At 40.9% G+C, this 59516-nt stretch overlaps 2 protein-coding genes across 5 annotated transcripts; both read left to right on the forward strand.

The window, feature by feature from the left end:
• Positions 1-4714: 4714 nt before the first annotated feature.
• Positions 4715-15404, forward strand: prpf3 (PRP3 pre-mRNA processing factor 3 homolog (yeast)). 2 transcript variants are annotated; one of them, XM_082553106.1, is made up of 17 exons: positions 4715-4879; positions 5305-5458; positions 6050-6180; positions 6598-6765; positions 6882-6968; positions 7074-7360; positions 7480-7598; positions 7700-7887; positions 7985-8151; positions 8250-8332; positions 10571-10714; positions 10806-10905; positions 11000-11113; positions 11233-11351; positions 14344-14421; positions 14515-14570; positions 14669-15404. In XM_082553106.1, exons 2-17 carry the CDS (start codon positions 5314-5316, stop codon positions 14816-14818), a joined length of 2136 nt encoding a protein of 711 aa, XP_082409232.1. In that variant the 5' UTR covers positions 4715-4879; positions 5305-5313; the 3' UTR covers positions 14819-15404. The 2 variants fall into 2 exon arrangements, with proteins under 2 accessions (XP_082409232.1, XP_082409233.1); XM_082553107.1 differs by having other exon boundaries at positions 7098-7360.
• A 162-nt stretch (positions 15405-15566) lies between these two features.
• Positions 15567-46679, forward strand: tars2 (threonyl-tRNA synthetase 2, mitochondrial). Of its 3 annotated transcripts, none has more exons than XM_082553104.1 (18): positions 32070-32239; positions 38288-38469; positions 38550-38664; positions 38998-39119; positions 39481-39589; positions 39995-40059; positions 40144-40222; positions 40778-40924; positions 41007-41105; positions 41803-41972; positions 42045-42207; positions 42675-42812; positions 43253-43330; positions 45174-45274; positions 45776-45877; positions 45980-46052; positions 46198-46312; positions 46416-46679. In XM_082553104.1, the coding sequence occupies exons 1-18, from the start codon at positions 32186-32188 to the stop codon at positions 46556-46558; spliced, it is 2055 nt and encodes a 684-aa protein (XP_082409230.1). In that variant the 5' UTR covers positions 32070-32185; the 3' UTR covers positions 46559-46679. The 3 variants fall into 3 exon arrangements, 2 of the variants coding, with proteins under 2 accessions (XP_082409230.1, XP_082409229.1); XM_082553103.1 differs by lacking the exon at positions 32070-32239 and adding an exon at positions 36552-36986; XR_014279865.1 differs by lacking the exons at positions 38550-38664; positions 38998-39119; positions 39481-39589; ... (11 more) ...; positions 46198-46312; positions 46416-46679 and adding exons at positions 15567-15801; positions 24134-24263; positions 24393-24580; ... (4 more) ...; positions 28106-28363; positions 29870-30034 and having other exon boundaries at positions 30127-32239; positions 38288-38399.
• Positions 46680-59516: the final 12837 nt, after the last annotated feature.

The following is a 59516-nucleotide window of genomic DNA, read 5'->3' on the forward strand; positions in this document are numbered from 1 at the left end:
TTTGCGTGCCTGCTTCAAATTACAAGTCTTCCTTAAGTCATCTTCATTTTGGTGTACCTCAGGGTTCTGTTTTGGGGCCCGTATTAATTCTGGTTTACATGCTCCCTCGTCAGCACATTTTGAGCACTTTTAAAGACCTATCATATCACTGCTACACAGGTAATATTCAGTTTTATATCTTTTTTAAGCCTCATGACGTTCGAAACTGCACGTCTTACACTGTGTAAAAAGCTGGATGGATAAAATGTTTTCTTAACTTAATGAGGAAAAAAATGAAATTCTTGTTTGTGCTCCAGAAAAGCATATAACTCTAGGAAACTCTTAGTGCATTAGACTCTTAGTTGATTAGACTATTCCAAGCCTTCCATCAGGAACCTCTGGGCAAATTTAGATTCTGGTTTTACTTTACTTTGGTCATGTTCAGTCATTGGTTCGTTTATGTTTTTATCACTAACGAAATCTGCTGAATTTGAAGGTTTGCTCACTTACAAAGAAATTAACAGTCTCTAATTTTTATCGTAGTTTTATTTAAATGGACAGAGACAGAATATCAATCAAAAATCCAGTAAAAAAAAAAAAACACATTACATAAAAGTTATAAATTGATTTGCACGTCACTGAGTGAAGTGAGTATTTGATCCCCAAGCAAAAAATGTGTTACTGTTGGCAAGCACAGTGGGAAGATATTTTTTGTAATAGGTCACCAGGTTTGCACACATCTCAGGAGGGATTTTGGCCCATTCCTCTTTACAGAAACTCCAAATCATTTAGGTTTCTTGGCTGCCACTTGGCAACTTGGACCTTCAGCTCCCTCCTCATATTTTCTCTAGGACTGAGGTCTGGAGGCTGGTTAGGCTACAAAATTACACCATAATCACACCAACATTTGTCACCTTCTCAACAAGCTTCTTGCTGATGGTCTTGTGTAGATCTACAATCTTGTCCTTGATGTCATTTGACAGCTTTTTTGGTACTGGTAGCCAAAGTTGGATAGAAAAAAACCGATTCTGTGTGCAGGTGTGCTTTCTAAACATAGCGAGTTAAGTTCAGGAGTATCTGTAATTGACTGAATGTAATTTGTGTGCCACATGGACACGCAGGCAATTTGTGGGAGGCAGAATTCTGAGTGGCACTTATTTCAGTCAATGGCATGCAAATCAATGCATAACTTTTATGTGATGTGTTTTTCTGGATTTGTGGTTGATATTCTGTCTCCCTCTATTAAGATGAAAATGACCATAAAAATTAGCAACCATGCATTTTTTTGTAACTCAAAGCAAAATGTACAAATTCAGCAGGAGAATCAAATTTTCCCTACGGTACATTTAGTTGACTCTTTGACAACTGAATTCTTCTCTGTTTAACCACGCTTTCTATTGAAATTCTATTATTAATTATATTTTTATTGTCTTTTTTTATTTTTGTGTCTTCTACCATACTTTTATATTGCTAGCACTTTATACATAAACATCACTTACTTTGTATTTTGTCACTCCGTGAGGGACAACTTCATTTTTATTGAATGACTTTCTTTTTTGTCTTTAGGTTTGTTTAAAAAGAATGTGAAACACTTGTCTGGTTCCCCCTTAGCGAGGTCAGGCCTCTCCTAGTGTCACTGCAAACTTTGCTCATTGCAACTGCTGTAGTTTGAAGTTTGTTTGGCCTGGCATGCCTGGTGGAAAGCATTGCCTCTGTCTGTCAGGTCCAGCTGCCTGTGTCAGTCAAAGAGTCCATGAACCTAACTCCAGCATCCAGGTGGCTCTATACGATAGTTGCCTGATAGATATTGTTAGAAAAGGGCCAAAACATCCCTCGGGATTAACTTCTTTTTGGAGTGGGCCTAAAGTGGCCACTGGAGGAACTACTGCAGTTTTTGGCACTTCCATGCTGGCATCAGTTTTCAACTCCAGAGGCAGCTACATTTGTACAACACATACAGTGGAACGATAGTCACTGCTACTTGCAAATGTCACTAAATAACTGACAGCCAACAAGGTCAGCAGCAGTTATTCTTGGGCAATATATCAGTGAATACCTTAGTCTAAGGAGCTTGGAAAGAACTTCTTTAAGTTGCTTGAAGACATTTCACCTGTCATCCGAGAAGCTTCTTCAGTTCTAAGGTCAAATGGCGGAGAGTCCCAGATTTAAACCCAGTGGGAGTTTCCCCCCAAAGAGGGACAAAAGGACCCCCTGATGATCCTCTACCTAATCACATGAGCCAAGGTGTGAAAATGGGTGTGGGTCACAATCAGCCAGAGTTTCGGGTGAGCTCATTGTGAAACCTGGCCCCACCCTATCATGTGATTTCCTGAGGTCAAATGGCCCAGGGTGTGAGTGGGCGTTAAGGCGTCTGGGAAGGGAACTCAAAACTGATATTATAGATGGCAGACAGCTGGTGTCGTAAGCCATCGCCTCTGTTCAAAGATGGTCGCTCACAGTGGACATAAATGGCTTCTTTCACTCCTCTTTCAAACCACCTGTCTTCTCTGTCCAAAATGTGAACATTGGCATCCTCGAAAGAATGACCTTTGTCCTTTAGATGCAGATGAACTGCTGAGTCTTGTCCCGTGGAGGTGGCTCTTCTATGTTGTGCCATGCGCTTGTGAAGTGGCTGTTTGGTCTCTCCAATGTGTCCCACACCTGTTTTCACACCTTGGCTCATGTGTTAAACTATCTTGCTTAAATGATGGTAAAATACATTTAATTTTCAATTGAAGTAGTTGCTGAATATTTTTCTGCAATTCAGCTAATATATAAATCATTAGACTGTTTCAGATCAAAACATTGCATTGCAACTTGCGTTCAGCAATTTAAACAAAGAATAATTTACGACACTCAATAACCAAAACAAGTGATCAGTAAGACCTTGTTTTTGGGAAAACTAAATATATGACATTCTGATTTTCCTCAAGGTCACGGAGAAAAATGGTATCAAAGTGAAAACAACAAAAGGCGTTTGTTGTGGTGGAAAAAGCATGTAATCAAAATGCCTCAGATTTCCATGTATTATTCTGTGGTCCTAATTAGAGGCTTCCTTTACACTACTTCCATATTCACACAACTTGGGTTGTAGTGTGCTTGTAAACATGGACCTAAATATTAAGTACATGGGTGATGAATCGGCAGATGATGACGATGGAGGTGTGCTGTTTGGTAGGAGTAAATGAATACACCCGTAATGACTAGCTGACATTTTGGTGATAGAGAAAGAGCATGCGTTGTAACTAAAGCATGCTGCATATGCACCTCTTCCTGATGGTTGCACGTAGCATTAGCACTGTGAGCGAAAGCGTGGATGTGGCTTGCTGTAGAGAGAGCGAGTCATTTGGCAGCCTGGTATAGCCTCGGGCTCTCTGCAACTGATTCATGCTCACACTACTATAAGTGCACGCAGTTGACCCACATCATGCAAAGGGAGGGAAAAAAGTCAGGAGGCAGGCGTTCAGGGGAAGGAAATGGAGATCATCTGATAATCTCATGTTTTTACCAGGGGACTGGGTTCACGACTGAGCTGCGGTTAATAATTAGGCAATATTTATGACTAGTTTGAGTTCTGTGAAAATCATTGAAACACTGCGCTTTTAATATGAAGACAAAGCCCTATCATGAACCTTGTAAAGGAGAAGAATGTGAATACTCTCTGCCAAAGCTCTTCTTCAGCTATTCAATTTGGATTTTTATTTGCAATTCAGATCACTCTCTTAGTTCCCAGAATGTAAAACATTAGTTTTAATCCAGCCTTAACTAGTTTTGGTATTTGAAGTTGCCAGGGGAAAGATTTAACCTCTTAACAACCACCAAGTCACTGCTGATCCACTTAGTGGTAGGCTTATGCTGAATTTTACCAGCAAGATAAAGAAGCATAGTCTCAGAAACTAGAAGACATAACTTTCTAAAGCTGGCATCTCACACACATTTAGACTTTACAACTGCTTTGCTATAAGACTTCAATTTGAATGTGTAAACTAGAAGCGTAGAACTGAACCTAACCATAACCCCATTATTCCAGTACCTAATTATTCCTATTACACCTAATGTTCAGCTAGAATTTCTATAAATATATTGCTCTGCAATTACATGATGCCAAAAACTTGAAAGTCATTTAGCTTAGTTTGATTTAAATGGACAAAAGACTGCGTGTATCACCAGACAAATCTGCTAAAATAAATAAATAAATAAATAAATAAATTGTAAGAACTTTTTCTATATATGTTTTACTTCTTCTACCATCATTTTGTGCTGTTGGAGAATTTTCCCTTAAATTTAAATCCAGGATCCAAAGACTGCCGTGCCTCTTATAATATGACCCAAGCTAAATAGGCAGATTCATTAATGTGTTTTCGCTGGTGAAAATGAAAACTGATTGGGGCTTGTGTAAGGTTAGTTGAAGTAAAATGGGCTTGAAAGTGAACACGTCAGGACTGTGATAAAATGCAGTGTGCATAGTCACACCCACAGGACAGTTTTAATTCTAGAAAAACCCTGAGCTATGGGCATAATGCTATAACGACACAATGTTAACGTAGTCAAGGACGAACTTTAACGGATAAATAAATTTCCTTAATCCTCAGATTTTCAAAACTATTTGGGAGAAATACGTTTTACCTTGTGGAGAACATGGCTATTTCCATACATGTGCAGCTAGGTGGAAACACCGCACACTTGAAACGAAACGACTCTGCGAAAAAGTCCACGAAGAAGAAGCTGTATCCATTTCCTGTTCCGGGGCTTGAAACAAACGTCGTGCGGACGCGCGTCTAAACAGAAAGTTTTGCAGAAAACTTGGCACGTTGAGTGTTTTACGCGTCTAAGTCTTCATCGGTTTTCTTTTTACCTCCACGGCTTAAACGGGCTGACTACGACAGAAGAGTAATCTAAGGTTTGTAAGCCTCATGAAGTAGTTATTCCCCGGTGATGGTAGCTCGCGTACAGCGGTGTGCTAACGTTAGTTAGCATCTAACCAGGGAGGTTTGGCGGATGTGATTGATTTAGCAATGTATGTTGCTACGGGCTGGCGCTTTAATTTAATCAGTCTGACTTAACACTCATCAACTAACAAAGTGCAGCAAGGTCGGAGTGACTGACTGTTGATGTGGGAGTTTTTATTAGTTGGAAGCTGGTGAACGTCTGTGTCAGAGCAGCTGTAGCTATGTGGATAAAGGACGGCGGGTTTTGGAGCTCATGTTTGGGACTATCACATTTGTGTGATATATGACTAATTAAGGCCAGAAATCACGAAGATATTTAAGTGATAACCATGCTCAGTAGCGATAATCCATGACATAAGTATTTGATGTTCTGCAGGATTGGAGGATGTCTCTTCCAAAGCGGGAGGTGGAGGAGTTGAGGCCATGGGTAGAACGCACTGTGAAGAAGGTGCTGGGTTTCTCGGAGCCCACTGTGGTGACTGCAGCATTGCACTGTGTGGGAAAGGGACTAGACAAAAGGAAGACCATAGGTAAGTACGGTGAAATATCTCTTATGTACTTAGAGATCTGGTGACGATTCAGTTCAGCCAAAAGTGCCTCTGACATCAGAGGCATATCCCAGGGTGATTTGTTTTACCGGGTTACAAAATGCACCCATCACTGAAGAGAAACGAGTCCAACAGCTGTCTGAAAACCTATCTGGCCTTCTTAGGAGTATTTGGCATGACTACCAAGCTGTGGGTTCTTAACATAGTGCAGACAGCCAGCCCAAAAAATGATGGTGTGAAGATCTGCGATGTAGCTATCAGCAGGGCTTGTTTGCAAAGGTAATAGATTTGCTGTCCAGTTAAAATACTCATGTCATTTGTTCATTCAAATGAAAGATTGTGAGTACAAAGAAAGCTGCCTATTGCTTTTATTTGTTTGGTTGTTTATTTATTTATTTATTTCATCTGTCTGGGAAATAATTGCTCGGTCTGTTAGACTGACTTCTGCAGGTGCTGTAGTTTAAATGTCAGTATTGGGTTTTCATAGTGTGTATTTTTATGTGGGTATTTAAGCCATTCTGTGGTAACATTATTTTCTTTTCAGAGTGTTAATTATTTATTTATCATTCTCAGACCAGCTGCGTCCTTTTCTCGATGACTCTGCTGGAGGTTTTGTAGAGCGACTTTTTGAAGCCCTCGAGGAGAGCCGCAGCACACGTGGGAACAAAGGATCTGGAGAAAAAAACCGCAAGAGAGAACTTAAGGTAGCCTAACATCATAGCAAATGTTTATGCTTTATATTATCATTATATAACTGAATAACTAGATCTGAAGGTGTGGAGTTTTCTGACAAGAAAACTGACTATATTAACACGCTCACATGCAAAAGTGACCTGTGTTAAAGAAAAATAAATACATTACATTCAATGCATGCAGTGATTAGACTGATTGTGTTAAGCCTCAGTTTGATTAACTTAAACCTCAATGTAAACATCCCCTTACACTTGATTTACTCCTACATTAAGCTTAATTGAGGTTTCACTCAGATGGCACTTAACTTTAGTTCTACATGGACTGCACTGACACAATACTGATTATTCTTACGTAAACTTTAATTGCTGCATAAGATATTTATTTTTTTAATTTTTATTGGTGTTTGTGTGTTTGCCGGCTGTACTCAGGATGTGTTTGGTGAAGAGGCTGACACAGGCGCAGCGCGAGAAACTCCCGAGCCAACAGATGGCACAACGGCAAAGAGGAAACGAGTCCCCCGTTTTGAGGAGGTGGAGCAACCTGAGGTGATACCAGGACCTCCATCAGAGAGCCCCGGCATGCTCACCAAAATACAGGTACATAATACTTGGTGCAATAGACAATATATATATATATATATGTGTGTATATGTAAGTATAGTCGGTTTATTTTCTTCGTCAGTCACCTCTGAATCCTTTTGCTGTCCTAACAGATCAAACAGATGATGGAAGCAGCCACAAAACAGATCGAAGAAAGGAAGAAACAACTAAGCTTTACTGCTCCAGCTCCTGCTACAACAGTAATGAGATTTCTTTCCCATAAAAATACATACTGAATAAAGAACTGTAGTCTTTTCAGGTTTTAAATTCTATTTAAAACCTTTCTAACTTCTTTCTGACTCTAGCGGTTGCCTGTTCCCACTTCACAGTCACAGCTGGATGGCCCTCCACTCTCTCGACTTCTTGGCACTGCTGGTGCTGCAGCAGCTGGTGGTGGGTCATCCATCGCTCCCTACCAGGCTGCCAGCTTCATGAATGATGCAATTGAGAAGGCCCGTAAAGCTGCTGAGCTACAGGCTCGCATTCAGTCCCAGTTAGCTATGAAACCTGGCATCCTCGGGGTTTTGGGGAACACTGGGCCACAAAACTTTGTGGCACTAGCTAATCTACATGCCATGGGGATTGCTCCACCGTAAGTGATGTCAGACTATAAATATACAATTTTAAAATGTGCACAAGACATGAAAAAAGTAGGTGATGTCTTTGTGCTCAATTGACATTGAACTGCTTTCTCTTTATGTGTAACTACAGCAAAGTAGAACCCAAGGAGGTGAACAAACCGACACCTCTTATCCTGGATGAGAAGGGAAGAACTGTAGATGCCAGTGGCAAAGAGGTTGAACTCACACACCGCATGCCTACGCTCAAAGGTACATACATGGATACACTGATCCAGTATTTGTACACAAACATACACAATGTGTTTTCTTTGTTTTGATATTCCACAAAACATGTTTCTTTCCCTGTGTAGCTAACATTCGAGCAGTAAAGAGAGAGCAGTTCCGCCAGCAGCTGAAGGAGAAGCCCGGAGATGACTTGGAGTCCACATCCTACTTCGACCAGCGTGTGCCTGTTCCTCCAGCTCAGCGTGCACGCAGGACTTTCAAATTCCATGACCAGGGACGCTTTGAGAAGATTGCTCAGAGAATTAGAACTAAGGTTGGTACAACCCTGTCCCAGTTGTTTGAAAGAGAATATTTAGAATTTAAGAAAAAGAAAGTCATCATATGTCTCTTGTCTCTCTTGTATGGATCAGGCCCAGTTGGAAAGGTTGCAGAATGAGATTGCCCAGGCAGCAAAGAAGACAGGAATCCAGGCTTCAACCAAGCTAGCACTGATTGCTCCTAAAAAGGAGATTGGAGAGGGACAGGTTCCCAATATTGAGTGGTGGGACTCTTTCATCCTGCCTTCCAACATAGACATGTAAGAAATCAAAATTTGATCTTAAACATTGAGTTTGCTATCAGGAATGTGTGGAATACATGGCAATAATAATGTTTTTTTTTTTTTTTAATTTTAAGAAATTCAGACACAAAATTTGAAGCGTTAGAGCTGTTTGGTGTGACCAGCCTGGTGGAACATCCTGCCCAAATGAGCCCACCAGGTAAGTCTATAGGAGGTAAAATGTGTAAGTTAAAAGAGATTTTGTCCTACAAAATCATTATTAACTGTTAAAAATGTCCTTATGCCGTAATGTGCAGAAGTCTTGAGCCACCACTCAGTTTAATTAATTAATATTAATATATTTAGCTATTAAAATGGTAAATGGGTACAGTGAGTTATTGAAACTTGTGCAACCATACATACAAATACAGTATATTAGGGCTAAACAGAGGCTTTACAATTCTAATAGGCTTGAAGGTCAATATGTGGTATGAGCAACATGCAACTAGTCTTCAGGAAAAGTTCTCCAGGGTTCTTGAAGGATATTCAAAGATCTTCTTTGGATGTTGGCTGTTTTTGTTCTGCTCTCTTGTCAAGATGATCCCACACTGCTCCGATAATGTTGAGGATGGGGCTTTGGGGAGTCCAGTCCATGACTGATGGTGTTCCACTGTGTCTTTTTCTGTCCAGCTTTTGCTGCATCGGCAGCGTGTTTGTCAGCATTGTCATGCTGAAAAATAAAGCTGTTGTCAGTAACATGCTTTCCAGATGGCACATTCATAGTCTATCAAAATCTCAGCAATTTTCTGTGTTCGTAATTCCATCAGTTTTGAAAAGCTTTCCAGCACCACAGACTGAAATACAGCTTGAAACCATAACAGAGCCTCCACCGTGTTTTACAGATGGATGTAGACACCACCAATGTTCCCTCTAAGCTGCACGCGTGCGCATTTGCGCACTGCTGGCACGGTCTCTGCGCACAGAAAATCTGCATTGCGCACAAAAAAATAATCTAACCTGAATTGAAATTAAAATTAATACTTTAACAATTCTGTTTTGCAGTGTTAGTCAGTAAGTGACTGGCTGCTCCCGGATTAGAACGATGCCACCTTCTCCCATAGTCCAGCCAACGATGCGATTCACATTCGTATATACGCAGCTAATCAACGTCGTTGACAGGCTATGACAGCGTCCTTATGTGCCGACACCGGTGTTTTAGCTAGCAAAGCGGCTGATGTGGAGTGAAGCCACGTTAAAGACAACGTGTACAACCATTGGAGATGTGAGCAGGGCAGACGGAACAATTGACGGTTTGGTTTTCTTCCTGAATACTATCGTTGTTTATATTTACTGCGGGAAGAAACTCTACAAACTGCGTTTTATGAGGAAAATGCTCGAAAGCACTCTCCGCCTGTGAGCAAAGACAAAACCAAAAAAACCCCACCCTTTCCTATTGGTCGAAAAATGTACCACGTCGACCAATCAAAAAATGATATGGCAACATGGCATTTAGTTGTTTAGGAAGGGGGAAGTTTTAGGAATGACGGCGGTGTTTTGAGATGTGAGAGATTTGCAACATTTAGCGCAAATCTTGTGTAGTTAGTGTGTAGTGTAGTCAATAGTTTTGTTGTGTGTGTCAGAACAGTGAGGCGACTGCTGAATGTTACAGGAGTGATAAATCTCCTGTTGTCAGGCCTGCAGGTATCAGGCTGTTGTTCTCCTTTATCTCATAGTGGATAGAAATTATTTTTGGAGTGGCACAAATAATTTGTGTGGCATCAAATTTGATGCAGAAAATGCCTTGGCTGCATTTTTAGGTAAACAGCTGCAAAAAACTTTGTTTGCATAACTCAGTTACTTTTTTGAAGAAGTAACTATATAATTAAATTGCCCAACATTGGTCATTATATACTGTATTTTGCAGACAGAGAGTTACATGACTCCATGTAACTTGGATGGATTTGATGCTGGTGTGACCACAAGGCACACGTCTACTGTTGCTCACAGTGGTCCAAGGGACCGTTCAAGGAGTTTGTGTTCGCTCAGACATATGAAAAATTAGAGGGAACATTGGACACCACCTCTCCCCTGATCTTCTCTGTGCATATAGATGTTGATATGACCTAGTCATTTCAAATTTGGATTCATCACGCCATAAGATCTGTTGCTGATTTTCAGTTCAGTTCGTGTGTAATTTGGCATACTTCAGCCTATCCCTGTTTTCATTCCTTATGAATCGCTTCTTGACAGTTTGTTCATCTGCTGTAGGTTTTTAGGTTATTTTTATTTCATTGTATTTTTTTAAGAACATACTTGAAAAAAAAAAAAAGAATACATAATAAATTAAATAATAATTAAAAAATAACAATTCTTAACATAATCACACACCCTTTCAAATATCTTAGTGGTGTTTATGTATCACTAGCTGTTATATATTCCTTTCTTTTTTCCCCTTTAGTTGACACAGATAAGCCAGTAACTCTAGGTGTATACTTGACGAAGAAAGAACAAAAGAAACTTAGACGGCAGACACGGAGGGAAGGACAGAAAGAATTGCAAGAGAAGGTTCGTCTAGGACTGATGCCTCCACCAGAGCCCAAAGGTACACATGTGCAAATCACCACAATAAATAAAAGTTATTATAATGAAAGATTAAACAGAATTCAACTGATGTTTGCTTTGATTATTTTCAGTGCGGATCTCCAACCTGATGAGAGTCTTGGGGACGGAGGCGGTTCAGGACCCCACAAAAGTAGAAGCACATGTTAGAGCGCAGATGGCCAAGAGGCAAAAGTCAGTAACACAGATAATTTCCATATTTATCCTTTTGTTTATGTTTGTAGAGGCTTTCCCTAGGTTTTGTCTAACATTGCCCTCTGCATTTCAGGGCCCACGAGGAGGCCAATGCAGCTCGCAAGCTCACAGCAGAGCAAAGAAAAGAGAAGAAGGTCAAGAAGTTAAAAGAAGACCTCACTAATGGTGTTCACATCGCAGTGTACAGGTGTGTGTTTAAAGGGAGCAGCGAGCTCATAAGTAAAATACAGTAGTTAATAGTAAAATGTATAATGCTAAGTATGTTTGTTAGGAAGTGTGACTGATTTAAGCATCTTCCCTACTCAGGATTCGAAACCTGCAAAATCCTTCTAAGAAGTTTAAAGTGGAAGCCAATGCCAACCAGCTATACCTGACAGGCACAGTTGTTCTGCACAAAGATGTCAACATTGTTGTGGTGGAAGGAGGTAAGTGATGACACCGACAGATGCCAAGACATGTTTTATTGCTTATTACCCTTAATGTAATAAACAATTTTCAAGTTTCCCTATTCCTCACAGAGTGTTTAGCAAGCGTTTGCAGACAAGTTGGCTTCTTCCATGCAAACTACAGGCAACTGCAGCAGCCTGTTAGTAACCAAAGCAGTCACAAGAATGTTTTTGCTGCTGCACAGTATACCTTTTTGTAACCAGAGCCCCCTTGTGACTCCCAGCAACTGCTGGTGAGTCTCCAATTGTTCTAAGCCTGTGTCACTTAGCCCTTAATGAACAGATTCTTGTATCTATAGATACATGTCTGATTCTGCATTGGTTAGCTCTCATGAACGATCTCTAGGGCTAGGTGATATGGCTTAAAATCCATATTGCGGTATAATTTGAAGCATGTGCGGTAGCGATATATATCGCGATATATATTCTTTTCTTCTGTATAACATATTTTACACACTATAAGGCACACTTAAAATCCTTTAATTATCTCAAAAATTGACAGTGCGCCTTATGTATGAATTCTGGTTGTGCTTACGGACCTCGAACCGATTTTATGTGTTACACGGTGCGCAGAAATCTGTCAAAAATGTTTTAGTACGACTTTGGTAAGCTATGAAGGCGCACTGCTTGATGGATTGCCGGAGTATTACGGCTACCGTAGTCAGAGCCTTGCAGAGTAATCTGGGTCCAAAACTCCCTCTCTTCAGGTCCCAAAGTCAAAAGAACACTGCGGCATCACTGAGAATTAAAAACTGTCTAAATTATTTCATCTTTAATAAAATGATCAGTGTTGCTGCTTTATCAGGTGTAACAATTAAGTTCAACATCCAGGCATCCATGAAAACAGAATTTATTAAACTGAACGGAGTTAGAAGTTAGCAGGAAGTTAGCTTGCTAGTTTCCACCTAAACATGATATGCCATGTTCTGACTGAGAGATTAATAAAAAAAATTAAAACGTACAGCTCTTCTATCACTTCCAACATAAATGAAGACAGAAAAGTAAACAGCAGTCACTTTTGTAGGGTTACTGAAATCGGACTAGCTGGTATATAATGATGTCCTACGTGATCGCTAGCAAAACAGCTACATTAGCATAACATTAGCACAGTGAAGCTGAAGGATGAACGCTAACTTTTCCCCACTTGATAAAAGTTAACGTGAGGGATTCTGGTGGTTAGGGACAAATGCAATTGCATGGCAGGATGCTATAAACGGACCAAACTTCAGTCAGGAGAACAACTGAGATAATCCATCCACAATACGAGGTTAGTCATTAATATACTGCAACAACATGGGAATAGAGCAGCGGCGAGAGAATTCAGCATTAATGAATCAACGGTATGGAAGTGGAGGAAGCGCAGTAATTTGCAAATGATGTTGTTTGTAGCCACTGCAATGCTTTCGACCAAAACAGGTGCAGCTCGATGACACCCTTAACATGCGCTATAGCGGTAGAGGGGTGAAGTCAAAATCTCTACCGTTGGCCAAATTTATATCGTCTCTACCATATACCGTTTATACTGCCCATCTCCATAAAAATTGTACAGCTATATGTATTTCTTTTTATGAAAAGGTTTTTGACTAGAATTCTATTTGTTAAGCTATGCAAATTTCCAGACATTTACTATCTACTTTTGCATGTGCAAATATAGATGTTAGAATATAGAATGAGAACCAGAAATGCAAATAAAAATTGTCTATTCTGCACCTGAAGTTTCTGCAAAGCTCTTTTTAAAAGTAATCTGTAGATGATTTGTTATAAAGCTGCTCGTGAGCCCTTAATTTCTGAAGCAGTACCAGGAAAGAAATTTTGTAGAACCCAATTAATTGCCTTCTACATGATTTCAGTAGTTTAGAACCAAAGGGAACAACTCCAAGAATTAAATGATTACATTCATACACTGGGCTCTCACTAACATTTCACACCCTAGCAGTTAGGCAAATTAGCAGTGGGGAAAAGCTTGTGATTAACACTAGCATCCCCAGGCTTCTACCTTTGGGATAAACACAGTCAGAGTTTAAGGTCTGTTCTATCCACTACTCGGTGTATTACATTTGGGGCTGCTAAAGGATTTCATAATGAAGGTTTGGGATAGACAGCTGCACGCTTTGTGCTTCTCCTCCTCCTCATCTTTTTGGTTGCTCCCTTTTGGGGTCTCCACACCAGATCATCTGCCTCTATCCCTGTCCTAGGGGTCCTCCTCTGTCATACCAACCCTTGCATGTCCTCCTTCATTACATCCATAAATTGTCTCTGTGGGTCCTTCTTTTCCTTCTGTTTGGCCGTGTCATCTTCAACATACTACAGTTAGATTGTTATGGTCATAAAAAGTTGTCTGAATTGTTTTATGATGTAAGCTACAAGTCAAAAACACGTCAGTCAAGCAATAAAGTTTTTCTTTATGTATTGCTTCTTACCCTCTTCTACATGCATTTTGCTAGTCCATGTCCACAACCTCTTAAGTTTGCATTCATATCCATAGTTTACCTCTTAATTTTTGACATTCGTATCTCTTTTAAAATTATTATTATTCACTATTAGCATTTTAATGATGTATCCAAGTCAAAGTAATGTAAGGGCCTATCTCTGCTAACACAGGGTGGGAGGTGGTGTACAAAGGACAGTTTGCCAGTGCATCATCACAACAAAAATAAAAACAATGAATAAATTAGGAAGCGCTTTCATAAAATATATATAAAGTGATGTACAAATTTACCAGAAGAGCTATTTACTTTGACACTGTCATGGAATTAGTGGCTCCATAGTGTTGGGGTTTATGCGTTTGCCCCACAAATGAAAGATCTGCAGCTTAATCCCAGGAGGAGAGACAAATCTCTTTGGGATTTACAAGTAGTTGGCTTAAAATAGTGCTTTAATGTATTAGACCCTTCATTTCAAAACAATGAATAGAATAAGAAGAGGACTGGATTGGAATTGGGCCTAAGTCTACATTTCTCCTTCCTTTTAGGGCCCAAATCGCAGAAAAAGTTCAAGAGGCTGATGATGCACAGAATCAAATGGGAGGAACACAACAGCAAGAGAGATGGTGAGATTGTTTTGAATTTTGATTCTTTATGCAAATGCAAGCATATACAGTATTTTAGTGAGATGAAAATCTCTCCCTTTTATTCCTAATTAGATCCAGATGGTGATGATGATACGAAGAGGAACAACAAGTGTTGGTTGATTTGGGAGGTGAGTGAATATTTTGCCTTCTGTTGCGTACTCACTTTTAATTACAATTTGTTTTTTGTGATGTTGCTCAAGTGTAATGATTCCTTTTGGTTCTTTAGGGAACAGCTAAAGAGCGTAGCTATGGAGAGATTAAGTTCAAGCAGTGCCCCACAGAGAGCATGGCCAGAGAACACTTCAAGAAGCACGGCACTGAACACTACTGGGACCTAGCGCTGAGCCAGAGTGTGTTGGAGACCACAGACGACTGAAACTTGTCAGCGGAGTATCTAGTTTCAGTCAGGGCTCTCTTCCTACAAACCTCCAGATCAACAGCCTCACAGCTAGCCAGCCTTCACTGCTGACTGCTGCAGGGGAAAGAGGCGATATCAAGAGACTTGAACATTGAAAACAAGGAACAGTGACCCTGTGTGGATATTTTTGTGAGAATGTGTGACCGATCAGGATGTGTGTAGGAACAGTATGTATGTAGGTCTGCATCAGTGTTCATCTTTTTGGCTAGTAGACTCTTCTGTTAGATATTTCCTGTATTATTAAATACAGTCTGGCAGATTGCATTATGTTATGGAAATCATTACATGAGACATGTGATGAGATGACGAGAAACTGTCAGGTTATGTAAAGATTGAAGTTTGGTGAAAATAAAACTGCTTTGACTAAAGCACTTCAATAAAGAGATGCCCCACACATTTAGAGAAAACTATCTTTCACAGTTTAAAATGCCTCAATGTGTTTAGTTTTTTTTGTTTAGGTAAAAGGAGGAGTTTGACTCAGTTGTTGCTATAGTTCTCTGTACAGTGACCATCTCAAATAAACCAACTTTAAGCGCCGCCTCCACCATATTTTCTGTAACTGAATTATTTTATTAATATATAAACTATATATTAGGTTTTGGTAGTGCACTGTTTTCTTTTGCGCTTGTGCTTGTAGCTCTAGTTTTGCTCTCCTAATAAAGTAAAACAGGGGGGCGTGTTTTACCCCCAGCAGTCCTCATTAGTTTAGCTCCTCCATCCCCAGCAGCACCACAGAGTTGGAAAGATGGCGGCCGGTTCAGGGGCTGCAAGTGGTCACGGCTCACGCAGCTCCACCGCTGCTCTGGAAGCGTCTTTGGACCGGCGTTTTCAGGGAGTTTCAAACACTATGGAGTCAATACAAGGACTTTCAGCTTGGTGCATTGAAAACAAGAGACATCACAGCCTTATCGTCCGCTACTGGATGAAGTGGCTCAAGAAATGTGAGTAGCTTGTCACTGAAGCTAATCCGCTAGCTAGCGCATTTTAGCCATTTTTCAAATGCATTTCTGTCTGGACCAGCTACCAGTTTGCAAAACTCGGCTGCAGTTTATTGCGTTAGGGACAAAGTTGTTTAGTGCACAAAAGAGCAATAATTTACCCCCTGAACGAAGTTCAAGTTTTTTGATATGCAGCATATTTATAAGCTAACGCTGCCGTTGCTTGAAATTAGCTGCTAATGTTAGCAAAGCTACTGCTAGCGATGTTTACAGTCGGGCCTCCCGGGGTTCACGGCACTGCGCTTTTAAGCCGAAGAGCAAACATGATAAAAATATTATTTTTAGACTGATTTAATCAGCTGCATGTTAGCTTTAGTTGGTGCATGGTGGTTTGAGTTGTTCCTGACGGCTGGTCGTATCGAGCATAGTTTATTTAGAGGACGCGTGAAGCGATAAAGGAGCGATCCACTTAAATTAAACTCGTATGTCCCTTTCATTGTTATTATATTATTAATTTTTACCGACAAGCTCATTTAACATTTATACTAAAAATGCAAAATTAACTAGACTAGCTGTAGTTCCAAACTTTCCAAACAAACGGTGATAACGTCGTTTAAACTATCTACACTTCATTTATCTCCTGTCAGATTAGTATTAACGATAATGCCATATAGTGGGTATGTGCAGTGTAGATATCGTGTAATACACTTTAATTACAGCACCTCACCCTTTACTATTGGCTTCTGTTTAAAATGTGTTAGATAGTTATTATTTTGTTCTGACGTGTTATAATCCCCGTTGACATTCCCATAACGTGTTTAGACTGGTTTCTAATTAAATATATCTTAAGTAGCAGAGTACACGTGCGCAACAGTTCTTACATTAGAAGTAGAAGTTACGTTGTTTGATATTAAATCCTGTCTAGTTAGGTTAAACTTTTATCTAGTAAGGATGTAATTTTGTGCCTTTCAACCTCAATGCTAGATATCTGAAATGCACTTTTAAATAATAAAATTTTATATCTGTACCAGTAATTCCGATTTAAGATGTTGAGTGTAAAGAGGTCTCATAAGAGGCATGAGTCTTATCATTGTAGCTTTCTTAAATCAACATATACTAATATTTTGCTACATCAGAAATATTTTGTTAATATGTCAGATATATTGGAAACACAATTGCTCATAGATCTTGCTTTTTATGTCTTATGCTTTTTATTAACTTTGTATGTTCCCCTTGTGGATGCGTTGGTTCTCTGTCGGTACTAAAACTTCCTCCCACAGTCCAAAGACATACATGCTGGGTTAACTTGTGGTTTTAAACTGGATGTGTGTGTGGATGGTTTTGTCTCTGTGTGTTTGTCCTGTTATGGACTGGCAACCTGTCAAGGACTCACATTATTAAGGTCTAGTGACATCTGGTGTAGGCTTCAGCACTCCCCAAAACCCTAAATTGGATGTAGTTCTAGATCCCAAAACATGTCATGGCCAAATAATAAAAAATAAATAGCTGCTAGTTAGTTGTGTTGGTTAAATGCTAAAAGAGCCCTCCATAATAGAACAAGTTATCAAGAGGGAGTTATGAAGAGTTGTAGCCTTGAAAGCATTTCCTTAGTCACTACAGTCATCTCTGCTTTTGCACTCTAACACTATGTTGACATTTCAAGGCGGCACTCTTATCTCTACTCCCTCCATGTACTTGTATCTTATGAGTTTTTATGAATCCTCCTGCATAATAAATCTAATAAGACCAGCCGGGATCGCAGTGTGGAGCAATTCAGTGGAAGGGCAGTTAATCAGCACACTTGTCTGCCAATGCCAAACCGTGCGTTTTTAAAGAAACGAATTCAGATCAACACTAAATGTAATGGCTTCTTCCTTTTCCTATTCTCCACCTTGGCCTGGTAGTTTGTTTGCGTAATCTTGCTAACAAAAAGACAGCTCACCCAAAAGCCGAGGAGGATTATGCATTTTGGTCAGTTGCTAGGTGAGCTTTTTGTGACAGATTCTCATGGATGATGATGAGATGTGTTTGAAAACTTTGATTCTTTGCTTAAAAAAAAAAACCCCCAAACAAACAAACCGAATCATGTTTTGAAAATGTAGTAATGCTGTTTTTAAAAGTTTCCCTCAAGTCCATATAAATTTGCACCTGTTTGTATTATTTAGAGCTAGTCAAAGTCTCTGCAATATACTTTAGTTTTTTCACTCCCGTTTCTTTAATTTGTGCCCCTTAAGTGTCTACAGTACATTTGATAAGTCTCTCCCTCCTTATCCGTTGCTATTAGAAATACATTTGCTGCCTTTATCTTTATTTGTATAGGTTTTGATGGGTTATGGGCTGATTGTTATTTTTAAGCCTGCAGTAAATAAATTTCATCAGCTTTGTAGAGTTGTGTGGGAAGAACAAGGCAGGCCAACTGCCCTACATATTCTGTGCTTCTTTATTTATGTTGGTGCATGCATGATTAAATGAAATAGATGCTTGAAGTGCTGGTAAAGTCATATTGAAATAGTGCTTCTGTGTTGTTGTTTCTGTTGTAGATTGTTCAGATTCACAAACCAAATTTGGTTCCTGGTTGATGACTTTCCTGATCCTTTCAGGAATGTTCACTGCACCTTTCAGGAATGTTTTAATGAGCTACTGTCATTGTAGTAGCAGCATTATAGCCAGTGACACAGCATAAGTAACATGTAAACCCGTATGTACCCTGGGTAGTGTTTTTCCTGGAAACTGTAAGTAACATAACTACTTAACGTTTAGTGTAGTTATTTTTATTTTTATTTTTTTAAGTAAACTTATCTTTGTAACTCTTCAGTTGCTGCATAATAAAACTGAAGAATATTTTCTACCTAGGATGTTATCTCTGTTTAGGTTTTTAGCCAACTGCTTAACGGCCTAAGTAATATTCATCCTGTCATATGGAGTGCAACTAGCGAGTGTTCCAGCACTGCTCGGTGGAGACATTTGTTTATATTTGGTTGAAGCATCACAGCTGCTAGCAGGTCCTCTTTCATTCTGTTGTTGTACTTTATGTTTTTTTGTTTTTTTCAAGTAGAAATGTGTGTGTGTGTGTGTGTGTGTGTGTGTGTGTGTGTGTGTGTGTGTGTGTTCCACGTTTAGTGGAAACAGTTTTCTTGCATATATTGCAAAGTACTGTAGATTGTTGGAGGTTGTTGAAGCTAATTTTTCACATACTAAATCTTAATAATCCTAACAATTGCTTTCACTCTCAGACATGCCTGGGCTTAATGCTGTTGTTGGGCACACTCTGTAATAGAAAACAAATGATGTTTCTGTAGTAATATATCATTTCAGAATTTGTACCAGTGTTATCATGAATGATATATGATAGCACAGCCCTAGTAGTCATAAACTCCAGCAAGAAAGTTAGCATGAACTAAAATTTAGAAAGCTGAAATGAACCATCAGTATTTAAGCATGTTTTCTAATCTTGAGCATGTGATCTATTGGTATGAAAATAAATAAAGAAAAAAAAGTGCTGAAAACACACAAAATCAGCAGACACACTATTGCTGCAGGCTCTTCTTTTGCAGGCTCAGGCCCTGTGTTTTAGAAAGCTAATCTGTCCAATGGGACGTTCTGTTTCAGTGGCTAAGTCCAGTTACTATGTGGGCATTTTTCTTTTCCTTTTCTTTTTTTATAATTCCCACCCTGCATGGCTGCCCACAGAACAATGATGAGATTAGCTTATGCTGACAATACAAATGAACTGCTGTGTACCATTTGAGCTTTTGTGTGCTGATGGAGACCAGAGCAAACTGATCAGAAGGGACTTTGTTGTAGGGCTGCAACTAAAGATTATTTTGGTAGTTGAATAATCTTCCAGTTTTTCTTTGATTAGTCAATGATTATTTCAGTAATTCTCATCTCCTCGTCCTGTTGGGCAGACCTTCTCTTCTAGGCTCCAGTGCCTCACCTGCTCAAGTCTGCCCACCTGTGACTGTCATCCTGTTGTCTCATCCCACAGAAAATTAAAATAATTACCCAGGAAACATATGAATTTGAAAATAATAAATAAAAATATTAGATAATACAAATTAAAGTGCTAGTAGTATTCAAACAAAAAAATAATAATGTGCAAAAAGGAAACCCAAATGACTTTTGTCCATAAGTACAAATCAAGCTTCAAATTAAATTAAAAATATTATTTTTCCGGTCCAAAATGACAAGTTTCCAAATTTTACAGATGATTCGGTTCATAAATACACGTTTGTAGAGGACATGCTCTGGAGTGAGGCTTGCTCTTATCTTTGAGATAATGTTCCCGGCTGCTGATAACCATGCTAAAGATGCTCTCTGTCATGGAGAGGTCAACCCGTCTTAACTGTTCTCTCTCACTACTCATTTGAGTGAGGCAGCACAATACATGTAATGAGTAACATTTTTCAGTGGTCTGAGTGGACGATGATAAAAATGCTTGAGGGACCTTTTTTTAGATGCAAAAGTGTCTGTCATGGATAATTCAGACCAACTACTGCACCACATAGACAACAGGCAGTGGAGTTTTGTTTTTTGTTGGGGGGTTTTTTCAGGCTGATTCAGTTTTTATGCCAAGTTTTAAGAAAGGAAATCTGTCAAACTGTGGTACCTGTTTTATTTTATATTTTAGTTGGGGGGTTTTTAAACTCAGTTTTGTCTCACTTTTCTGTTCAGTTCTGCTTATTTTAAACTCTTAAGCTTTGTTGTCATATTGAAGTTTTGTAGACTTTGAGTATTTTTGTTGTTGTTGTAATTTTCCAACTTTTGGGCTTAATACTGTATCTTTTACCTAATTGTAATTTAATGCATTATAGTATAGTCAGTTTTTCAGTTTATTAGAATAGACACACATCTTGATCTATAATACACAAAGTATTTTAATGTAGTTCTGGGAGCGGGCTCTATACTTTAAGGTACAGCACTGTGGTCAACTCTGTGTTAAATGTGCTATTTAAATAAATTTGACATAACAAAAAAGGTAATGTGTAATTCAAAAGGAACATGACTGAGTAAATTCTCAATTCAGTTAAAGTTAAAAACAAGTGGGGGAAAATCACTTCTAAAGTAGAAACAAAGAAGATGAAAAAATTGAACACAGTGAAACAGTATTACATTAATTAAACATTCATTGTTCCTTTATCTTGTCTAATCATGCATAATATAGATTCTAAAATAAATCTTTCTCAGTTTTCTGCCCAACAATACTTGTTATTAAAGGATAACAACTAACATCATGATGTTGAATAGCAGTATGTATACTTCGTCCTACTTAGTGACATTTTTATTATTTCACACGCAAGTCTCTCATAAATAAAGTTTTAATGTATGATTTAGAGCGGAGTTTGATAGGGCTGCTCAATTAATCGAATTTTAATCTCGATTACGATCTGGGCTTTCAACGATCATTAAAAAAGACTGAGCCGATTATTAGCCCCTCCCTCGTGCTTTACTCTCTCGCTGCTCTGTGTGGCAAATCGAGCGCACCTCTCTGCATTTCGAACACGTGTCACAAGAGCAGCGGTCCCCAACCTTTTTTGTGCCACGGACCGGTTTATGCCCGACAATATTTTCATGGACCGGCCTTTAAGGTGTCGCGGATAAATACAACAACAAAAAACTAGTACCGGTACCGAAAAAAAGAAAATTTATTCATAACACACGTGAAAAGACCCAGGAAAACCGAGTAAACGATAAAAACGATAACAAAATAATGCTGAAAACCGATAAAAACCCTGAAAACTATACATTTCACACCTGAGCCTCAACTCTCACGGCCCAGTACCAAACGACTCACGGACCGGTATCGGTCCGAGGTCTGGGGGTTGGGGACCACTGATTAAGAGGACCCGAGGGAAGCTCGGAAAGCTAAGCAGAAGTTATTTGGAGAGGAGAGTGACTGCCGTTGGTTGAAAAGAAAGGTAAAAAAAACTTCAGTGGTGTGGAAATATTATGGGTTCGCGGAGTCAGACGTGGATCAAGTAGACATAGTGTGTAAACTTTGCTACAGTGTCGTAGCTGCACCACAGAGCAACACTGCAAAGTTCACTAAACATAGATGTTTACATTTTTCATTTGTTTTTTATATTGCAAACATTTGCACTGTTATCAGTATTTGCACACTATTTTATATTATTTTTTGACACTCTTTAAAGTCATTATTCAATACATTGTTATTGTTAAATAAATATCGTCAAATAATCGAGATCTCAATTTCAGTGAAAATAATCGTGATTATCATTTTTGCCATAATCGAGCAGCCCTAGAGTTTGAAGAAAGATCTCCTGTCACACAAATTAAAATTTGATTTGTTTGCTGTTTGGGTGTTTTCACAAATTTTCATACAAAGATGTTGTCCCTTAAGTTCTGTTCCTACAATTTACACGTTCCTAAAATGCACGGCATTGGTTGTGAAAGGATAATTAATTAATTGGTGGTTAAACTCACCTTCCTTGCTGTCACAGCACTACTGGGAATGCACATGCAGAGATTTAACGAAGCCACAACCTCAGTTTCCACAGGTTGAGAATTAGGCCGCTCAAGCTCCTCGTGCTTAGTCACAGACTGACACTGTGTCTTTACTGTTGTGCCACAGGTTTCACTGATATTTAAAATTGATATTATGATGGAACTGATTTAATAGTTTCAAATTAAATTTAAATGCATAATATTGTGTTTTGTATGTTAATTATTGCTATTAAGAAACTACTTAAAAAAGGTTTTTAAAGGTTTGTTTTACCAGCCTAAAATTTGCTGACTTTTGGGGGTTTAATTAAAAGGTCAGCAACTCAAAAAGTTATCTTGGCACAGCTTGCTGTATATAATGGAAGGTAACAAGGTGAGAGCTGAGGCAGAGGAAATACTTTCACCTCCTTTTCTTCTTGTTTATTGTTATTATTTTTTACTGGTAGATTATTGTGTTTATAAAAGGCTGCTTCTGTTTTAGACTGAGGTGATAATCCAGTCTAATTCAAATGTAAAAAACACATTAAGAGATTTAGATATTTTTAGATACGACATTTATTTCCCAAAATCCAGAATTTAACCAGTAGTATTGTTTACTCCCTAAAGCAGCAAAACTCATTGTGTCCTGCCACTATTGTATTCCTTCTTGAAATGGAAACGTATGCATAAGTTGACTAATCCAGACCATCACAAGAAGAAACGATCTTCAGCTTTTTGCTGTAGCTATAGTATCTCTACAGTGATGGTAACTGAAAGTTTTCCAGTTTTCCAGGCCTCTTACAGTAATGCGGTAAAATAAGTCAAAGATGTTGTGGTTTAGCCAGAGAAACAGTAGAGATGTTTGGTGTAGACTGCAGATGGCTTTCACGGGTCATCTGTCCAAAAGTTCAAGTTGACTAAATTGGTGAGCCTTTCAGCAGGAGGATGATAGTTAGCAGAGTCAGAAAATTCACCAAGGAGCGATTTAAAAAGTGACTTGAAAAATAATTGAATCATATTTGATTTCTTTTTAAATGTTTTATTGAGATTTGAAATTGGATATACATGCAAGAATTTTTTTCTGGAAGACTTTGACTTAAGCTTGTTAAAATTTTCAAAGACTGGTGAATAAACATGTACAGAAGTCATTTCGGCAAAAGAGGGCAATGCTAGCTCCTGAGGCTAAGACTATACCTTGTTGTTTATTGAATAAATTACTGAATGTGTATGTGTATGTGTTAGTCCCCATAGGGAAATAGTTCCTCTGCATTTAACCCATTCACCCAGTGAAGCAGTGGGCAGCCACCAATGCAGCGCCCGGGGAGCAGTGTGTAGGGACGGTACCTCAGGGTAGCCGTTCAGTGGAGTTGAACCCCCAACCTTCCAATCATAGGGCCACCACTCTACCTACTGAGCTATCCCTGCCCCCTTGTTTTTCCCTTGTTGGCGTTCAAGTATACTGCTTTCATCTGTAAGCACAGTATCTAATGTTGGCTTGCATTCACATCCAGCAGCAGCTTTCACTGGATGTGCATGTTTCCACAAAAGCAGAAATTTTGTGTTAACTGAGTCACCAGAGTGGTTGAACTCTGGCTAGTCAGTGGTGTAACTTGATGAATCGTGACAGCATGTCCTTGACAAAAATCAAAAACACCATTTTTGAAACCCTGCAACGAGGAAACTCGTACATCACCTCAATGTCCTCCTTTGTTATGCCGTTTGTGTTGCATACAAATGACATCACAACCCCACGCACCTCAGGTTGTACTCAATTGCAATGGGAAAACAACCAAAATTGAATCGGGTCAAACCAAGTAGAAACTAGTGTAAATAGGCTAATAGTGATCTAAACTCCAGATTGAGTCCTTTATTTCTCTGCTTTTCTTTTTTTCAGCTGATAACAATCACCGCTTGAATCTTTTCTACCTTGCCAACGATGTGATACAAAACTGCAAAAGAAAGAATGCCATCGTTTTTCGTTCAGCCTTCTCAGAGGTCCTTCCTAATGCTGCTCAGCTCATCAAGTAAGTACATAGTGTTTGTTCTACGGTACTGTCCAGCCATCACTGCATTTTGTTTCTCTTCTAACCCGTCATGCCTATCACTGAAAAGGTATTAAGGTCTGTGTGTTGTTTATCATTTTACTCTGTTAGAGATGGGAAGGTTCGCAGGTCAGTGGAAAGGATCTTTTCCATTTGGGAAGAAAGAAGTGTGTATCCCGAGGAGGTCATTGCCCAGTTCAAAGCCAACTTGAATAAAAAGGAAAAGGAGCGAGAGAAGCAGAAGGAAAAAGAAAAGGAAAAAGAAAAGGAAAAGGAAAAAGAGGCTACACCTGCAAATGGTCAGTTTGTCACTTCAGAGTTTTGTCAGTGTGTTGTTTTTTTTTTTGTTTTTTTTTTTGTTTTTTTAAACCAAACTATATATTCTTTACTAACATGCCAGGAAACTCTTATTGCATGACTGTGTTACGTATGGTAGATGCAGAAATGACTACTTAGGAAGAACAGCAATGTCCAGAAAAAGAAAGACCAGAACTTTCTTTACTTGAAATGATGACAAGGTGAAAATGTTATTCAAAAATATTAAAATATATTAAATATATTTATAAGGTCGTCTTGGTAGCAGGAAACAGGAAATTAACAATCTCAATGTAATGCTGTAAATATTATGCTGTAAATACTGGATGTTTAATTAGTTGGTTTTAAAGTCAGTTATTCACTTCATGGTTATTTTAAACGACGAAGGAAAGTGAAGCAAAATTGCTGATTTCAAGTTATTAGAGTATAAAGACACATTGTGAAGACATGGGAGAATATGATTAATTACAGTTGGTATTGGGTTTGGCTTAAGCTGCTGCCCCTGCAACCCAGCCTCTGAGGATGGATGGATGGATGGATGAAATAGTTTTTTTTGTTTTTGTTTTTTACCCCTCATCCATAAGAAGCTGATAGGATATTGTCGGCACCCTACTGGGCAGGTGGGCAGGCAACATGAACTCCCAAGTTTGTGAATGCGATAACTTGAGAAATAGTCACCTAGGATTTCCGAAACTTTTTCAAACTAAAAACTAAAGTCTCAGTGACCTTGACCTACCTCAATAAATTCAATTCCTGTTTGGTAGTACACTCCTCTGGTCAACCTGCTGGTAATTGGGAGTATTGTAGGTTGCTAGTTATAAAATTTGTACATTGATGAGCAATATAAATTTTAAAAATGCTTCAATAAATTTTAAAATATAACTTGGTGGCGCTGCTGAATAAAGTATGTGTGTGGGAAAACGCTGTTCAAAGAAAACTGAAAGTCAGCAGTTTAACGAAAAGTCCGTTTGAGGTGCTAAAATACTGAGGTAGTGTGGGCACTGCTGAAAACGTATTAGTGTGGGCATAGGTTACTAAATCATCCTTAAGTTAACGCTGTCTGTTTGGAATATTTCCAGATACCTTACAGTGTTTTTAAAGTAATTTATTTTTACTCTCTAGCTCCTGCTAATTCCAAAGCTGCCCTGAAGTCCAAGATTGTGGCGGAGTTCACGGTAGGCCTTCTTTGTGTTTTCCTGGATTTTTCTTTTTTCTTTTCTTTTCTTTTCTTTTCTAAAAAGCCTGAAAATCAACCACGATATAACAACATCTTGTGATGTTAAATCATCTGCACTCTCTCTCTTCTAGCCCCACTCCCTCATTGAACAATTGTTAAAATATAGGCAAGCTGTTGCCGAAGAAGAGTTTCAAGAAAAGCAGCTGTCAGCTCTCCGGGTGGATGTCTGCAGCACGGAGGCCCTCAAGAGACTTAAAGGTCAGATGTCACTGGGCTTATTTGTACATCAGTGCACACCTGTTGTCTTCTGTACTTTCTCTTAAGTCTCAAATATACTGGATTTTTATGTCCTTGGCATAGCCTGTCAAAACAAGTATACATATCACTAGCAGGGGTCTTCCTGGCTTCTTACAGGCCTTTGGTGTGGGCATGGAGGGTAAAGTTAAAAACAAACAATAAAAACATGGACTTGTGATGGTTTTAGACAACACACCTGTACTTTAATTGTACCTAAAGTCCTTTTAAAATAGTTCTCTACAAGGCAACACATCCCTCACTGTCACAACACTTTATACTCATATCAACAACTCAAATTGTCGCACTTATTAAAGTGAGCCAATTCATTTTCATCTGATATTTGCTGTGTTGCTTTTACTTTTGTATTTTATTGTAAATTAGTCTGCTTCAGCTATGTTACAGAATCTAAAAATTTAGTCTCATCTTTCAACATTTGTCCTTTATGACATGCAGCACACTGAAGGAAACTGTTTGCTTAAGACATGCTCATAATAAGAGAAATCTATCTTCTCTTAAGCGAGGGTGCTCCCTGATGTAGTGTGCGGGCAGCAGAACACGTGATTAGCACTAGCTTGTGGTGGACGTATGGGACTATTAGTTGTGCTGCTTGCATATTGACACAATCTGAAACCACAGTGCAGGTTAAAAACCCAAGTAATGACCAGTCTGACTGGGACAGACATTTGTGTTCTCACATTCTGAAATGCATCAGCTCAGCTTTATCACCAGGGAGTTTTTTTTGTTTGTTTGTTTTAAACATCTCAGTGCAAAACTCACTAATGAACTGTGCTTAGTTCCCTGATATCTGAGCTTATAAATGAAATAATTTAAACAAATTACATGTGGAGGAGATTTGAATTCTCCACATGTATTTGAAATGTTTTTTAGTACTGGTAAGTTTTTCTCTAGCCTCAGCTGAAAGCTCTTGTACAGCCAGTACACACATTAAACACACACCGTAAACAATGGCTGTTAAGTCTTTGCATCTTATTTCTGAAAAGGCCCATGTACCATTTCTGAGAATGGCATCGGTGAAAAGGGTTCATGGATAGGTCAATGGATTATTCTTGTTAAGCGGGATGCAGTTCTCTGGAAAAAAAAGTGTGTTATTTATTTATTTTTCCCCTGATGCATTCGGCATCAGCACTGACCTTCTGACTGTTCTGTTAGCTTTTTTTCTGATTTAACTTGTTAAAAATTGAGTAAACCTTGTGTTTAATGGCTTGCTTGTCAACTGTCTCTTGTGTTAGATAAGGCAGGGGGGAACAAATTTGCCAAGGACTTTGAGGATGGCAGCCTGAAGCTGCAGGAGTTTGTCAGCTTCCTGGAGAAAGAGTTGAAAGCAGGACCTCCTCTGCTGGAGGCTCTGGGAAACGCAGATATTTTCTACGAGATGCAGTACAAGGAAGTTAAGATTGTGGCCAATGTAGGTGTTGTCTTTTGTAAGATGTAAAGATATCAAAACAATTAGAGTTAGTTGGTCTTAAAGTGGAAATATTCAAGCATTTGTATTTAAAACATTAAAACTAATTTATTTCATTGATTGGTGATCCAGCTATTCCACTGTTTGAGCTTAATTTTGTTTCTCTCTTCGACGTTCTCCTCAGGCTTACAACGCATTTGCCAATCGTGTGGCCAGTCTTAAAAGGAAATTGGATTCCCTCAAGTCCACTCTACCTGGACCTGAGGACTCTCCCATCCCCTCACCATCTGAAGATGCCCCCTCCCCCACTGGCTCTGACTCACCCTTTATGGCAATGGTGGCTAGCAGAGCCCAGCTCGATCCAGATCTGGATGGAAAGGCCATGGATGAAGGAGAAATGCAGAGTGACAACAGAGACATGGAGGACATGGATATGTCTGACGAAGAGACTGATGCTGCAACTGCAGGGGGTGAGTGTCCTAGATCTGTGGTTGTGCTATGATATAATTTTTTGTCTCCAAATTAATTCATTAGAAAGTTAAGTTGCAAAGCTGCAAACTTGTGATTCAATTTTGAGAATCTATGAGCTCTTTGAATTTCCTTCATTCTCAGATGATAAGAAGGAAAAGCCAGCCGCTGCCATGTCTAAGGCTGCAAAGTCAGATGCGCCTTCAAAGCTTCCAAATCCGCCTGCGAAGGCCTCTAAGAACAATGCTTCTGCTACTACCACCACAACCACCCCAGTGACTCCCACATCTGCTACTCCTACAAGTACCCCAGCCACCCCTCTGGGTGTCAATCTGGCCAAGGTGGACCTGGGAAAGATTACCTCCATTCTCAGCTCGCTAACCTCCGCCATGAAGAATACAGGTATGTTTGTGGAAGAGGGACAAGACTTTCTGTGTTATGCTTGGTGGTTATTAGACAAAATTTAAAAAAACAAGACAAACTGTTCTGTTTTGTGAAAAAAAAAATCCAGGACTAGACGGGCTTTAAAAGTGTTACTTGATATTAATTTAGGCCATCTTCCTTCTAAGATCAGCTTCTTATGTTCCTCCAGACTACTTTCCACATCAACAGCAAACATCATTTGTGGGCCATCATCTGTGGTGATGAGACTATGATATTGAAACTTGTAAGATCAGGACAGTTACAGGTTTGTGCACTGTGAACTTCAGAGAGTCAATGTGAAGTTCTGCTCTAACATTTTAGGGCATGTCAAGGAAAACATTAGCGCAAGCGCCGTGAACTGAACTGTGGTGTGTTCACCGTCGGCCATACATACCAGAAGGAGCCGTTTAAGGGGACAGACCTGGACTTCAAGTTCTGACCTAAAAGATGATCAGCTATGGATGAGAATATGATTTTTGAAAGGGAGATTTTAAATCCAGGAATATTTTTAGGTTCTTTTTTTGTTTGTTTGTTTGTTTGTTTTTTAAAGCCTCTCTGCTATAAAAGCTTCATTCTCACTCCGCTGAGTGGGCAGGTGGTTTAGAAACCCAAGTTTGTGAATACAATAACGCGAGAATGAGTTCATACTGTAGGTGCATCTACTGAAAAGCTCAGATGAGTTTTAATGTCAGTGACCTTGACATCAAGGTTAAGGGTCAGTGGTCAGGTTATCTGAAAATCACCTAATTTTCCAGTTCATAGCATAGGTGCATTTACTAGGAAGCTGAAGGGTAGAACTGGCAGCTGCCACTATATATTTTTGTTATTTTTTCCCCCATGTGCTTAATTCTAGAACTTTCTGATTGTACTTTTTGTTTTATAATAATCTGTATTCATTACAGCATTTTCAATTGAATGTCCTAGAATTAACTACATTGATCACTTATCTTTTCAGACTTGAATCTAGATGTTATTCAACTCTGACTGTGCTCACAAAATATGAAATGCTAATTGAAATTATCAACAAATGTGCTTATGTTTCTCACTCATTTTAGCCCTCCCTCAAGAGCCTGCAATGGGTTAGTGAAGCAATGTTAACAGTATTTCCAGGAATGACCTCTGCATTACATGAACAACTCTCTTGGAAACTGTAAAAGTGGTTGTGGTTAATTATCTGTGGAGCCATTTCCAAATAAGCCGCCATTACATTTTTCTGTGTAAAGAAGACGCACATCACCCAGCGTAGCTCAATGATTTGTTTTTTTAAATTATGTCTGGACAACAGGGGATCTCTGTGGAACAGACTAATGAGCAAAGTCAGTTGTTGACCATGCAGCTCATACTTGCTGGTTAACTTTAATGTTGTTTTCAATTTATTGTTGGAACACAGAACATTTTTTCCAGTTTAAGACGTTTTGTTTGATTCAGTACATTTAAAATAATTTTGTTAAATTTCTGGGGCTGCTTTGATCTTTCTCTCTGCAGCAAGCCCATCACCTCGTCCATCTCCTGGGACACCCACAACCCCATCTGGCCAATCAGCAGCCTCCAAAGGAACCCCTCCAAGCCCTGCCTTGGCCAGTATCCTGTCACGTGTTGATATCACACCTGAAGGGATACTTAATGCTCTGTCTAAAACCAACACAACAGGTAAGATCCATATATTTGGCTTATTGAATTTCTTTAAGAATAACTAACGAAGTGACCTTGTTTCAATATTTGTCACACTTTGTTTTTGTCAGGTTTGTCCTCTTTCCTGCATAGTGTGACTAACACCACCTCTGGTGCTGCTGCTGGTACACGAACCTCCCCAGAATCAGCACCTTCTAAAGCTCTGCACACCAGCACCCCGACCACCCCAACTACCCCAAAAACGAAAGCTGGTCTGGGGAACAGCCACAAGCGAGAAACACCTGGAAGAATCAGAGACTGGGGGAGAGAGAGACAACTGTCCCCTCCTCCTCCACCACCTCCCCCCCCTCGCCCCTCAGCTCCTTCTGTCTCTCCCCCCAGCTTAGAATCCAAAATCAACAGTTTCCTGCAGGGTAATCCAGGTTTTAGTCTCGCTCTTGGTGATGTTAGTCCTGATGGGGTGGATGGGACCCCAGTGAGAGACGAGGCAGCCGGCACCCCAACCCAGGATGAGATTATGGACACACCTGCAAGTGTGCCAGAATCTGTGGGCTCATCTGGAGGTCATAACCTCTCACCCACAGCCTACCGCAATGAACCCTGGGATGCAGCTATCACCCCGTCGGGAAGCGGCAATGATGGAGACTTCCTGCCCACCTCCCGATATGGCGCTGGAAGAAAGAGCGGCACAAAATTAAAAGACAATGAAGTGATGCATGTGAGGAAGCTGGTCTCCTCTTCTCCTAGTAATGACATGAAGGGTAAGAAGGATGATCAGCAAAGTCAGCTAAGGATGATGGGAAACAACAGAGCAATGGGAGAGAGGAGGCCCTGTGCCGGCTCTCGTAAGGCAAGCATTGGTTCAGATGAAGGAGGTCAGTGTGGAAAAAAAGAAGACAAGTTAAAAGGTCAAATGTCTCCAAGTGGAGATGGGAAGGAGGGGCAATACCATCGTATTGAGACACTCGTGTCACCCTGCACCGAAGGGGCACCCATTCAAACTCTAGGCTACTCTAATAGACCGCTCACTGGAGAGCGCATAAAGACAGTAGAGAGCATACGCGTGATTGGTCGAGGCTCTCGACGGGGAGGAGGACCTGGAAGTCGACCAGGAGGAGCCATGTGGTATGAAGAGGAAGGATACCTGGAAGCTCAGCCTCCCTCACCACAACTTGTCCCCCCTCCTCTTAACATTGGCCCAGGGGGCACAGAGGACATGACCCCCTCTATGCCTCCTCCTCCCCCACATCTCCTACTCCCCCCACATCTTCACCCCCCTCCGCCCCTTCCTCATCTTCCTCAAACTCAGTATCAGTTGCCTTACCACACAGAGAACATCCAGACTCCTCCTCCATCACACCTCCACCAAGTTCCTCCTCCTACATCTCCCTTCTTCAGCACACCTCCAGCAATCCCTAGACCCCCTCCACCCCCAATACCACAGCGCCATTCCCCTCCACCTACTCACCCTGCTGTACCCACTGCAGTCATGGTAGGAGGGGTGATGGTCCCTGCTGACCGGCCTCTGCCACTTCCTCACTCAGTCAGACCTGAAGCTGCAGAGAGAGGTGGAGTAGGGCCAAGAGGAGGCAAAGTGGCCCCCCCACCCCTCATGTCATCGTTGCTAGGCGAGCCCCCTAAGCTTCCCCGCCCCGGCACAGTAAAAGAGCCCTTTGTTCTCTGCCATGCACCCCCCCTCCACCGTCCAGGTACCCCTGGTGTTCCTCCACCTTTATTGGGTAGAGTGAAGGAGCCTCTGAATCTACCTCTTCCATCCCCGTCTCCCTCTCCCACATCATCTGCAACCTCACCCTCCACACCTAATTCCCCTGCAGTTGACACTGCTCCTTCGCGCTCACTTACCCAGTCCGCTGCCCTTCCTCTCCAGAAACCTTCTGCTAGTCCTCCAGGGCAGCCCCGCAACCAAAACCCTAACCCTGTTCCCCTCCTCACCTTGCCTACTCCTCGGCCTCCAATCCTCTCCGTTCCCATCTCACAGAGATCCCTGCTGCGAGGCCGAAACCCTCAGCAGCATAATCAAGATCTACCCATAGGGGGGTTTCGTGGGGGAAAGCGCCCCGGGCCTCCATTCACAGGTGGTCCCTTGCATGCACAGAAGAGGCCTTTCCTACCCCCACGCTACTGAAGTGGTCATCTGCGACAAGCTGAATGAGAAGTGCAAGCCACACATCTAGCAGTGCAGTGTGTGTGTTAGCCCTGCTGGTATGAGCCCAGATATCTTTACTCTGTTAATTAGCTTGAATTAAAACTACCTTAGGTTGTGTGTAAATAGCTGATTTAAATTGTCTTGCTTCAGCCAGGTAGCCAGTCATCTAACACTGCACAGTAAAGCTAAGAGGTTATCAGTTTCATAGTGCAGATTGTTATGTAACAACCAATAATCTTTTTTCTTTTTCCCCCACAACAATTTTCCGTGCACAAGTTTCATTCGTTCTGTTGCAGGAATTGCATACCTGTAAGAAGAAAAAAGCAAAATAGTTCAAGAAAAATGAAACTACATTTCAGCCCTTTCAGACATGCTGGTGGCTTCGTTCGTCTGTTACAGTGACGGCATTCTGTCATTCAGACATGGGTCGCTTTGTTTTTAATGTTAATGTTCCTCATGGCTTAGGGACATAACCACGAGCTACATGGGAATTGCCATACTGGATTATTATGTGCATCCATTGAAGTCTTATCCACAGACTTGTGAAGATTACTTATCTTAGCCATTGTTCCCTAAAATAGAGGTCTTTATATTTATGTCCATGTCTGTGCTGTAGCAAGTGATGGCTATTCCTGCCCCTCCCTCATAGGCTGGAAACGTAAGTTAATCCAGTTAAAATACGATGTCTATGTTATATAGCGCAATTGTGAATATTACCACTGTACTGGATCCCACTTAGTAAAATTATAGAAAAGTGACTAGAATGCTTATTCAGACATGAAGCGAACAAGTTACAAGAGATAATTGAAAATGAGAGCGTGTCTGAAAGGGGCTTCAGAGTTTTCCTGTGTGATATTTTTTTTTAATTATTATTATTATTATTTTAATCTGAGAAGAGAGATGCTGGATAAAAGAAAGATGGGTCTCATGATATTGAGGAAAAACAGGGCTGTAGTTTGGCTTTTTGGGAAATGCGTTTGTTGGCTTTTTTGTTTTGTAATGAAGCTCAATATCACTCATCTCCAGCATGCTGTAGATGACGCTTAACATAAAAACTGTAAACAGTTGGAAAGCTAGATCAGGAAAAAAAACATCTAATTTCTTTCACCCATACAAAACGGACCTTTTACAGGGGATAATGAGCATGCAGTGACTTCTGAGATAAATTTCACAGCAACAGCACAACTCTAAGAAGTCACAATTTTTTTTCAAGAAGTCCAAGCTGTTTTGCCCGTACTTCCAGTCTTTGTACTCTGCTAAGCTCATCTGTGTCTGCATCATATTTAACAGATGAATAAGAATTACTGCATTTCCCAAAAATGTCAAAGTAAAACAAAAATGTCGGATTGAATTCATGACAGTAATCTCTTCTTCCATGAGAGAGAGAGAGAGAGATTTGAAGTGATTTGTTTTTCAGGTGAGATTAAGACTTATTTCCAAACTACCCGCTGTAAATAATATTCTTCTGCTCAACCTTTTTCCACCCTTCTGTCACTCTCACTGTATATTTCTAAGCTTGTAAATATAAAGACTGAGTTGACATAGCCCCCCCCCTCTCTTTTTTTTTTTTTTTTAATTTTTTTTTAAAGCTATTATCTCTGTACATGAGGACAGTGATCGTTGTTCACACACCCCGTCTTTACTGTGATCGAGGCCTTGGATAAGCTTTAGCCCAGAAGATTTTCTCTCCAGTACCTATCATGTGTTTATGTCCTCCTTTTGCGAAACCACCGCACAGAAGAGGAGGCTGAAGATAATTATGCATTTTTATTTCCTATATATAAATGTCTACCTGTGCGCGCTTCACATTAGACTGAGTCATGAAGATACTCGGTAGTGGATGATGGGATGGGAGGGAGTATTAGACTTTGAACCACACCCTTGCTAGGCTTCAATATGTACTCTTGAATAAAATCCAGAGTTTCAATTCAACTGGGAGGGGGAGGTATTTTTATTTGGTCACTATCCATCACTTGAATTGCGCTGTTTGACTTTACCTTTCAGATTGTTCTCATGCATTTGCACAGCTACCATTACATTAACATTTAAAGCCTTTGTTTTTCAGCTGTGCTTTCTTGCTAGGTAGACTTGATGCTTTTCCATTTGTAGGAACCCACAGATGGTGTTTAAGCTAATTAGGATTGCATGTAAAATGGTTCATTTGAATACTTCCAATTGTTTTGGCCCTTTTCTCTATATTGCTAATTTCATGCTTTTGCTTTCAAGCGTCTGTGCTTACCTTGTGCTCACATGGGCTTCACCCTAAAACACTTGTGCACCTCTCACCACTTTTAAGAGGTAAAATAACAACGAAGAAAAAGATTAGCACGATGGCCTTAATGCTCCCTCTTGTCCAGAAATTGTTTCCATAATACTGACCTCTCTCATACATTGGTAGTAGTTTACCTCTACAAGTCAGAGGTGCAGTGGTCTCACATCTCTAGTGTTTGATTCAAGTGTGTGTTGAAGCTGTGGTGAAATTACAGTTTTATCAATATGCTGAAAACCTTCCTGCATAAAGTCTCTGAATACATTGTTTAAAAAATATACCCAAATGTAACCACAAAGCATATTTGTCACTACAGCGTTGGCACACTGGTGTTTTCCTGAATGTTTATACGTCTGTTACCACCCTCTGTAAATTGTTATCTTCACAGTCACATGTAGGAGCAGCTAATAATCAGTTTGCAGTGTTCACATTGCACACAGAATAATTGTAAAACATCTTCAAGTTCACCTTCTCGTCCCTTCCTCGTGACCTTAAGATAACTTGGTTTGACCAATTGAAAATGACTGACAAAACTACCAGCCTGTTTGTTTGTGTGTGTGTATATATATATATATATATAAGTTGAACTGCTTTCACTGCTGTTCTCATCAATGATGCTATATCACCGCCCTTTGAGTGTCCAATCTTTTCTGGTGTGATGAACATGCACACATTCTGCAGCTTTTATTTTTGTCACAGTGAATATATGCATACTTAAGGGGGGAACTATATCTTATGATATTATTTTTAAGGATCAAAACTATTAGAGGGGTAACATTTTCAGTGCATTAATGAATTGACTTAAACCAGCCTTCACATATTGGCAAATCTTTTTTTTTTTCTTTTGCTTTACAGACTGTAATCAGTCTGCTCCATTTGCCATTTTCTGTATTTGTTGTTGTTTTGGTTCATTCTGTTTTAAAAAAAAAAAAAAAAAAAAAGCTTGCACACTACACCACACACTGTTGCTGGAAAGCTACACTTTACAATCAAGTTCATTTAAAAACCCTGTACCTATTTCTGGACCATATTTGCAGAGCTCACTTGAGACATTGTGACTGAGTGATGACTCACCTCTAGTGTGTAATTAATATGCCCACAGTAAGACCAAACAGTGGCTGCACAGTGTTCAGCAAATAATTATTTTTTACATTCATTTAATTTAACATGATGCAGGATAATTTATTCTTGTTGTGGATATTTTCTGCTACACATTAGGGCCCCTGTTCCTGTTAATCTGCTGCTAAAACTTTTAAAATGTCATACAGCTGAAATGTAAGGTCTTCAGTGCTTATTAAGACATCTGAACCTTTAGGGAAAATACTAGATCGACTTTTTGCCCTTATAGAGGCCAACAGACATGTGGCGTGTGAAGCATTTTAATTGCAAAAGGCTTTTACCTAATTTTAACATGGACATGATGTTAAACCAAACACAGTTTTAAAACCTTACCTATAATATGGTTTAATCTGCTAATTAAGGTGATGTCACCAAGTAATTGCTGGGGTAATTTAAAGCTGAATGGACTGTATTTACACTGTAAAGTCCAGTAGATTTCTCTCATAGAGCTGTAGCTCCCCCAAGCGGCAGAGCAGAAGTACTTCGGCTGCTGTAGTCTTTAAGTCGTCCTTGATGAAGCCGCTTCATCTCTCCGTTGGGTTGTTTTACCCACAATTTCTAAATCCAAAATATAATGACGCTCCTTTTCAGAATCAGCTGGTTTGTTTATTAATATTCTCAGCTTTTTAAGTCTGTTCACAAAATTAAACGGCCAGTGAATAGTTTTATAATTAAAATTATTTAGAGCTTTTGACAGCGAGTCTGTAGAGGGCAGGGTTTAAAATATGTCCCTTATTTTAATAAGAGCTGCAGTGAATGTGGTTTTCGGTGAAAGTCAAACTGTATTCATCTTTCCTCCCTCCGTGTTTTAAAATAAACTTGTACTTTGGGCACTAAACTGATGCACACTTGCAGCAGGCTCGGGAAGCTAAGAGCACCGATTCTGCTGCTCAGCTTGTGGGCCCGTCGTGATGCAGCAGGTCGGTGCTTCTCTGAAATTACTTTGTTTTGCACGCAAGCTCTCAAACACCGTTTTGCAGTGTTCTCCACAAACGAGAACTGTCGACGCATGCGCTGTTTCGTGTAAATTTCAGCATATGTGACTCCAGTCTGAAGCGCCTGACCGGACAGTGCGTAATTTTATTTTTGAAGGCTAGAGATGTTTTCCCCCATCGCGCTCTTTCTATTTCCCCTGCGTTTAATTGCGCGCCCTGGCGTAGATGTCAGGAGCGCGCACGCTGAGACGGAGCTCCGTCATAACTTTTCAGTCTTTACGTCAACGCTGCTGCCAGTAACCCGTGCTTTCCGGTGTTATGGCCGCTTGCAGTGAAGGGGACAGTTATATGTGGTAATGGTGAATGAAGCGGTTGTTTTAGGCAGGGGTGTTTGGTATGGCGGTGACGCAGCTGCTTCGGCTTGTTACCTGTCGTTCGACAGCTCGTGCGACCCTTTGCGCGCAGAGGAAGTACAGCAAGGTGCGGTAAAGCAGTGCACTGAGTGAGGCTAACGTTAGCAAGCAGCAGTGTTTTCAGTGAGTGTTGTGAGCTGCTGTTGATGCTCCTGTCTGTTAAATGTGCTAATGGGCACATTTGTCGTGTGGTAGCTAAGATTAATGTGCTTTTAATTCGGTTTTATCGTAATTTTGTTTCATGTTTTGGCTTCTTTTTTTTTTGATAGCCATACCCGGTTTGTTAATGTATGGGAAATGGTGATGAATGCAAAGTTATAACTTTGTTTTTAATTCAACTTAAATATTTATTTCATATTGAATTATCAGCTATTGTCGAGATTGGATTTTTCTCTTTAGTTTTCGCTGATATAAATATGTTAACATTATTGTTGTTGTTATTGTTATTATTATTATTATTAATCATGTTTTTCTGACACAAGATTTTGACAACCAGTATTACAATACGAACAAGACTCATTTACAATAAACTTAAAAAAAAAGGGTCCTGATGCTTTTTGTGTTGACAAATCAGCTCAGTACTAAAACAAAGAACTTTGTGGACTTCCTGAGGACTTTATGGAAATTTTGTAAGAAAAGTTAGTTTTTGTTTTTTCTAAAAGTCTATAGAGTTTTTTTTTGTTTACGGTCAGTTAACTACGTTTTTGTTTTTTTTGTTTTGTTTTTTTGTTATAACCAACTAAAACAAGTACTGATATAATAATACATGGGTAAAAACTTTTGGATTTTCTTTAAGGCTATTCCTAAAATGTTCATTCTGTTTAATTTTACCTTGGGGCCATGGTGATTAAAGGTATTATGGCTTATTAATTAATTAATTGAACAAGTTTAAAATCCATTCCAGTTCATTAATTATGTCATGCCAACACCTCCATAGTCTTATAAAGTAGTCCTTTATACCCTTCATAGATGAAGAATTGTCTTAAGGTGTTATTACAGCTGGTTTGGAAAAGCCTTCACTGCGTTAAACTGACAGGTGTTTCAAATATTTAGTCCATCCCATGCATATTAGTGATGAGTCTGTGCAGTGTAAGCTAAATAGTAAGGTAAACATATTGAGGGGCTATGCTTGTGTATGTCTTTGCATTATGTTACTCATTCTGTTGGGGCAGTAAGATAAGTTCAGAATATATTATTGTGTTGCTAAAATCCTAAATGCTTGTCTGTCTCTCTTAGCTTTACTGCATATGCACTTAATTTCTGGAGGTCTTATTTGACGGGTTTTCTGTCATCTTCAGATTTTAGTTCTTTTGTCCTTTTGCTTCTTGTAAATAATTTCAAACCAAATCTTTATTTTTTGCTTTACAGGTGAATGCATCTCCTGCCTTATCTGAACGACTGCAGATCTTTGAGGCTCTCAGGGAAAAACGTGGAAATGGGAAGCGTTTTGAATCGACAGAAATGCCCCTCCGTATCCGGCTGGTTGACGGCCGGATAGTTAAGGGAACAGCTGGTGTCACCACACCGCTCTATGTTGCTCGGAGTGTGAGGTAAGTACCCAGTTTATACTGTTTGGTTTAATATGTTTAACTGTCGTGATATAACTGTGCTTTTGCACGTGTTGTTTCAGATTGAAAGGAGCCCTGGTGAGTAAGGTGAATGGGGAACTCTGGGAGCTTGGACGACCCCTAGAGGCAGACTGTGAACTACAACTTCTGGGGTTTGATACAACTGAGGGAAAGCAGGTAATTACACAGTTCCCCGCTGTTAACTTCCTTTAAGTATGTGCAGTTTCCCCTATTTGACCTGTAAGTGTGATGTTGATGAAAAATTTGTTTTGAAGGTTTTTTTTAAAAACATTTTCTCACCTCATTCAGCATCATCATAAGTTAGAAAATAAATAAAGATGTTAACATGCCATGTAACATGGCAAACAAAAATTGAAACGACACTTTAACTGGGACCAGCAGTAGTGGGATGAGAGCATCTTTGTGTTTCCTTGCTGTTTTAATCTACCATCCCAAAAGTACAGTGTAGATGTCTTTGGCGCTCACTCATTACGACCCTTGATTTCACAGGCAGCCTGGAGAACAGGGGCGTGCGTCCTCGGTGGAGTCTTGGAGGGCATGTTTGGTGCTGAGGTGTGCAGAGAAGGAACATCAGAGTTCGGGCTTTTCTGTGATTACCTGTTGGACAACAGGTGATTACTATCTATCAGATATGAGCTCTGTCAAAACTTCATCTTTGTGTGCTCACAAACGCAAAAGAGGTGGTGGTAGTTACATGATGGTTGTTATTTCAGTTTTTCAGCTTCTTTTTGTTTTAAAGGGAAAAAAATCCTGACCTTTCAAATAAAGTGTATATTTTTTATTCATGAGTTTAATTAGTTACTAAATTGTATTTATATGCATGCTGTGTATAGCTGTTCATTATTATGTGCTGCTTTAATGACACCGTTTCCACCTTATGTAACTCGTGCCGGCTGTTTGACCTGTATGGCATGCTCCTGATTCTGACTAAACTGCAGCTGAAGTTTTGCCTGAATGTGACTTCATCTACAGTTTTTTGTCTCTGAGTGATGTGGAGGCGAGGTGTAAGGAGGCGGCAGCACTCAAACGTCCTCTCTCTAGACTGGAGCTGAGTATAGAAGAGGTCCAAGAGCTATTCCAGGTCTGCAACATGCTCTGTTTGTTATAATATAATATTGATGACAGACATTTTCAGTGCTGACACATCTTTCTTTAATTCTTTATGTAGAGGAGGTAAGTCTTAATTATCAAATCACTGTTCAAGCTCCTTCCTCACACTTTTAATGCACCAGCTTATATTACGCCAGGAAGCAGGAAAGTTTTGTTATTTTATATTTATTTCCACTTTAAAAAAAACACTGGTGGTGTAGCAGCATTGTGCCATGCTGGCTTGAAGCATATCTGAGTAACCTTTGATAGGATGTGAATAGCAGTTATGTTACTCGCTTTTTAAGTGTGACTCCTGTTTTTAGTCCAGCTGTGATATTTGTCTGTCCTCGTGTCCATGTTGAACTTAAAATCGGTTTTCTGTGTTTTCTTCTTACAGAGCAGTAAGCTGAGGCTGCAGTTTGCTGAAGAGCAGATGAATGGCGCCACTGTCACAGTATACAGGCACGTAGGAAAACTTCTTACCTGCCAGTGATTTAAAACACTCACCAGTAAATTAACTGGTTTCAACCATTCTGTGTGGCTCAGGTGTGGAGACACTATAGCGGTCTGCAACGGCCCCCTCCTCCCACACACAGGCCTCCTCACAGTCTTCAAGATGCTGCAGGTATGTGTTTGTGTATCCAGTCAGTGTATTCAGTCCTTTGCTCGTCTTTCTGTTTTCTCTTTTTGTGTTTTTGTGTTTCACTGCCAGTTTATCTATTTTATTGTTTTGCTTTTCTTAAGCAAATCAAGAATTTGTTCTATTCCTATGAAAACTGTATTTCATATGGCAGTGCTATCACGATTTTTCACACTCAAACACTATATGACTGCAATGAAAGAGGCAGTGCCATCTCATCAGTTAAAATCTGTTTTATTTGGACCTTCGTGGCTCTCTCTCAGATGGGACACATGCTGTGTGAGTGGAATTTTCCTCATCCATATTGATCCAGGGAGAGAGGAAAGTTTCCATACCAAGCTGTCACTGGGCAGACTGGGATTCCACAACAGAAAGGGCCTGGAAATATCAGCAGCAGGATGTTGTGTTTGTCAGAGGCCAGATTTCTGTTCTGGGCTCTTAGAAACACACGGCCATCCGTCCCTCTCATAACTTTCTCTTTTGCCACGTCCATGTTCACCTATTATTTTCTCCCCACTTTTCATCTCTGTACCATTCCAGCTGTCCTCTGTGACCCTGGCCAACCAGACAGAGTCCTCCGGTTTGACACGACTGTTAGGTGTGGCCTTTCCAGGTGAGAAAGAGAAGGAGGAGTGGGAGAGGGAGCAGGAGGAAGCGAGGAGGCGGGACCACAGACGCATCGGGACGGTAAGACGGAAACCGTACATGGGTACAGAAGATGATGCCATCTTAAAAAGTGAAATAAGAACCTTTTCATGTTCTTCCACAGGACCAGGAGCTGTTCTTCTTCAATGAAGTCAGTCCAGGAAGTTGTTTCTTTCTGCCTAAAGGAGCCCACATCTACAGCACACTCACAGACTTCATTAAGGTGAATTATTTGTTTGAGCTTATATTTGAATCCCCTAGAACTGCACCATCACAGCCTTGTTACACCTGTAGAAAGCATTACAGATAAGAAACTGTATGAATATAGCGCAGGGACAAAGGGTCGTGGATAAACATGTCATCAAACCTCATATTTGGCCTGGGCCTCTCACTGCTTAGTTGTGGCTTTAAAGAATGAACACAGCATTACACAGGAAACATTTTTTCTCTAGTTAGTTTGCCTGTTTGTGGTACATCAAAAGTTGTTTAATCAAAAATCAAGAAATAACTGTATAATGGTTCAAATGAACTATCTGCTTGCAGAAAAAACCTGTTAAGTGAGCTCCGGCCCTTTTCAACACCGCTTATGCAACTAAAACCAAAAAATGCCCCACAAGCTTTAATTTGATTATTCAAAATCCAACTGTGACCTTAGTTGGTTTTATATAATGATAAAATGCCGCTTATGCAGGAAGTTGTTCATTGAGTGTGTGTATTTATTGAATGTTGTCCATTTAAACGTAATAACACGCATCAACACGTGCTCTGCTGATTGTAATGCTGAGGTCATACGTGTTCATGTCAGCGGTCAGGATGTCAGCCTTTTTAGCCTAAAGTCTCTATGCTGTTTGACCCTGTGACCATTTGACCCTGTCCTCCACTCATTGTCACACAAGTCCTTCCTTCCTGACCTCTCATAGTGTGAATACCGAAGGCGAGGCTTCACTGAGGTCGTGACCCCAACGCTATACAGCACTGCGTTATGGGAGCGCTCTGGCCACTGGGAGCACTACAGCAAGAACATGTTCACTGTGAAATCAGAGGACTCTCAGACCTACGCTCTCAAACCCATGAACTGTCCTGCACACTGGTGAACACACACACCTTACCTACCTGTGCTCGGGTGCCTTTGCAGAGACTGACTCTCCTTTGTTGTGTTCAGCCTGATGTTTGAGCAGCGCGTTCGCTCGTGGAGAGAGCTCCCTCTGCGATGGGCCGACTTCGGGGCGCTGCATCGTAATGAGCTCTCCGGCGCTCTGGGAGGTCTCACTCGCGTTCGCAGGTTCTGCCAGGATGACGCGCACATATTTTGCACACCTGAACAGGTACGCAAACAGGCAGATGATCTCTCGTTTCTAAACCAAGGCATGTTTAAGTGGGACAGACGCTGTAAACGAGACCCACGTGGAACCGCATTTCAGTGATTAGATGGGCTGTGTAAATGACTCCTGAGACATTCCAGGAAGCTTTAGCCTGGATGAATGAAGGTCTTTGTCCTTTTCAGACTTTGCACCTCCGTATGTAAGCCTTTGTGGCTCTGCAGTAAATCTGATCCCCTACATGGAGTCCTGCAGCCTTCCCATGATACTGTTCCTTCAGCCTTTCTGTTTGCACCTTGTTAATTCAGAGACGGTGGTCACATGATGATCACCACTATGTCAGCCTGAGAAATTCGATCTTGGTTTAATTTTTACACTCTCAGTTGTTGTTGGTCTCTCAGCTGTGTACACTTTTCTGTTATTATTATGTCCTCATGTTGACCTCTTCCTGACTTTTCTTTCTTTTTTCCCAGCTGGAAGAAGAGATTGTGACTTGTTTGGACTTTGTGAGGAGCGTCTATCAAGTGTTTGGGTTTTCCTTTCACTGCCTGCTGTCTACGCGACCCACGCCGTGCCTGGGGGAGCCTGATCAGTGGGACACTGCTGAGCAGGTAAACAAACACGTTGACACACTCTCCATCATATTGTGTGCTAAAAGCAGTCCTACACAGACACAGCTGTTCAACGTGTGTGTGTGTATATATGTGTACTCTTGAGTGGCAGCCAGGGGGGAGGCATTTCCACTTAACCTATCAGTTATGTAAGTGGTACTTTCCAGTCGAGAGCTGCTTTGCGTCAGGCTGTTGGGTAGATGTATATCTCCAAATCCCCCGAGCACTTTTTAAATGGGCACAGCAGCAATCTAAGCTGATTCAATTGAGTGTAATTTAACATAACAGTTCTGAGCCTGCACAGTTCAAACACAGACATGGCGATCATAATGTGCTTTAATGTACTTATATTCTGTCATGCAACTACTTGCTTATTGTGGACTTTGGTGTGTGTGTGTGTGTGTGTGTGTGTGTGTGTGTGTGTGTGTGTGAGAGAGAAGCAGTTAGAGAGGAGTCTGCAGCAGTTTGGTGAACGCTGGGAATTAAACCCAGGAGACGGAGCGTTCTACGGACCAAAGGTCAGTGAGAAGGAAGACGTGCACTTAATGGACTCAGGAGTAAATGTTGTTTATCACTGTTTGTTTACACCAAAGCATCGTGACATCAGTTTAGTCACTTCCTCCTTAATGTAAAAAACTTTAAGGGAATGTGTGTTTTGTTTTGTTTTGGTTCTTTTTGTTTGTTTGGGTTTTTTTTATGTTGAAGCACTATTAAAGATTTACCAGGAGAGCTGATTAGCTTAGCATATTGACTCAGAAATGGTGGAAGCAGCTACTTTTGGGACAGCTACCAGCACCTCAAAAGCAAGCCAAGAAATGGTTTTAGGGTGGTCTCCATGTGGGAAAATTCTTTATCAGGTATAGCAACTTCCGAGTCTTAACTGCCTGACTTGTATCCTCAAACTGGAAAAAAACATGACTCTAATTCAGTCCAACTAAAAACTAAGTCTAACAGCTGGGTTGTTGCTAATCAAATGCACTTGACTGACTGATCATCAGAAAGTGTTGCCACTTCTTTTAAAGCAGAAGTTCTGACAGTTGGCTGGTCTGGCCACAATAGGAGTGAACGTCCCAGGAAATTCACCCCAGGGTCAGTCCATGCAATGTTCAGAAAAACCCAAGGTCTACATCTCAGACTCTACGGTCCTCAGTTAGCATGTTAAAAGTTGTGACAGTACAGTTATAAAAAGACTGAACAAGTATGACTTGTTTAGAAAGCCTCTTCTATCTAAAAAGAACAAAAAACAATGCTTAGATTTGCAAAGTTCTGAATAAACCAGAGACCTCTGTAACAATGTCCTTTAGACAGAAGAATCCAAAGTGGAGATGTTTGGTCATAATGCTCGGCAGCACATTTGCAAAATACCGAACGCAGCATATCGGCACAAACACCTCATAGCAGCTGTCAAGCTCGGTGGTGGAGGGGTGATGATTTGGGCTTGTTCTGGGGCCCCAGGGCCTGGGCCCCTTGTTGAGATGACCAGATGCAACAGGACAACAACTTAATGCACTGCAGCAAATCTACAATACCCCAGTTAAAGTCCAGACCTCAACCTGATTGAAACTCTGTGTAAAGGAGAGTGGGCTAGGACTCTACAGTTGTTGCTCTACCAGCTACTGAATACTGGGCTGCACTCAGTTTTTTCCACAGTAGTCCAGTGAAACCTTTGTTTCTCACAAGCCTGTAACAATGTGTTCATCAGCTTAGAGGTGCTGGCAGGTAGATCATTTTTCCATTTGATACAGAGCCAAGCTTACATTTTCTCTTCATTATCTCTGAAATCTTGGGAGAACAACAAACAAGAGCATTTCTCAAGTTTTGACAATAATAAAATTAGATTTAATGATTTTAATTCCTCTAAAGGGGATTTATTTATGTTGCAACGCAGATTAAGACATCTTTGTTCTGCTTCGGCTCTGCACAGAGAAACTACAGACACGAATTATTGTAGTTCACAGAATATTTAGAGGTTTTGTGTGCGTTTGCTTTTGTTTGTTTGTTTTTGTTTATTTTTAAATAAAATTGAAACGACAGTGCGGCAATGACCTTTGCTTTTTTTGGGGGGGGGGTTGAGACTTAATTTATCTTTCCAAGAAGAAGTCGGCCTCAGATAAACGTCAGCGTGCTCATGTGGAAGCACTGAGAGGAGGCGATGGGTGAAGTCAGGTTGAGCTTAACCGCTCGTTGAAACAGAGAAACGTGTATCCAGGATTTTTAAACCACAATCTAAGCAGCTAATCAGCTTCTCTCAGAAACCCATTTCTAATGATTCAGTGCACAAAAAGGTACTTTGTCTCAGAGCGCTAAACTGGAAGGGAAAAGTGAAGCCCGGTAATAACGCACGCCTTCATGTTTCATCAGATTGACATCCTGATCAAAGATGCTATTGGCAGACAGCACCAGTGTGCCACGATCCAGCTGGACTTCCAGCTGCCAATCAGATTTGACCTTCAGTACGTCGGGTGAGTCACTCATAAATTTCAGTAGTTGGCATTCAATCTCTTTAACATTCCTGCACTGATTTAAACCACTACTCCTTTACAGTTGGCCACTTCTTTTTGTTGAGAATGCATCCTTGTGTATATATATATCTATCTCCAGTAATCACTCGGGATAAGATGGCACAAGTCTAACTTTGGGAGCTAATTTGATGATGAAACATTAGCACTTTATTGGATTTATCAGCTCAAGTGTGTCGAATTTGGTCCACATCTACTGAAGTGTTTTTGATTATAATCTGATTAGATTATATGTTCAACAATAGATTAGTGTCCCATTGTAGAACAGTTTATAGGAAAAGTAGGTTAGAAATAAGCAACAGAGATCTGCATATTTACTTCCACTCAGCTACTTCACTTCAGTATAATGTAAAGTTCACAATACTGTCAAGAAGAGTATTTGTGTCTGTAGCTTGGCCACGCTGCACCACCTCCTGATCTCTTTTTTTGTAACCTTTCTCTCAGACGAGACGGACAGTTGCACAGACCAGTAATGATCCACAGAGCAGTGCTGGGATCGCTGGAGAGGATGATGGCCATACTGGCTGAAAACTTTGGAGGGAAATGGTGAGAAGATGATAATGCACAAAATCTGAATGTACCCCGTTAGTGGGATTATTGTCCTGTAGCTGTACGCTAACCTGTCACCCCCCTCTGTGCCTCACCCAGGCCTCTGTGGCTGTCTCCGGCTCAGGTCGCAGTTATTCCTGTGGGGGGCAACAATGAGTCGTACGGCAGGCAGGTCAGTGTCTGATGGAAATTTGCTTCGGGTGCATAAGCAGACAAAGTGAACTTTCATCCTGCCATGATTAATTTGTTCTTTAATATAAGAGGTAGATTACAGATACAGTCTTAAAAGAATGAATCCCTCTCTCTCTCCTGTTAAGGTGGTCCAGCAGTTCCATGAAGCTGGCTTTATGGCAGATCTGAATGACGATGAGGGAGCCACCTTAAATAAGAAGATCCGCTCTGCTCAGCTCGCCCAGTATAACTACATATTTGGTAAAGATGAATAACTAAGAGGCTACTTAAAATACTAAAGACTGCGACTGTTTTTCAGTACTGTTGACATATTTGACAGTCTTTTGTGTGTGTTTCTGTGCAGTGGTGGGTGATAAGGAGCGTGAGAGTGGAACAGTGAACGTGAGGAGCAGAGGGGGTAAACAGCTGGGCAGGAGGCCGACAGAGGAGGTGCTGATGTCCCTCACAAAGCTACGGGACACCAGAAGCAACCTCGATGAGTTTTGATGATGTCCTGGAAATAATGACTCACTGATGAAATGTTTGTTTTACATGTTCAGTCTGTTGCACTTTGGCTTTGTCTGAAGAAGCGGCTGGTTAAAGTTGGAATAAAAGTATAAAACACTGATGTTTATGTTCTGCACTCATTGCTGATTTTGTCCTTTAATGGAATTTGCTGATTAAACTGTCCTGCAAAAAAGAGACTGGAGAGAGAGAGATTTAAGGCTATTTAAGGATCGCCACACTCTTAGAAATAATGGTGCCAACTATAAGCACAGAGTCCTGCCACCTGCTCCCATAGGAGAACCCTTTGTGGTTTCTGCTCCAACCTTTTTTCAGCCTTTTGAGAGGAAACGTAACACAAAGGAAATGTGAAAAGTTACACTCAGTCTCTGGCGGTGCTATCCAACACTTCTTACTGTTTACACAAAAATGTGTGAGTTATAGTAGGTTGTATCCTCATGGACACACAACCGTTTGCAGTATAATCATAACCAAGAAATTAACACACTTAAAATATGTCACATAAAAAAGCGAAACCTTTTAATTTTATACTTGTCTTATAGTTTTTGGCTCTTTTTAAGCATCTTTATTGCAAACTTACAGTAATAAACTTGATAAGGTACACGTGTGTACCTGCACCACCCCCACTTTTGCTTTTCAGAACTGCTTTAATTTCTCATGACAGATTCAAAATGTGAGATTTTGGTCCATGTTGATGCGATCGTATCACACATGCTGCAGGTTTGTTGGCTGCACATCCATGATGTGTATCTCCTGTTCCATTGCATCCCAAAGGTGCTGTACTGGATTGCGATCTGGTGACTGTGGAGTCCATTTGCATACATTGAACTCAATGTCATGTTCAAGACACCAGTGTGAGATATGAGCTTTATGAAATGATGCGTCATATTTTCTTACTATCAGCTCTGACGTCAAAAAAGCATTTTGCCTCAAACTGCTGCTCACTGGATATTTTCTCTAACAAAGTGGATGATGAATGAATTTCGCTAGAGCTACATTTCCATCTTTTCTACCCAAAAAGGTTTTACTCTGTATCACATTCATTAATAATACAATGATAATAATAATACATGCTATAATTACCAATTTGCATTCGATGACTCACACATGTATTTAAAAGTCTTGGAACAATGATGGATAACAAGGTCACAGCCCACTTCCTGCTATGAGTGACTCATAAGCCGTCTGCAAACAACAGAAAAACTGAAAGTCCAACAAAAGCAGTAGGAATGAGAGTGCCTAATAATGGAAACAGTGGAAAAGAACCAACCTGTTAAGAGCCTCCACTGGCACACAGTCCTGGAAAAGTGGGGAAACCCCATAAAGAAACATAAATGATACACCTTTCCACAATAAAAGCCCTCGCCTAGTTTAATGTAATGAGAGCAGGGTTGAGTCTAGAAATGCTAAATGAGTTTTAAAATTAACTGGTATACTGATAAAAGCCATAAGCTAATATTCAGTGTCCCATCCATGAGTTTAGAAGTACAGATGAAACCCCAGACTCTTCAAATCTCACTTTTTCTTCTACAGGATGCTTAAAATGTTCTTTATATAGTTTCTTATGGAGATTATGCAGGTTTAGACTTTAAGGGTCAGTCACTTGGGTGGAGCTACCTGTTGTAAAGGCTAGGGTAGTGGTCCCTTGGGGAAGGAGGAACTGAACTGAAGAGATTATACTGCTGTGGCATTACTCAGCTACCAATGCAATTTGTTCCCTATAAGCCATCAAACGTGCAAACCTCCTGCTTATATAAGCATGCGCGGTGCTATCTGAGCAGAAAGCCGGGCATACCTTTAAAAGACTGGAAGAAAGGGAGGACACAGAGGGAGATTTGACTAAAATAGGAGAGAGAGCAGCCGTGTCAGGGCTGTGTGTTTTCATGTGTGTTTAGTGGAAACAGCCAAGTCAAGGTAAAGGTCAAAGGAATTGGAGGTTTTTTCCTTTTTAATTGAGAGAGGGCAGCAGGATGGAAAAGACATCAGTCACAACAATGACACAGAGGGAGAGTGGGAGGTGTGAGCCCCGAGAGAATAATCTGAGTTGACTGGACAAAAGCAACCGCTTCAACAAAGCACACTGTGAGACAGGTAGAGTGACCGTGTTCAGGTCCTCCCGACATCGCTTAGTGGGCCGCAGAGAGGGAAGCTGGGGCAAATTTGTAAAAGCTCTCTGCTGGAGCTGGTTTGAAAGTACGTTTAATTGAAGCACAGATCTGACTAGAAGCGAGAGTGCAAACACAGGCAGGTAATTTGAGCATCAAATAGTAAATTAGCTGACGCTTTTTACCACAAGTCTCACTCATGCAGGGACATTCACACACAGATGGATGCACCGGTGGTGACACCTTAGGGTTCAGTATGACAGGCTGGAGAAGCTGGGATTCAATTTACCGACCTCCTGAATGATAGACCACCCGCTCTACCACCTGAGCTGCTGTGACCCCAACAGAGAATGATTCTAATGGGAACATTTATCCCATTAGACTGCATAGAAACACCATTAAACACACATTTTTTGCCAGTTAGTTATTTTTGCTTCTTTTTTTTTTTTATTGCTGAGATATAAATCTGAGATCTGTGGACTTTCTAATACAATGGAGGTGAAGGAAATATCCTTTGCTGTGCTAACAGCCTTGAAAATGACAGCCGCACTTGACAGCTCTACAGAGCTGCACCTACTTCTTGTCACACATCTCTGCCGGTTGTTATTTTAAAAAGTAAACATGTCTCATAAGAAACCTGTGGCTGAAAGAGAGCTGTGCTGAGCTGTGGATGCATCCCCGCTGAGACCCAAAAATGATTATCAGACAGAGCAGCAGCTGAAATAACAGCTAATGGCTTAAAGAGAAATACAAAGACATAAGACAATAATAAGAAAGCTTAACTTCCATTTGCAGTGAGTCAGAATAGGTGACTGGCAAAACTTGTGGCTGGTACTGTATGCTTGTGAGAAGTTGGGAATGTTGAATTATAAAAAAGTAAATGTCAATGGTGTCTATTTATTACGTTACATACAGCCAAATTTAAAGTCTTTCATTGTCCCGCAAACTTTTTGCCCAACTAGTAAGGAGTCATGTGAAAGGGAAAGTTTTCACAGGGCTGTGCACCCCAACAACTCTTGGAACCAGTTTTAGGAGCAATAAACTTTGACTGGGTCATTGCAGTACTTTATTCATTTTTAAGGCATTCTGTTGTGCTTGGGGCCACTGTTCTGCTGCGTGACCCAGATTTTAGCTTTAGCTGTTGGACAGATGGCTTTACGTATGGCTCTAGAATAATTTGGTATATGGAGGAGTTCATGGTCGACCATACCTGCAAAACAAGCCCAAAATCATCACCCCTCCACCACCGTGCTTGACAGCTGGTATGATGTGTTTTTGCTGATATGTTTTCTTCAGATGTAGCTTTGTAACTCTAAGTCGTGCTGAGACGAGACCTTTTCCCGGAAACCTTTGCAAACAAGCCATGTTTGTTCAGTCTTTATCTAATTGTACAGTCGTGAACGCTAACATTAAACATGCTAACTGACAGTCTGACACGTAGGTTTTTGGGTTTCTTGCACTGGCTCCATAGTTTGAACATTTGTCTAGCAAGCAAAAGGTCACCATTGATGAGTATCCAGTGTAAAATTCAGAGTTATCCACTGTGGTGACCCTTTGTAGGAAGGGAGCAGCCAAAAGTGGCTTCTGACCATTGCATGGTCTGACCTTGAGGAATTTGTTGGGACATCCGCTCCTGGATTGTTTTATTGTGTTTCCACAAACCTGAATGCTTCAACCTGCCAAAATATCAGCTTTTATAGAGCTGCTTATGCGCGCTGATGATCAGTTGATTAGCAGCACTTGGCTGCTACTTACCCTCTGCACTAAGGGTGCACTTTACTCTTGCAGTTTCCCTGGGCTGCATAGAGTCCTGTGAAAACTTTTTTTTTGCATGACTGCATTTTACATTGATGCTAAAAAATAATTTACTGCTGGTGCCTGTAGGAAGGTCAGGGAACAAAGTCACTTAGAGTCATCCGCTGGGTGAATCGACTGGCAATCTTATTAGCAATGCTTCAAGTGTAGCTAATGGTTAAACAGAAGCAATGTGTCCCTGGTCCTCTGAATAATCGATATAACACATGTGATAAATGTTAGGGGTTTGTTTTGTTCTTTTTTTGTTTAAGAATAGAAAACCAACAAACTCAGTATTATACATAGTTTAAAAAAATATTGAGTCATAAAAGAGATAAAAAAGAAGGAGTCTGTACTTTGTCCTTGTGTTTAAACAACTTATCAGCCTCTTAGATGATTATGGTAGCTGCTTGTAGCGGAGAACCAGACGGCCTTACAATACAGCAGATACCATTTTTACCTAAATCGGATCTAAATGGACTCATAAACTCAATCTGTGCTTTTACAGGATTTATCAAACATGTTTGTCTCCTGAATCTCAGTTATTATATCACAGACATGATATACAGCTGAAACAAGGTCTGATAACATGGAATGAATAGTTGATTAATTATAACAGTTAACATTAGAGGACGTTTGGGTTTGTTTTTAAAGCAGACAGCTACACAGAGACACTACACTGTGTTAGTCATTTATTAGAAAATCAGCTTTATTGGATTATTGATTCACAGGTTTTGAACTGAAGTTGTAAAAGTCTCTTTGCCTTTTATAACAGAAAACTGAACATCTTTGTACTTGTCAGACTGATGAGACCTCTGAATAGTCCGAATGTGACTCAAACAGTTGCGATCCTAGATGTCCTGCAGTATTCATCATGTTGATTATAGGTCTATTGTAAGGCTGGGCTCTCTTTGCTGGAGGCTTTGTCCAAAATGGGGCGATAAATGCGACCCAGATGCCACAGCCACCCGCCAACATTGCACAGTAGTTGCGTAGTGATGACACAGGCCATTAACTCCAGTAAACACCGCTCTAATCTTTACCAGATAACTATATCAGCCTCCTGTTGCACTCCTCATGTCCCCACTGTGCCCATCCTCCATCATTACTATCTCTGCTCTCACACACACACAAAGCAATCCTTCATTCAACTGGTGGAGTCGAACAGAGTTCACAGGAAATTATTTTTAGCTAGAGAGACTTACCACAAGTAAGGCTGCTGCGGAAAAGCTTTTTGCTTTGGAAGGACAGTGAAGAGAATTCATTCATAATGACATGAACGGATATCTTCAGCATTTTAATGTTGGAATAAGCCCGATGGGAAAGTCATAAAGAACTGTCCATCTGTTCCAGAGTCTAAAGACACGCATGTTAGGCTGGGTGACTCTGATTTGGCCGTATCTGTGGATGCGAGCTAGATAAAGATCCTAAAATTCCCAGAAGAAAGCGCTGTAATGTAAAGACCTTTATGTTCTGACTCAGACTAGAAAAGCACTGTTTAAATGCCAGTCCATATCTAATTCATCTACTCAAAGTTGTTTCATTTTTCTCCATCTTCTTAAAATAAGTAACAGGGTTTGGATGTAAGGTCACATAACGTGGACTTCCTTCTCACCGATTTAAAGTCTGATCAAGATTTAGTGACGTTTGAATCGGTCTCTAACGACATTAAAAAATATGCTTCACATAGTTTCCCAGAACCCAAGATGACATCTTTGGACAAAAATCTCAAAGTGATTCACTTGAAATCATTTTTGACAAGGACAATCCTCACATCTGAGAAATGACGATGGTCATAATTTGGTCACTAAGGTAGTTAATCTGCAGGAGCTCTAATGCTGGATCAATATGATCCAAAAGCAGATTTAGTTTAGTTTTTGCGTTAAGCTTTTATTAAATAATACTTTAAGATGTTTGTTTTGGGGTTTTTTTTTTTGGTTTTTTGTTTGAAGCCATTGCTTACTGTAAACATCTGGGCTGGGGGGAGGTAATAATGGAAAATCACTTTGTGGTTGTGAAATGTCAGATTTGGAGATCGCCGTTGTCCTGGAAGTCCCGTTTTCCTGGTGGGAGGCAGGCAGACTGAGAGGCAATGACCCAGGCATGGAGGCAGAGTCTAACAGGACGGCTAGAGGAAGATAAACAAGCTGCTCTGTATTGTTCTCCTGGTATCACTGAGAAGCTGTCAGCCTGAGTGATTGAAGGGCTCAACCTCCCAAAATAGGCCCTGCAAGGCCGCGCTGCCTTTCCCTTCCACCCTGTTATAAATAACCTGTGTGTGTGTGTGTGTGTGTGTGTGTGTGTGTGTGTGTGTGTGTGTGCGTGTGTGTGTGTGTGTGTGCGAGCAGCCTGTGTTCATGCATTTCATGTTAGTGTGTGTTTTAGATAGTGTTAAGAAAGAAAGAGTGTGTGCAAGCAAAGGGAGACAAATATGAGAACTGCCAGAGCATTCTTAGAAAGTGAAGCCACTGAAAACAATGACAGGAGGTCTGTGAGGCTCACAGCCAATGGGTGACAGGAGCCCAGCGGTCGAGACCCTCGACCAACCACTTCTTCTAACACACATTCCCAGTTTAGAGTCTTTAACCTGCAGTAAACTCCCACTCCCTCCAATTTCCACACTTCAGTACTGCACGTCGTCTGTGCACGTGCATGCTCCCATGCCTTTGAGTCATGTTAATGTTTGGATAGGGGCTTGTAAATTACCACCTGAGGGAATATCCCTAGATCATTAGTACTATACTCTGTTCAACAGGTGTGCCGATCGGGGTAAAAGTTTCAAGCAAACATATGACGGCACTGCAGCATCAGTGCAAGCAAATCATGCACTCGGGTGGGGAGGGGATTCGTTTTCTTGTGTGCGCTGCCGAGTAACAATCAAATAAAAAAGAAAAGTTACTTCTTAATAGGACAGCGGAATAAAACTGTCAGAAAGCTTTCTGCTTCTGACTGGATACCCCCAAAACCTCAGCCCACCCAGGCTGCTCTCTCTTCTCTCCATCTCCATTTCCAGTAATTCTTCTGGGTCCAGTAACTCTGTTCAGCTAAGAGCCATCTCTTAGTTTATACTCAAAGAGTTTTTGGGTATCCTTATTTGAGCTGGCTGCTCTCTCCACCCGTCAGCCGGGCTCCACTCTAATCCGCCTTTGATTCAAACGTGCCCTTGCACTTGGCTTTAGACTAATTTCAAAGTAATGGATGCTCCAGCATGTACACACTCGCACCCAGCCGACAAATTGTGCCAAGCTGCGGAAGTCACACTCGCAAAGACAAACAGATAGCTCGCAGCTCGACACAGTGGCGTACAGTCTCGGGCTGGCCTCGGACTGCTCCAAAGTATTCCTGCTATGCTCAGCACACTGCTGACCTGATTTCCTATCCTGCTTCTCATTGGAGTGGGATACCTAGAGAGAGAGAGAGCAGACAGAGGCCAGAGAAAGAAGCTCTTTCTTCAGCCAAGAGAATCTGTGTGGAAGAGGCATTTTGGTTTATTGTTCTAGCCAACCTGTCGACTCGCTCTCAAGAGGGAGGAGTTTTAGGGTTCAAGGGAAGGTCAGAGGTCATGTTGACTCTCAGGACCGTTTAGTAAGCAAGGAGAATAAATTAACCCTCCTGGGAACGTGCAAATATTTACAGCTGACATTCTCCCCTCTCAACAAGTCACTGTAGAAAAAGTTTTATCAGGAAAGCTGAAGTGGAAAGGCTCTTGAAGCAAGCACCAGTTTTGAGTTTTCTTGCATGACTTTGGGCCAACTCATGCAGAAGACGCCCATGCTCTAACATCCCATTACTGGTGCTTGTGTTGTCTTTTTGTTGTTGAACCAAAGCAGACTTTAGAAATCAAGAGGCAGTAAAAAAGAAAAGCTGACAGAAAAGCTCAGGGTGTGCCGAGAATCTGCACCGAGAGACTTCCACGATGCATGATAACCATTTAAAACTGACAATCCAGTTGATTTACTTTTGCTTATGTGACAAAATAAAGCGTTTAGGATGTGGAGGAAATGAAAGTGATAATCCCAGGCCATTTATCACCAGTTACAGAATAAATATTATATTATTTGCAATCCAGACGTTATTTAAGATAACATTTGTCTTAGAATCGATTCGGAGCCCTGCACTGTAAACTGAAGGTGCAGTGCAAAGTGTATTCATTCAGAAATCCAGTCCACCAGAGTTCATTTGTTATATACCGGTCGTCTTCAGTGCACACTGAATAAACATCTCAGTACACTGTGCAGAGACCGGTGCAGCCTTGGAGGAGTAAGCTGAGGAGAGGCTGACCTCGGACTTTGACCCCAGGTTGTTTTCAGGAGGTAATTCAAACCTCCCGAGGGAAAGCGAGACGGACCAGTCGGTTCATACGGGTCTAAGGGAGGGGAGGGTGCGCTGCCAAGTCTTTGGCATAGATGTGGTTTCTGGCATGTTTAAATGATGCAAAGGTTTATTCAGCTGTTTCATAACTGTTTCTGAGTGTGTCATGATTATTTGTTTTAATCATTTTACACTTGCGTAAGTTTATTGGAGAGGGTTTGTGTGTGTGTGTGTGTGTGTGTGTGTGTGTGTGTGTGTGTGTGTGTGTGTGTGTGTGTGTGTGTGGTCATATCAAACGAGCTTAACCTCCTCTTTGTGTGTCTTTTTCTTTTTAGTCAACTGAAAAAAAGTATTTCAGGCACCTTCTAAAGAATAACAGAACAACAACCAGACCCCCCAAAGTCCACAAAAAAAAACATGCTCTTTGCACACACTGTGAAAAAACTGAATTGTGAAACTGACAAGTTGCACAGTTGGCAAAATGTATGTGCAGGAAAAAGAAAATCCTCTGACATATCTTCTTTAATCCTACACAGCGTCTAATGACTAGATGGTTTCCCGTCGTGCTCAGGCCTCAGATAATATTAGAGTTTCTGCTGAGGTTGGACTATAATTCAAACAAGGCTCTCAGCTCCTCCAGGGCCCCACATTCACCTTGTATCATTTTGGTGTGTGGTAATTCAGTTAAATGCAAATTTCAGTGGGAATGTCCATTATTCAGACACAGTATCAGCTCAGATGTTGGGGGCCTCCTTCACAGCCCAGCATTATTAACCAGTGTTGCGTCTCTGTTGTGTAGAGCTCTGGGGCCCCCGGCATCACAGTTTGGCTGGGGCACTGGTGCATTTCTTTGCAGCATTAGGTTAAGTTGGTCTTATTTGAAATTCTATGCAAAATTAAAATAATGTGAAAAGCATTAAATGCATAGAAGACATGATATAAATCAATATAGATGGCAGTACAAAATACACTTCATTAGGTTCACCTGTTCAACTGCTTGTTAACGCACACATATAATAGTCCAGTGGCCTTCCAGGATGTCAAGTGAATGCACTTGATAACTGCCGCCACTTCACTACGAGTTGAGGTTGGCTCCAAAAGCGAGTCAGTCTGATATTAAAATGCACAAATCTACAGCAGAAATAACAGTGTTTACAGCCTGGTATACAACACGTTTAGTTTCTATAGCTTGGTTTTATTTAAAGATACTTATATTGACCAAAACATCAAACTCAAGTTTTGAAAACAGAAGTCATAAGTCAGTACCTTTTTTAACTGTCTTGACCAAGAACCTGTTTCAGACCTTTGAATCTTGTCTTTACATGTAGATTTGCACATATATATGTTGATGTGCCAAACAGAAATGGTCAGTAACACGCTAGCAGCAGTGTAAGATCAGTTTTATCAGGGATAAAAATAATTTAGCAGAGGCACAGATATCAAAACCAGTTGGAGGGTAGGGTGAAGGGGGGATAACTCCATCCACTCCTGCAAACTGCACCCAGATTTTTGGCATATAGGCATGTTTGACTTTAGCAGTGAGCTTGAAACACTGCCTCACAGAGCATCACTGTAGACTCTAAATCTATGTTGATGTATTTTTGAACTCCACTTACACAGGGTGTGCTTCCTACAAATGTCAGGGTCCCTTAACTGACACAAGGCTGTTTGTAATGGGTTAATTCAATTAGATTTAACAAAATATACACTTTAAATAGTAATTTCTTACAGCGGAACAGTCAGTATTTAGGTCATTTTAATAAAGTTTGCATTCAAGCAGTATTTAAAGGGAGAACCTGAATGTTTCAGTCACATGTGCTCTTAATTGAGCCTTATGTGTAGTATGAATAGCCATGAGGGAGGCATTTATCTGTAGAAAAAAGTTGTAAAGCCCCCTATAAGAGCATTTATGGATGACCTCACCAGGTCACCGGGGGTAGGTGGATGCTCCAAGGACTCGAAGAACTCATCAACTGGTCACAGATGGATTTCAAGCCTGCCAAGCCTAGAGCATTAGTAATGAGGAAGGGGAAGGTGACTGACAAGTTCTGCTTTAGTGTGGGAGGCATCCCGATTCCATCAGTCACAGAGAAGCCTGTCAAGAACCTTGGCAGGATGTTTGATAGCACCCTGAAGGACACTGCAGCTTTCCAAGTGACCAACAGTGAGCTGGGCAACTGGCCCTTAGCAGGATAAATCAGGGCTGCCAGGAAAGTTTAAAGTTTAAAATTTACCTGCATGGCATCTTGCCTCAACTTGTCTGACCACAGCAGGTCTATGAGGCTCCACTCAGAAGGATTAGCCACTACCTGCGCTGGTGGTTGTAACTACCCTGAAGTCTCAGCAGTATTGGACTTTATAGCAGCAAGAACAAGCGGCAACTCCCTCTTTCAGTAATCAGAATTCATGGTCACCCGGGCCAAGTAAGTGATTTTGTACAGGGACTCCAGCAACTCCAGCTACAATAAAGTCTCTGCAGCAGGCATCGAGGTCAGAACATGGAGGAAGTGGAAGGCATGTGAGGCCTAATTCTGGCTGGAGCACAGCGAGTCGGTGGTAAAAGTGGCATCAGGGTGAGCAGGGTTTAGAAACTTTCCTTGGCCTCTTTATAGCAAGGCCCAAGGGCAAGAAGGATGCCAGCTTCTCCAAGAAGAGGTTCGTGTAGGGGTTGAAGAAGGCCACTATTGCAGGTCATTAGGGATACGGCGACAAGGAGCATGGATACCATGGAAATAGATGTTGGACCTGGATATGATTTGATCCCCACCAGATAAGTTTCCTGATTCAGTCAGTCTACGACTTTCTTCCCATCAATCCGATCTGCACCCACTGCACCCCTATAGCACTGGGAGAAGGCTGCTGTCACTGGCTCCATGACCAGGTGCTGAGAGTGACAGCAGATGTCATCAGCACGGGGATAGCTCACAGCAGGCAGCAACAACCTACAAGACATCCTACAAACCATCATCTTTGTCAGGGCTGGGCAAAAGCCTCAGCAGCATATAGGTCGGCTCCTGGCAACAGCATGGAATTGGCAGCTGAAGGTTGACCTTGGGAAGCAGCTCAAATTCCCAGACATCATCACAGAGACCTCACTCAGGTCCGACATGGTCCTGGTGTCAGAAATTACAGGACAAGTGGTCCTTCTGGAATTGACTGTCCCCCCAGGAAGACCGTCTGGAGGAGGCTTTTAAGAGCAAGAAGGCGAGGTATGGGGGGCTTATGGCTGATTGCTGAACCAGGGAAGACCCAGTGTTATCCAGATGCTTTGCAGGCCAGCCTCTCTACGTGGCACTGATAGAGACAGATAGAAATTTCCAAAACCTTAGAGCCATCAAGAACACCACACATGCAGCAGAAAAGACATCAAGGTCCCCCTGACTGGGTCGCCTGGCCGAGGGTGTCTGATGTTAAAACACCCAATGACCCCAGACCTGATGACATCACTGATGATGTGTCCAAGATGCATCCAAAAATCCTCAAAAGAACCATAAAACCTATGAAAATCCAGTTAAAAGTTTAAAATCTGTGCCCTCCTCCACATTTTCCAAAACTGTTAAGCGTAATCTAGACCCTGGACCTTATTTTTGACACCGCTGATCTAAATGGCTGATATGAGGTTGTTGTGTTGTATTTGAGCTGTTTTGGTCTGTTAAATTTGCTGGTTTTGTTGTGAGTCTGGAAGTAAGTGTAAACCTATGATCTCAGTGTCACTTTGTCACTTCCTGTTTTACTTTGAAGGTTGGTTCTCTTCTCGTTATAGTTTCACTTCCTGCATTTTCCTTCCTCCAAAGGGATTTTCTCCCCTACACTTATCAGACTCCGTTGTGTTTAATTGCTTTCACCTTTGCCTTCATCCCTCCTGTTTCTCCTCCTGAGTCAGTCCTGTTTGTGTTTGTGTGTTAGTATAAAGTCCTGTCAGTTTACTGTGTGCACAGGGCTGTTTGCTAACCTCCCCAGATTGTACATGCCCCGCTTTTCCTTTTTTTCATGTGCCTCTGTGAGGTTATTTCCTTGAGTTTAATCTAGTTTTCTGGATTTTGCTGGGAGCTTTGTGTAGCTCATTATTTTCATACTTTTGTTTGTGAAAAATGTTTGATTCCTGACAATCAACATCCTTGAGCCTTCCCAGGTAGTCCAGCTTCCTCTCAATGACATTCATGGGGTTAGGTTTATAGGTGAGTAAACTGAGTGGAGGTGTGATTGTGAGCATGAATGGTTGTCTGTCTCTGTGTTAGCCTTTGACAGAGTGGTGACCTGTCCAGTGTGTACCTCACCTCTCGGCCTATGTAGCTGGGATAGTCACCAGGCTCCCCGTGACCCCAGACTGGATAAGCAGAAGAAGAAGATGGATGGATGGATGGAACATCTTTATCTCCTCTGAAACAACTTGTTATACTTCTCTTTTTCTAGTTTTCTGAATCTGAAGAAACTGTAATTCCTAGTTTGTTGTTTTTTAAATCAGTTAAGCGAATCTTTTCATGTAAAGTGCTCTTGTCTGGGAATCGCTGGCACAGACAACGTCAGTGAAACCTTTTGAATTAACCACTGCCAAGTCTGAGGCATGTTTTCTCTTGGAAAAGAGTCATGTGATCAGGCGTGACAAATCATGTAAGGACAGGGAATGATTGATAAGACCAGAACCCGGGCAGCGAACAGAGCCTATCAAGTTCTCAAACAGCAGCGATTCCAAAATAGTCGGTTTTAAGTTTCCAGAAGTGTCCCAGCTG

This window comes from Aulonocara stuartgranti (genome assembly GCF_965226115.1).
Source record: "Aulonocara stuartgranti genome assembly, chromosome: 11".
NCBI lineage: Eukaryota > Metazoa > Chordata > Actinopteri > Cichliformes > Cichlidae > Aulonocara > Aulonocara stuartgranti.

Excerpts from the sequence above, each read along its gene's own strand:
- tars2 (XM_082553103.1), top strand. The coding sequence starts at position 36,903 with ATGGCGGTGACGCAGCTGCTTCGGCTTGTTACCTGTCGTTCGACAGCT. Across the intron at positions 38,470-38,549 it reads TATGTTGCTCGGAGTGTGAG|ATTGAAAGGAGCCCTGGTGA; the intron begins GTAAGTACCCAG and ends GTGTTGTTTCAG. Across the intron at positions 40,925-41,006 it reads ACCACAGACGCATCGGGACG|GACCAGGAGCTGTTCTTCTT; the intron begins GTAAGACGGAAA and ends GTTCTTCCACAG.
- prpf3 (XM_082553106.1), top strand. The coding sequence starts at position 5,314 with ATGTCTCTTCCAAAGCGGGAGGTGGAGGAGTTGAGGCCATGGGTAGAA. Across the intron at positions 7,361-7,479 it reads GCCATGGGGATTGCTCCACC|CAAAGTAGAACCCAAGGAGG; the intron begins GTAAGTGATGTC and ends GTGTAACTACAG. Across the intron at positions 7,888-7,984 it reads CTCAGAGAATTAGAACTAAG|GCCCAGTTGGAAAGGTTGCA; the intron begins GTTGGTACAACC and ends TGTATGGATCAG.